The following is a 72,089-nucleotide window of genomic DNA, read 5'->3' on the forward strand; positions in this document are numbered from 1 at the left end:
CACCTAAACCTAAATACTCGAACAACAATTAATTTATAAAAGATTTACGTCCCCACCTGAATAATTCAGGCTCTGATAGATCATAAGTGAAGCACAAACATCCTCCACAGTATCAGTGGCTCAAACACACGGGTAATTCAGTAGCTCTGAGATGAATAGCGCTCAGCTAACCTGAGCTAAGTGGTTTACTCCGGCATACATACGCGCTCACCGAGCGCCAGCAACGACGGCTATTCCAGGGCTGGAAACAAAAGACCTGCCACTGATGTGGTGCGTTCCTCCCCCATTTCGAGCTCGATTGACTCCATAATTACATCAAGAAACATCATAGTCGTTCTTCGAAAAATGGAGCATCGTCGACATGGTCGAGTTAGCGAAAACTGCCCCAAACCGTCAGCAGTGAAAGGAAGCACTCCTTCCCACGGGACGTTCTCTATTAGAAGTTAGGAGTGAACCCTATCCCTGCCTGTTGTTCTCTAATTGCAATCCTGCAGCTCGCATCCCTGAGTGGATGACGACCATGTTCAACGAGGATGTCGATAATAGTGTATGGATGATCAATTCAGTGAAAGAATTTCCATTATGGTGTTAAATTATGAACGAACATCTGAATAATTGCCTATGGATGATTAATTCAGTGTTAGATTAAAATAGGCAACGAGTATATCGATGACCGCGTATGGATAATCAATTAAGTGCGAGAATGTGATTGTCAAGGGATACGGTTCGTTTAACGTATGGGGTGGATGCAATACAACTTCAGGAGTAAACAGAAACATTTATTAACAATAGATCAAAGAATATCAAAATGGATAATTCATCACAAAAAATATAGTACAAAATTATAGAACCAGAATTAGCTGTTTGCTAACAAGCTCACCTGTCGAGTGTGGGTGGACAAGATCTAAGTCTACAATCGGCCCTAGCGTCGAGTTTAGCTTTGGAATGCAGAACAAGTGACTTTAAGTAGAGCGGATCGCGTGCCCTTACAGTGATCTTATACGGATGATCAATTCTAAAGTTGGATGTAGATCAGTAATCTAGAGTTATTAATTGTAAAAATATGCGTACATAAATACTTTGGTGACTCTCTTCAGTTTGTGTACATTTTATTTATGCCGCCACAAGCAGCAAACGCCAGGGACTTAATTATTTAAATTCGATCCTATTTGTCTGTATAACTTTTGTTTTGAGCTTATTTTCTAAAATAAGTAATTCTTTTGAAAACCTTGTTGTTTTCTTTATGAATCAATCCCTTTAGTTAGTAATGGATCTAAACAATTAGTATCGAACGACATATTATAAGATCAGGAAACATAAAATATTTGCAGTAAAATTTTTCAAATTCTGTACACTGTTTTCCTGCTTGTTTGAAATAAACTGCTTGTGGTTTAACTATCAACTTTTACCGACTTACATAATATTTTATTTTTTTGTACAGTTTCATTGAGGAATGGAAAGCTCTTTTCTCGACGCGCTATCTGCCAAAAGATGACCTAAGTGACCCGAAAAAAATGACTTCGTTGTGCCCTCAAGAGCATGGAGACAACCCTTGAATTTTTATGTTTCGAATGGAATGTCATGTCTGTTAAGTCGTTCGTTCCTGAATTGAAACGGACAAAATTCAAGATTTAAATATATTTTAATGGATTCACGCTTTTACATAGTTAGTGATTTTGTAATTGGTTTCAGATATATGGCTTGGCGTCCAATTTACTTATGTCAAATATATCATACAAAATTTATATAAACGTCGTGTATTCTACGAGCAAAATATTTGTCACATTGAAATTACTTGCAGTTTAGAGGTAAAATTTTGGCTCATTTCCGTGTAATCAACAAACTGATATTTTAACATTTTATCTCCTACTTACAAAATCCTAATTTCAAAACGATGAATAAGCCACAAGTAAACTGATACTGAGCCTGCATAGGAAAAACCAGTTCGACGGCTGCCTCTGCTCTGCAAACAAACTAATCCAGATCAACAGAAAAATACTTTTCTATATCTCACGACAGTTACGGCAGTTTTTTCAATAGGTTTATTCCAAGAAAGACTGTATCTGGGGTGTAAACAACAAGCATGCTGCCTGGTCGTAATGTGAATCTTCTGTTTAGATCTGAAGCCTTTCAAAGAGCCTCTCAGGTCTCCCTCTAATATATTTATTTACTGCCTCTTCCATTCATGCTTGTCTTACTCTTGACCCACGTAACCCCACGCCGGTTGTCTGTTCGTGCACACCGGCGTATGCGTTCCGGTTACGAAAACCAGAATCTGCTAAAAAATGTAATGTCTCACGCTGCTTCGCTTGAGACATTGCCTTGAAAACGATACAGTTCTTAAAAGTTCTGAAAGTTTATTTCTTGTAATCAATGAGCATTTCAATGTTTGTGTGTACGCGTTCCGGTTACGAAAACCAGAATCTGCGAAAAATTTAATGTCTCACGCTGCTTCACTTGAGGCATTGCCTTGAAAACGATATATTTCTTAAAAGTTCTGAAGGTTTATTTCTTGTAATCAATAAGCATTTCTATGTTTGTGTGTACGCGTTCCGGTTACGAAAACCAGAATCTACGAAAAAATTGTATGTCTCACGCTGCTTCGCTTGAGGCATTGCTTTGAAAACGATATAGTTCTTAAAAGTTCTGAAGGTTTATTTCTTGTAATCAATGAGCATTTCTATGTTTGTGTGTACGCGTTCCGGTTACGAAAAGCAGAATCTGCGAAAAAATTTAATGTCTCACGCTGCTTCGCTTGAGACATTGCTTTGCAAACGATACAATTCTTAAATTTAAAGAAAGTTTATTTCTTTTAATCAATGATCATTTCAATGTCTGTAATTGTCATCTGACAATTTTTGGCGTGAATGGTACCCTTGCTTAGTTGCAATATATTTGTGTTCACAATTTTGATAGAAGTATATAGATTTGACGTGAGTTTAACTTATAGTATTTTGCCACGTGAGAATTACTTTGAGACCGGAATTACTTACCGGACCTCGTAAATATCAAAATTTACAGTGAAAATCTCCCATTTGTTCAACAATTACAAATTCGCTTGGTTAAAGTGAGTAACGAAGTCCTCCATGTGACTGATAATCTCTTGGACGAAGCGATCGTTAAAATCTTTGTTAACACAAACACTGGCAATTTGAGAGGTAGTCTCGATGAGAATCGCTCTTTGTTAAACACTCGAAGCTGAAGTCTAGAGGCAATCGTTTGACTCACCGATGCCAGGAAGTAAACAAATGCTTCTTTCCCACCTCACAATTCAAAGAGACTTCGACGTGAGTCTGTGGATGGAGCGATGCCCCTGAAGAATGATTTGTTTGTTTGAGTCTCCCCGTGAATTATGGCCGTCTGTCCATATGAGAGGTCAGCAGTGCTTGTATCATAGAATATAAATAAATCGATTGGATAAATGTATCCATTATAATAACTTTTAGTCTACCTTTAGCATAGAAACTCACTAACTAATCTAAGAAGAGCATTCAGAGTCCTAATAGGTATTTGAGTAAATTTAAAGATTATTCAACAAATTACTAAATGCAATTTTGTTACTTCGAAAAAATGAATAGCTTATCTTTCTATAATACTTATCGCTATCGCAGATATCGAATAATTATTACCCTTTTCAGTAATTTCCTAAACGCAATTACGATATTTCAAAGATACTATATACATTTTTATACCGGATCATTTTATAATAGAATTTTGTCATTGACTCACTAACCTGACTAGTTCCGCTCACTCTTTATGAATGTTCGAGAACGCAAGCACTCGTGCCGACAGCAAAGAGCTTTATAAGAAGGAACGCATTCAGCAATAATGACTAGCACTTGTGAACGCTCGTAGCCATTCAAAGAGCTGTAAACACAACTCACTGACAAATGTACAGCCTCTTGAGCTCTGTATACTAGCGCCTCTAACTTCAACACAACTCGTCGAGATGCTCACTGGTAGCATCCAAGTTGAACTGCGCAACAATGATGGAATTAGGTTAAAATCTCCAAGACATTGGAGAGTTTTTAATTGGAAACACTTTGCCTGTTTTAATTGCTGTAATGCATGTCTTATTTATCTTAAATAATTCTTCAATCACTCGACATGCTTCTCTTACAATTTTCACAGCGTACACGTTTTGCAATAACACTTGGCTTAAAAGGAAAACAAATGACTGCCAATTCATAATGGGTATTTAATCACAACTGCGAAGATAACCCACACGTTATTCTTACGTGATGGCAGCAAAATTAACTCCATCTAATTTGCTGGTTGTAAAAACTACCCTCGCCTCACTGCGTGGAGTTGAAATAAATCCTTCAATAGCAATAGAAGCTTGCTGCAGCTCTATGAGAGATGCGTCGGCTAGCAATGCAATTGTTGGGGCAGCCGAAACCTAATGTTTGGCTAATGTTGAGCTAGCTCATTTGCGCATTAATCGTTACTGACCAAATTAATTTATTGATCTAATTTGTTCACGTTCATTATTTACTAATTTATTAAGTTCCATTTAAATTTATTTATTTAAATTCAGCATTTGAATTTATTGAGGTCCAGCAGGTAATATTAATTCATTTCGTTGATAGTTTAGCCTTAAAGTGAGTATTTACTTCAGAGTTAAACAACGTGATTTTTTATTTTGTCAGTGATGAATTTTGTCAGTGATGTCGATGTTTCCAGACAAAGTTTAGCATTTACCAGGTTTCACGAAATTTAATCACTGGGCAAGTGCTAGTGGACTATAGCTACTTTGAGTACAAGTAAAATTGATTTAAATTTGTATTGCCATGCAAGTAATAGTGAGAGGATAAATATCAATACGAAATGGGTGTGAATTCATTATAATTATTTTTGGGAAGTTCCTTCTGTCTATTATGAATTTTTTACCTCATAACTTATTTTAATTGCACTATATTACACACAAAAATAATGAACATCACAAAAAAAAATAAAAATGTAAAAGGATTTATTCATCTTTTCTGACTGGCTTGCGGAAGCTTCGATGACACTTACGATCGATGTCAAACCGCTCCTAGAATCTATAATTTATTATGCGTAACTCAAGCACTCACTAATTGTGCTCAGCAAATCTAAAGAGTTTCTAAGCCAATAAGTTGGTCACGTTCGACTGCATTCGAAACCCCTTGACGTCCGCTCTTCAGGCCTTGAGAGCAACCGATAGCGAACCCTGCTTTGCCGGAGTGGTCAGCACAAAAACCTTATATAATATTTTAATTAATAAATAAACATATGTCGTTCATCTTAATAAATCCTCAGCCTGTTCATAAATGTCTGATTTAAATCATCAATTCGAATTGCTTGAAGAGTTATTTTTATATTTAATTAGTTCATCGAAAAGCTCTTTTCCATGCATGCATCCGAATCGAGAATTGGATTCAGCCATTTCCTTTAACTCAGCAATCAGTCCATAGATAAACGAAATTTTTAATTGATGGCTTAATTAATCTTCGAACTATATGCCTGATTTTAGTTAGTACAGTTGGTGGCGAATCTTGGTCAATTTAAACTAATATGTCATTATAGGAACATTATTATTTTCATTGATATGTATTACTTAAATACCATCTTACGGAAAATTAAAACCCTTCAAATTTCAAATTTGAATACAAGCATGACATTTTAAAGTATATTTATATTTTAAGGCACACTATTCACAGAGTTTATCTCTGTCATTATTTGGACACGTGCACTAGCCGCGTCGGCACAGAGGTACAACAATCAATCAGGCAATCGTTTGGCGCCGTACCGGTGATAATCAATCGGCACGGAACCAAGTCAATTGTTAGGTCATATTGGCATTCACATTTGTTTCGCGGCCCTGTGTGAGCATTTCATTAGGTTGGGCGAACACACACAAACGGTGTCGTGGCGTTGGCTATTTGTCTGCTTTAGACCGTCTGTCCAGAGACGTGTTTACCAACGTAAATGTTGCAATTCCTCCCTAGGCTGTCCGAGTTCCGTACGAACGATGTGAACACATGCTACGTAACACAAGCTAAATTACTAGGCAGGATATTTATCTTCTGTGAAGTGTTTTTTGTATGACTTGTGTCTGTCATAACTCAGCACGGAATAATTCAAACTTTTTCACAGTATTTTACATGTTTGTTTCATGCTTACATTCCCGAATTAAATTGAACTTGCACCTGGCAAATAGGATACGCTAACACAATTAACAATCAATTATCATGCTATTGAAAGGTTGGATTATTTTTCATGATATTAATTATACTAAAATAAATGCCTAAGGAAAAATAGACATTTATAATTATTAAGAATTTGAGTTTAGAATAATCTGCCTAATGAAACGTACTATTTTTGAGAAAAAAAAAATAATGCTCCGTGTAACAACAATTGATAGTAACTACGGGAGTAGACAAGCAATCTACCGTCTGTGCATTGTTTACCCCCACAAAGTTGGACTTATTTTCTTTCTACCAGAACATCTTTATAGTGGAGGGGAATTATTTCATTATTTTTTGGTGGCCACCCAAAAACCAACCATGTGCTGTCTCTGATGTAGTCGTTTGGCTTGGTCCTGTAGAAGCTTTGGTTGTCATTTACAGTTTTATTGACATGTTTGGTGACTAAAAGGGAGTTATTTATTGTTTTATTGACATGTTTGGTGACTAAAAGAGAGTTTATTATTGCGGGATTTGCCTTGGCTTGTTGACTGTGGCGATTTCTTAACGAATTGCCTTGTCAGGGATTGTCCGATTAACGATACGCGGGCGCTGAAGCTCTGTTTGTTATAGAAAAATTTGTGCTTCTTTTTATTTATAAAGAATATCGTGGCTAGCTGCAGTTCTGTTTGTTATAGAAAAATTTGTGCTTCTCTTTATTTATAAAAAATATCGTGGCTATGACTGAGGATCAATTTGTTTATAATTTTTTTGTGTATTTCGTCGTAAGATCTACTCCTCTATATATGTTTTTGCATCAAAACTTTTTAATATAGGAATTTAGTAAATCAAATTTGTCGGAATTTTTCATCAGTCAATCAATACTTTATGGTCTAATAAAATTTATTCTATGCAGATGAAATAGGTTTCTACTATTCTTGCAAAATACAATGGCAAAGAATTGTACAGAATTCTAATTCTCGATTGATATAAGTTGACATAGAGTCCGATTTCATCATTAATGTATAACAAAAAAGTATTTACAATAAATAACTACTCAAGAAAGTAGTTACGATAAATAACTATTCAAGAGAGTAGTTACGATAATTAACTTTTCAAGAGAGTAGTTACGATAATTAACTACTCAAGAAAGTAGTTACGATAAATAACTTCTCAAGAGAGTAGTTACGATAAATAACTATTCAAGAGAGTAGTTACGATAAATAACTATTCAAGAGAGTAGTTACGATAAATAACTATTCAAGAGAGTAGTTACGATAAATAACTACTCAAGAGAGTAGTTAGGATAAATAACTACTCATGAGAGTAGTTACGATAAATAACTATTCAAGAGAGTAGTTACGATAAATAACTACTCAAGAGAGTAGTTAGGATAAATAACTACTCATGAGAGTAGTTACGATAAATAACTATTCAAGAGAGTAGTTACGATAAATAACTACTCAAGAGAGTAGTTACGATAAATAACTACTCATGAGAGTAGTTACGATAAACACCTACTCAAGAGAGTAGTTATGATAAATAACTACTCAAGAGAGTAGTTACGATAAATAACTACTGATGAGAGTAGTTACGATAAACACCTACTCTCTTCAAGACAGTAGCCACGTTCATGATTAGAAACAATTCTGTTCCACAACTTTCTTTTAAAATCAGCAAGCAACGAACGTGAATTCGATCGTCCGTAATTGCCACATATTCAATATTCACTATAAAAATTATGCTCAAGTGAACATAATTACTGTAACCAAATAATCATACGCGCCATACATATCAATACCACTAATTTTCGGTGCTATACATAACCTCATTTGACGCTTAAATTCGTTGATTATGTTCAGATATAACGATTCGAAGCCTCCCGCGGTCAAATACATTCATTCCGAGCCCCGTAGTTCATGCAAATCATTCGAATTTGACTACATTCTTTATTGCTCAATTTCGATCAAACAAACTGCATTTTTCAACTAAATTTCACGGAACCAATTAGTGCATTCGTTTTAATGCTATTCCTACCTAAATTGCAAATTGCAAATTAGTCTGGCTGTTCGTGAGTGAGTGCATATATTGACTGCATAAGACGGATCTCTAGCCGAGTTTGTGTGAGTTTCGCATGAGGTTTAGAAAGATTTGAATGAGCGAAAAATTGGAACCACAGCTGTGATTTGACCAGATATCGTATACATTGAATGAAATTAATTTCATGGTTTCCACACTGGATGGAAAAAGCAATTTTTATCGTGTAAGGCTTGCTAAATATTGCTTACAGGCAATATGGATGCATTGACGATCTTTGATTGGAATTTTTATGTTTTAGTTGAAGTTGAAGAGTGCTACTTGAAATTTTAGCAGGTAGGTGATTGAAATTCATGCGCAGTTAATATACATTATTTGTCCTAAAAATATATTTATACAGAAATAATTAATCATTTTTATTTATTTCCTATTGATATTCATGAATCAAAAATTATTATTCATTTATATCAGTCCTTGATAGCTCATGGTTTCCGTTTTTATCTTATAGACAAGTGACTATCTATTTAATTTTGTCTCTCATACAACAATATTAAAAGCCTTATTACAACCCATATGCGTCTCGTTCCATTGAAAAATTGCAGACCACGGTTGTTGCCAGCAATGTCACTTCAACGAGACATGATCGATCGTTTGTCCGGAAATTGAATTAAGCAGGAATATCGACGAGCATTTCAGTAAATACAGGGCAATGGAGTGTCAAACTGCCACCTTGCGTCACAAAAACGCTTTCAAACACTTCTTCTGGAGGAAATGTGTTCAAAGCGGTCAGACTTTTACGCATAAATAGCATCAAAGTACCAGTTCACGTATAAAGTACCAATGATAAAGTACCAGTTCACGTATAAAGTACCCCGCATAAAGTGCCCATGCATGCACCAGTCCCGTATAAAGTGCCAATATTTTAGTCCCCGTACAAAGTACAAATGTACCAGTCCCCGTATAAAGTATCAATGTACCAGTCCCTGTATAGAGTACCAATGTACCAGTCCCCGTGTAAAGCAACAATGTACCAGTTCCCGTATAAAGTGCCAATGTACCAGTCCCTGTATAATGTACCAATGTACCAGTCCCTGTATAATGTACCAATGTACGAGTTCACGCGCATAGTTTCATCATAGCAGTTCAGCTATGAAGTTTCAATAAATCAATTCACATATTTTAAATACGGTCTGACATCTGCGCATATACTGTCAATACTCTTTTACATATAAAGTTCCTTCATACCAGGTCAAATATATATATAGTACTAATATACTATTTTACAAAGGGGAAATCAATAATATTAATTTACATAGAAAGTACCAACATACCACTTCATATTCAAAGTAACAGTAAGTTCAGTAACAAACAATAGTCCAGTTCAGTGACAAGCAATAGAAAATGCAATAACTAGCTCACTTAAATAGCATCAATATGCCAGTTCATGAATGGAATAATAACAGATCACGAATATAGAAAAATTATAAGAAAATTGTCAATAAGAAATACTCTCTGGCCTTCATTGAAACATGCGTTAAAGAATAGATAAATGCACATGTTTTAGATTTTATACTCTCACTGAACTTTAAGTATAGAATAACTAAAATATATTCAGGGATTTTACTTTCTTTGCTTCATACTTTATTTTTTGAGGAATAATTCGAGTTGAAAATTTATTGCCAACATATACCTACATATGTACCAACGTATATATGTTGGTATATATATACTGTAAGTATATATACGTTGGTATATATATACCAACGTATATATACATATACATATATACCAACGAGGCGCCAAAAATTTTTCAAAGGAAGTGGAAGTAACGGAGTCGCGGCCATTGTTTTACACTTCGTATCGAAGCTCTTCTTCTTTTGACGGCGGTGATTTTGAGTTCGACTGAAGTTTCCCATTGTATTTTTGAGGCCAATCAATAGGAAGGGAGGAGTGCTGCACATCGGCGTGACGATGGAACCCGACTGTGATGAATGAAACGTTGTGGCATCTGACATGCACGCGGAGCTTCTCGAGCGCCGACTTTGCTTCTCGCTTTTGCCGATGACAGGCGAATTGTTCGCTGGGAATTTTTTGCGTGGATTTTTTAATGTTGTTCTTGAAGTTTGAATCTCTGGTCTTCATATGAGTGCTTGTCAGTGAAATTGGGTACTTGTGAATGATGGTATCGATGAAGTGGTTTTTATCTTTTGCAATATATCTTTAAAAATATTATTGATTTGCTGGTAATCGTTGTATAGAATGCAACGAGTGAAGTCTCGTCTCCTCGATTGTGAATAGGATTACCCATACATTAAAATACTTTAATGTGCTTACCTTACCATAACATACCCAATCAAAAATCTGAAACACCAGTGACATCATCGGTAATCATCCCACTAAAATTGTATGTATTAATACTTTAACTACTCATTTAATACAAGATGTATTGTGAAATTAGTTCTAGGTTGGATATTTTATCTCTGTAAATTAATTTCAATTTTAATTAGCAATTTCGCCTTCAAGTTTGTGAATCAATTTCAATTTCTTAGCCCCATTTCCAAAACATGTTTATTTATTTTCAACAACAAATATTGCCACAAGTTCTGCTCTATATCACATATTGCGTTGTGGCCGCGACGGAAGCGCAAAGTGCGAGAAAGAAGAAAAAACGGACAACGGGAGGCGCTGTCTTCACTGTCTACTGATGCAGCAACTGTCACATGTCGTTATGACAGAACTCCATTCATAGACACAAAAGTTGACAGTGAAGGACGGCAAATCTCATTTGGTGAAGCTCATACATTTTTTATAGGCAAATGCTTCATTGCGTGGTATTTGTACGCTGGCTTAAATGACGATCACAGAATGACTTTTTTTTAAACCAATTATCGTTTATTATTTAATTTACACTTTGTCAATTAGAAATACAAGTCTCATAGAAAATAATGTTCACTCTGTGTAACGGAATAAAACAAATTAAAAATACAAGTATCATAGAAAACCAGTGATCCATGTAAGTATTTTTAGAATAGCGTCTAATTATTATTTTTATTACAGGTGGTGGAAATGAAAACTATCTTAGATATTCTCTCAATAACTATTTATTCACATGGATGAGCATTTAAATTCTAAACAAATTATATATAATCAATTACAATAGAAAACAAAGTCACTGTCATAAAAACGATCGGATTCCAAAGTCCGTTCAATTTTCAGTAAAAATGAAGCTCGCCAAGCAAGCCGATTGTTCGAGTTACCCCGAAAATATATATGGTCGTTTCATTCTTTCACGTGCGTTTTACAGCGATTCAAAATTTTTGTTTGCACGCAAGGCTGATCCTATTGGCAAGCAGTTTTGTGTTTGCCGCCTTATACCCAATATATTGGCTGGGGACTTCCTTCTTCCGTCTGACAACTGTCAATCATACGGAGACCGCCCGTCTAGAAATGGGATTTCCAAAAATTCTCCGTGATGCCGAACTTCGATTCTTATTTTTTTATGGTAGGCAAAATCGTCCTGTCCAAGCCGAAAATCCAAAGTTCTCCACTCAAGCAGTATTAATTTAAATACAGGTAATTATTACGTAATCAATTAACTGTTGATCAACTAATTTCTGTAAAATTAAATTAAATAATATTAACTAAGCATTCGGAATCTACATGAAAAAGCCCTAATTCTTCTAATTGAACGTGATTAGTTTACATTTATCATGAATTTTCTAACTAACGCATGCAGTAAATTGTGCCCCTGGAATTCAAGAGAATTATGGAACTGGACTCAACACTGATCAGCTGTCACTAAAATCTATTAAAATATGTCGACATCAACCGCCCTGCTTGTCCAGGCATAAACACAAACGTCTCGTGTAACAGGATTACAATTTATATCCGAGCGACTGTTTCCTGTTATTCGTGTTTTAAGATATTATTGAGTTTTTGTGGAAAAAATTTTGTTTGAATGCTTGAGTGTTTAGATTTGCTCCAATGCTTGTTCTTTATCTTTACTGTAATTTTCAATTAGATAATCTAATCTATAATTTAATTATAATTGGATAATCTAATCTAAAATTTAGCTGCAGTTATCTGCTCAATATTATTTTGAATCCCGTCTATCAACACAAACAATCACAATCTTATAGAAGTCAATGCCTTTCGGAATCGTTAGTATGTGTAACTTTCAGTACGTGCAACTGAGGAGTATTTTTCACAATAACGCATGGTAGAATATTAGGATAATAAAATTTGTAATTTATGCATCTGCTACTCGAATTAGATCATTTAATGTTTTAATAACTTTATCGGGCATTTTTCTTACGTTGCACAAACTACTTTTTCAGTACATCTCGATTCTACCGATATCTGTTTTTATGGTATATACTTGAGCATCATTTAGGCGATGATAATATTTACGAACAACAATTACAATTATTAATTTGACAATCAATAGCAATTGTTTAATAACTCTCTTGATTATTATTCTTTACTCCCGACTCAGGCAATAATGATTTCAGTGAACTGACAATTTCCAAGTCTGTGAACAAACACATTGAGGATCTCGAGAAACTCAAGCCGATGGAAGTCACCTCCTGAGGGATAAAGAAGCCTATCAAGATACAAAGACGAAACATCTGGTGGGCTATTGTAGCTTACCTGTACGTAAGTGTCACGTTACCGCAGTCTTGTTGCTTCTAATTAGATACGAGCTGCTCTGCTGCCGGGGAGGTGCAATTCGATGCGCCACATCCGCACTTGCTAGCACTCCGGATTATCGTTATTGCCGTTTTATAAGCAATTTAGATCCGTTTAAATTACCAGTTTCTCATTCATTGTTTACTTGTAATTTTCTAAGGATGTTGTTTGAATTTGAAACTGGTCCTTTTAGTAGCGACTATTAAATTTAGATTGTACTTTTTAGTTGCGGGGACTCGGATAATTTTTTTATATGTTGTTCTAAAGCAATTCAGCATTTAGATCTGTTTAAATCGCCCAGTTATGGCTTTTCGTTCGCATATGATTTTATTTTTTAGGCTAATTTAAATTGATGGTAATTCTTTAAAGGCCACTATGAATTTAGAAAGTATATTTTATCACTCGCCCTAACTCTAAACATAAATTGTCACTCATTTTACTGCCAATGTATCGAAGTTGGCCATTTGTCTTCGTTCTATATTTCGTTCAACTTCAGGTAGTTATACTAAAAGTCGTCTCAATTTGATACTGGTAAAATTAAATAACGGAAATAACTAAAACTTTTCCACATTTGTTCGATGCATGCATCAAACAAAGCATCGATCAGATATTCGATCAGAGCAGATATCAGTCATCGATCAGATATTCGAATCCGGCATGGCTATAGTTCTGGTCGAATTTCCTCGGAATTATTCGAACCCGCATATTCGGCAAAAGAATTGGTTGTCGTTAGGACTTGGCAATAGTGGTGCAGTGTCGCACACTGTTATTAATTCGAGAAGGCGTTTTATGTGGCTGCCTTCTTTTCAGCTTGTAGGTTTCGTGTATATGTGTGTGTTCAAGTGTAATATGTAATGTTGAACCGGGAAGTTTTAATCTCTTCCTTCTTAAGTTTGATTTTCCATGCTGATCGCTATTAATGGAGCAGGTCTCCGAAACGTTTTCAATGAAGATATTGTGGATTTTCTGAACGTTTTCATTGCTTTTAAAGTCTTATTTAATCGAGATGGCTTGTTAGACTTCAGTCACTTCACATTTACATATGTGTGTTGTAGTGTCACATATAATGGAAGAATCGGGAAGAATTTTTAGGCTCTGTATGTAAATGTGCGCTGAAGTTTCACACCAGTGGGTATCGTTTACACCAGTGTTTAAAATTCATAGTACCAAGATTGTAGCAGTGAGAAGCGGGTTCGATTCCATCTCTGTGCGATAGTTCTAGTGAATCGTTGAGGAGGCCGAGCAGAAATGGAGCATTGAGTAAAGTGTTCTAGACCGCAACAAGCTGTGAATGTTCTGCGATGAATCGGCGACAGGCCTAAGGCCTAGTAAATGCTGAATCCGTTACATGATGGTTGAAACGGAAAGGCTTTTTACGCTTCGTCCGTCGGTGGCATTTTCATGTCCGAAGACGTCACCTGATACGTTCCCTATTGTGTCCTGCGTCGCTTCTAGACTTGATCCCAAACCAGTGCCATTGTAGCTCACGCACAGACAATTTTAAGACCACTTTACCGGAAAATGGACAAATTTTACTCTCGCTTTGATAGAAGTCGATGGACGCTATACTTGTAGGAGCTGCCTCATCCAAACTGGAATAAACTTCAATAACCGACTTACGAAGCTATAAGATAACGTTGATTAGGACAGGGATCGAGATGAAAATTCTACCAATATGTGACTTGGGTGTCGAAAAAACATTTCGACAAAATTTGATTCATGAATCGGATTCTTCTTTCAGTTTGACTTTATCTATCTTAGAAATTTAGTCGGTATGCATTAGCGATATCGTTAAGATAAATTTCGAAATTCCTAAATGCTCCTTGCATAACCATATTAATGATATTATTAAATTTTACCGCTCAACAATATTGGAATAAGTCAGTCTTCCTGTAGACTTTCTTTATCAAAGTAGTATTATCTTACATGTATACGAATCTCAATCGTATGTAGGAGCCTTAAATTACACGTATCCAAATAATCTTATCAAACAAGTATGCTTATCTTGAAATTAGCAACACAGCAATTTTGCAATGCACTTAATTGTACTCAAATTACGTGTAATTTGAGTATCGAAGTAACTTTAACTTTACCGCCTACATGTACGTATCTCGTACGCATCAAAGTAATTTTACCGAACACATGTACGTATCTTGTACGCATCGAAATAATTTTACCGTACACGTATACGTATATTGCACGCATCAAAGTAATTTTACCGCACACATGTACGTATCTCGCACGCATCAAAGTAATTTTACCGTTCACATGTACGTATCTCGCACGCATCAAATTACCGCACACATGTACGTATCTCGCACGCATCAAAGTAATTTTACCGCACACATGTACGTATCTCGCACGCATCAAAGTAATTTTACCGCACACGTGTACGTATCATACGCATCAAAGTAATTTTATCATACACGTGTACGTATCTTGGACGCATCAAAGTAATTTCACCGTACACGTGTACGTATCACGCACGCATTAGAGTAATTTTACCGCACACGTATACGTATCATACGCATCAAAGTAGTCTTATCTTAAACGTATAAAAGTCAAGCGATATTCTCGTCCTGTATTGTATTGACGACCTCGGTTATATGGATGAAGGTTGGTGCGCTCGATTGTTTCAGGAAGCTCATTGTGTTGAAGGAGAAGACTTTGCCGCAGACATGATCTTTCTATTGAGGCCGTCGAAATAGACCAGCTCAAGAGGATACATCCACGGGTCGAACGGCCTCACCACAAAAGCCAGATCTCTTACATAGGCTTCAGGGGCTGGTTGAGAGCCTGGATTAGATGGAAACGCGTCTTCATCATCAAGCTTAAAATTGTTACTGCAGCATCTCTACCCATTGAGCTGGCTGCCTTCTGTATAAGAATAATGTACTTCATAATTGGATTCGATCACAATTCTTTCCTTTAAATTGGAGAGATGAATGCATTAGATGAATGCATAAATCTAAACACTTGCTAAATTATCAGAGCTTCAAAAGCGTTCAACACGAAGATTTACGGTGGGCCAATACAAATAAGTTTCAAACAAGTTTTAAATGCATATATCAGAGGGGGGAATTATTTATATTTTTCACTACTTTATTCCCGTTTGGTGTTTTATCTTTGCGTTCCATTGAATATTTGTTTCGATAAACATATTATTAGTTTCATCATTTACATCAAGATTCAATTTATTTTACGCGATCTTTCCTTTGTATTCCTACAATGCTCATTATCTATGCAATTCACGTGTAAACAGGTGAACATTAAAATATCACAAACTCCTATCGCCATTCGCCGTCCGACCGCAAACAAGACTTCAAGAAATTCAAACTAATTTTCTCGCTCTTGGGAGGTTAATTTGACTTGAGTGAAGCCTCTCGAGTCGCTGTGAGTAGCGCCGCTAGTGAAGGAACTGGAGAGCGAGGAGCCTTGCAAAGGGCGAGTGCCGACACTCTTTACAAATACAAATGCTAAATTGGATAAGGCCTCTTTATAATTAAGACTGAGGGCTCGGCGCTCTATGCTCTTTGCAGACATTTCTCGACAACACTTCAATGAGATCAAAGCGAGAGGCTCGCTAAGTCGATTGTTCAAAGGCATAAAGCTCTGTTCCAGTGAATGAGAACACGAGAGCCTCTTTGTAACAGTTACCTTTAATGCAGTCTTGAAACAAAAGCGTACAATGCAAACGAGGGATCCAAAGCGGAATGTTTTTTTAGAGGAACTCGTCGAGATTCTCCGCATGGCGTGGGTCGAAGGCAAACACGAGTCACCTCATCAAAGAAGGCCCATGTCACTTGTTTCTAGTGACGCGGGACTGAACTCGTGACGAATTCTGTGATCTTGTTTTATTTAAACGCCTTATTAGCTACTTTAAGAATGTTATAAAGTTGTTTTTTTATTAAAATGTACTCCCATCAAAGTATTTCAACGCAGAAGATGGTTATTTCTCGTTTGCGCAAGGAAGGGGTATGCGCTTGCACTTGCAGTGAATTTTGCGCTTTCATTTGCATCGAAATTTGAAAAAAGTTTGAATATTGAAAAGTTTGAAAATAAATTTGAAATGTTATCACAATTGCTGAATAAATGCTAAGACTTGCTTCTCCTTTTCCTTAACTAGCTCCTGCTCATTTTTAATACCTCTTTTATTTGATACCGTATTACTATCAAAATAAATTAATGGATCAATATATTCTATAATACAAATATGAAATGAGACTGTTATCAAATGGTGCCTTAAATTTCAAATTTATCGTTTCGAGAAATATGTATGGAGTTTATGGAGGAAAAGTACACCTGAAATCAAAACTGGTTTCGATGCCGTAATATTTTCAAATTATGATCATTATTGAACTTTATCCCCTATAATTGAAAGAAAAGAGGAAGAGCATTATGGTCTTAGTCTTTCAATGTATGAACATTGGTCGTCTGTCTAAGAGCATAATCCATCAATATATGAGCATAAGCTGCCAGTGAATGAGCAAATGCCGTCGATGTGTGGGCATAGAACATCAATGTGAAAGCGTAGAACATCAATGCGTGAGAGTAGAACATCAATATGTGAGCGGAGAACATCAATGCTTGAGCGTAGAACATCAATGCGTGAGCGTAGAACATCAATGCGTGAGCGTAGAACATCAATGTGTGAGCGTTGAACATCAATGTGAGAGCGTAGAACATCAATATGTGAGCGTAGAACATCAATGTGTGAGCGTATAACATCAATGACGTAGAACATCAATGCGTGAGCGTAGAACATCAATGTAACATCAATGTGTGAGCATAGAACATCAATGCGTGATCGTAGAACATCAATGTGTGAGCATATAACATCATCTTATAAGCATAGGCCATCAATGTTTTCCCACAACGCTGTGTTCCAAACCTCTTAAGCCGCACAGGGGGCGGCTGCGATGAAGTCTTATGTTCGAATATTCCGTTTGATGCAGCGAAATGCAGGCTCCGGAAAAGTCCCTTGTAATCTGCACTACCTCGGGGACTTGCCTAAAAATGACGGATGGATTGACAACCAAAAACATACATCGGCTGTTGAGTAAATCCCAGCATTGGGGAAAAGCTTCCCCGGGGGATAAGAAAATCCTCGTTGTAAAGGGAGAAGCTCAGTGTTGCCGTGACTTCAGAGTTTGCGGTGCGCAGAGGTTATGTGATACTCTGATCTCAGGCCTGGCACGTTTACAGCCGCATGCCTGTACACTCAGGTCTTTACTGTTCGTGTAACGCCTTATATTCAATCTTACTTTTAATAATAAGGCAATGTACGTTAATTCATACGATACGATACGATAGCAAACCAACCACATGAAATCTGACGTTGAATTCACGTTGAAATAAACGCTGCTAGGTTTAATTAAAGTTAATTCAACGTTTTTAGCGCATTTTCTCATTTATGGAAAAAAAGGCGCTATTATGCTCGTCATGTCCGTCCGTGGCGTCCGTCCGTGGCGTCCGTTCAACGTCATTTGTCCAGTGGGCCCACGATCAAAATTCTCTTACGTGATTTTCTATCATCATGATTTGTTATAGTGAGGCGTGGCATGACTTCTATATCCCTCCTCTACAATTTTCAACGAGAACCCAGTAGCTATTCGTAACAATCGTTTAAGATAAGAACTTACAGATAATCACATCAATCTGGTTCCCTCAATTCTGAAATAATTAAAACTTTTTAAACAAATTATCACAACTTACACAGTTATGACTGGCGCATCCGACGATATTCACAGTATTTTTACGCTTTGAATATCTTCGGAATCAAGGAGACATGATTAATTTTATTATTCTTTTCAGCCCAACGCATAATTCCTCTTTAATATTCACTTGTCTTGTATAGTGATTTTTTCTATGCCTTAAAATTCTATTTCTTGAAATATTTCAATTTGAATATAGAAAAACAAATGAAGTTTATTTTCATTCAGTGTCATTGAAAATTTCTATCTGGGCATAGGGAAAGAATGCGTCATGTACATCTTATTCACCATTTATTCGATATCGATACACACACGCAGAAGCCTTAATTTAAATACATATGTACATATTATCTCCGACTCAGTTTAGTCGCGTCATTCCTTTTCTGACAGATGATAAACAAGTATTGGGATGAATTTTTCTAAAAATAATATGTTCTTCAAGAATATTTACCATAGCATCAAACACATAGTAAGATACTTTTTAAGTCAAATTGCCAGATAAATTCATTTTGAATTTTCAGGTATTGGAATTCATTTTCAGAATTTTTAATTTTTATTGATGATAGCAGTTGAAAAGACTATTGTTTTGTACATTAATAGGATAAATAAAATTCGAATTTTCGTCACGTTCACCGATGAATTTGTCTATAGCAAATTAAAGGTTGATATCTGCTTGCAAATGCAATGGTGTTTTCGGTATTTCATTCAATAAAATAAATCTTTATTGTAACTTGGTGGACTCAAAATCACTCCTAAATCAACAAGTCAAGTTTTACGTCAAGTAATCTAACCTTGAATTGATATTCAACCGATTTAATGAATGTTTAATTTACGCACCTCTTCTTCTTGCAATTTCATTGCCATTTTCGAAGACAAAAATGCATGAAATTTTTTCATCCATACGATCTACTGAAGCAAGCGTGGTTTTATGAACACCTTGTTTGGTCTGCAATAGTAACTATAATTTTAAATGTTGAACTCCAAAATACATTGTGATTGCATTCAGTAAATGTGCGTTCTTTCTCCGTACTTCTAACTTCACACGTCAATTAAGTTTTGATGATGCGACGTTAATCTAAGTTCTGTACAAACGCCAAGTTCCATAACTTATAACAACATCTACACAGGAGGGTGAGAACAACAAATTATATATACTACTCTGATCGAACGGCTTGTTTTAACTTAAATAAAACTCATTTAAAACTTGTGTAACTTATTTTCAGTTACACAGTTAATTTACACCCTGTAATTTTGAGTTGATTTTGCGGCAAAAAAGCATGAGCAAATTAATAACAAAAATTGTATGAAAACTAATTATTAATTGATTCTCATCTTGCATTCTAACATGAATCTTTAAAGTGCTTCTAAATTTGCTGGAAGTTGCTTAACTAAACATTTTACATTTTAATTTTCTTGGCGTACGATCAGCATTCAAAAAGAAAACGTCATATGAAACATGTAATGTATTCGAAATTCATTTAAACTGCAATAGATAATCTAATCTTAAAACACGGTATGACTAAATTTAAACAAAAATAAAGAAAAAGATACAGAGATTTATACATATATATTGTTAACCTGCTTACGGGAATCTATCATGATTTCATGCTATACTATTGTAGTACTACGTTATTTACAAGTCATGATACATCGATGCTACATGTATGTTACACACATATTCCAGAACATGTTGTCATATGCCTTCATAGCCAATGAGTCCCTCTACATTTTGTTGTTAAATTGTCATTATTTATTAATAAAAATCAACAATTAGACAGTGCACAGCAGTATAGGTGCTCGCGGCTGAGGTGTTATTTCCAAATGACTGGAAACAAGGTCAGCTTTGCAGTCACTCACTTCCATAATATTTTCTTAGAATTTAAATTTCGAACAATAAACGAGAAGCCAGATTGCCTGAAAAAATATAAAGACTGGGAAAAATAATAAGCCGATGCGTAAACTTATCACGAAACTCGTGCCCTAAAATCATTTAGAAAAAAATCATCATTAATTGCAAACAGAGAGAAAGTATCAAAGAAAAAGCAATTCGGATATCGCGTTGAAGATGCCTGAATGTTGAGATAATAAGATAACATGTTCGTTTCGCAGTGAATATTATCCGTTTTTATATTATTTGGATATGTTTCCAGTCTAGTTGAGTTTCAAGGTTTAATGTCTATTTCGCATGTATGTGGTTAAAAAATATAATTTAAAATAATAAGTATCCAGAGACATTGCGACAATGAACTACGTACAATTGTTAGGGTTAACTTCCTTTGTTAGGGTTACAGTGTTCGCTGTCCTGCTGGTATAGCAAGTTGGACGAAACTCAGTGCCACTGACTGTAAGTGTGACACTGACTGCAAGTGTGCCACTGACTTAAGTGCCACTGACTGCAAGTGTGACACTGACTGCAAGTGTGACACTGACTGCAAGTGTGACACTGACTGCACGTGTGACACTGACTGCAGGTGTGACACTGACTGCAGGTGTGACACTGACTGCAGGTGTGACACTGACTGCAAGTGTGACACTGACTGCAAGTGTGACACTGACTGCAAGTGTGACACTGACCGCAAGTGTGACACTGACTGCAAGTGTGACACTGACCGCGGATGCGGAACCAGTTCAAGCGGTGCAGTTGAACAGCATTGACTTGCTGAAGAAAAGTGAAGCTGCAGCGTCTGCAAGGAGGAATAAATACAAATATTAGAAAATATTGGTAAAACAAATTTTTTATACTACAAGATTCCATGGCGTAATTTTCCCGTAACAGTGTAACGCTACCGTTATGTTTGTCTCAGACGCCTCTCAAGGCACCAATTTCAGGTCAAAACCGCGGAGCAGCAGACAATCTCGCCTTTACATATACATAAACCGGCAAAAACTATTTCCGATATAAAATTTCATTTATCGTTCACTTCAACTTTCGTAAGTCGCACTCACAGACAGTATATTAAAAGTAATTCAATAAAGAATAAATTCATCGGTATTCGCTGGCTGAATACGATGAATACAGTCAAACATCTGATCCAGACGCAATGGTCTAGAGATTTACAATAGAGAATCAATTACTCACAAGTTTTTTCGTTGAATAAATAGAATCAGACTAATTAAAACCATCAGAAAGCTGAAAAACCGATACCTTGACCATTAACATTAATTGCAAATATGCAAAACGTCATGGAAGTTTCATTTTGCTGCCTCGTCGTGATCGCGGCTCAACATTTCAAGAGTGTGACTCAGCAGAATCTATGAGCGGCTTCTAACCATTGTGGTGGATTAATTAAAATATTGAATATTTCCATCACTCGATATCCGGGCCGTGGCATTGTGCTCCTCATCAACTCCCAGATGCTCTCCCCCAACTTTATTTAGCCTCAAAAGATCGCTAACAAATGCGCCTTGCGTTCAAAACCCCCGACACAAGAACCGTTCCCCCGCGTTTTTCTTGACTTTTTCCTATTTTTGTCTTGGCAGCAATGATGACTGGCGGATAAATAGATATCGAAGACTAATGAAACGGATCGGTTTCAATCAAATTCACAATAAGATATCGATTACAGTCGAAAAATGGACCATGACACGATGAAAAATGATTCCATGTATTTGAGATGCCTTTAGTGATCGACAGTCAATTTCAGATCCTTTGATGATCTTATGAGATGCTTTCTTCTGTGGTCGTTGCGAGGTCGCGTGTGATCACGAAGCGGTGTAAAAAACTTCCTCTCAGCCACAATGATATGAAAGTGGACCTGCCTTATGTAGGAAACATACGTTAGTGTATGAATCAAAGAGCTTTGAATAAAATACGTATTGGTGTAATTTTCACCGCTGTTAATTATATTAACATGAATGATATTGCATTTTCACTGCTCCGTATCTAGCGTAAAGTACTGACGTGCTACATATGCTGACAAGCGTGAATCGCATTCTTTATGATCAGTTATTCATTATCCGAAGATTTGTTCAATTTTTACTCTCAGGAGCGTCGTATAATAATAATTTTTCTTCCAGTATATTTCATGATTACATTCTACCCTCACGAATTTCTTACGCATAATTTATTCCCTCACAAATCAAATACGTATAGTATTTTCTCCTCCCGAATATCCTATTATTTATTTTTACCCCAAAAATGTCATATTTTACCCCAAAAATGTTTAAGCTCAAGAACGTCAAATTTATACAATACCGACTGTATTGCAAAAACTACATTTTTTCCAGCGAACAAGAAACAGAAATAAATTATTGAAATGTTTAAGCAGACATGAGCAATAATATTCTCGTATACATTCATGGAAAATATACGATTTGCCGAGATCATTATTTCAACTACCAAGTAATATGATTCAAACACTTATTTTTCCTACTGTCAGTACACAAGATCCATACGGGATCTTCATTATCTTCTCTACAGGAAGTTTTGCCAAACAATTATATCTTGCCATGTTCTTCGCCGCTGTATTGCTAAATAAAAGAATACCCTAAGTATTTACAAGTTCGTGGCGTAAATTTGTAAAGTTTGATTTTTGGGTCGATAACACACACCCAAATCTGAATAGGACACTGAATTCTCCATGTCAGATTCTAGCAGCAACAATAGTTTATTTAATTTACATAGGGTCTATAAAGGAGTATGTCCACATGAATGGGATAACTCACTAATAAATAATTAGAGGAATGAAGGCTATTTCATAAACCTCTTCTTTTTATTCACTGCTCCAGTGCCTGCTCAGTGCGTATAGAGGCGAACTCTCTAGTATTTCCAACAATCGAAGTATCACAAAAAGTTCAGGATTTTTATGCCTGCTGCACCCGAACATTTATGGACCGAAGAGCCGCTCTTTCACAGCGGATTAGAGCTCCAAACGAGCGAATTAAAGTCCTCTGCAATTTGCCTGTATCTAACGTCTCATTCTTGCTGCTGCAGGGAGAGAATAAATTATCAGAGGTCGCATTCGTGCTACTGTAAGGAGAAGAACTTGAAGAAATTATCAGAGGTCTTTTTCGTGCTACGGTAAGGAGAAGAAATTGAAGAAATTATCAGAGGTCTTTTTCGTGCTATTGTAGAGAGAGAAGAAATTATCCGAGGTCTGATTCGTGCTACTGTAATAGCAGTCCTACCCGTTCTACTGCATGGAGCCGTAAGTTTATCATAGTCCTTATGCGTAAGTTTATCATAGTCCTAACAGAACCAAACCTTCAATAGAATCAATTATAATATGTAATGAAGTAAGTTTCAGAATTTTTCAATCGTCCTCTTAACATTATCCAATCTTCGAAAGGACTTTCAATGTAAAAATAACATTGAATTGTTTCTCATATAAAATTTCTTTTCGTTTGCAAAATAATCTTCATCACGATGAGTTCTCTAAGGATTCCAATAGTGATACATCTTCAAAATCGATTTTTGTGCCATTATGGATGAAACAGTCATGAGAGATATTTTAGAACAGCGCTTGATAACCACTAAAAATGTTTAATGCTCCGAGATAATCGATCAACTTGTCAGAAGTCGTTGATTTCACCGAAGAGAAAATCGGCCCGATTAGGTGCTTGAGTCACACGCCACTGATTGCACTAATTGATAAGTAATGAATCGGAAGACATCCCTATCATGCATGGTCGTTTGAGATCGATTAACGCAGTTTCATGATCGTTCATCACCCGAAGTTCAATAAAAAATGCATTGTCTCAATTCAACATTAATTTTTTTAAGAATACACATATATACGCTTCATTGGTTTCCAAATTCTTCCCTCGATCCATGAATCCCCAAGCCCATTATCTATAAGAAAAAATTATGTAGAATCGCTCCACTAAGAGGCGTAAATGGAGCCATTGTTTGCTTCTGAGGCCAAAGTTGAACTTTATAATTTGTCGTGGCGGCCATTTTGTGCGGCAAGGAATGCAGCAAAGACACAGAGAGACAATTACGGCTGCGGCAGCGACAACCAGCCTGCCGCCCCCACGCCTCGGTACTGCCACGGCAGCGACAACCAGCCTGCCGCCCCCACGCCTCTATACTGCCACGGCAACAACAACAAGCCTGCCGCCCCCACGCCTCTAGCCTCGGTACTGCCACGGCAACAACAACCAGCCTGCCGCCCCCACGCCTCGGTACTGCCACGGCAACAACAACCAGCCTGCCGCCCGTGCATGGTAGCCAATGGTTGGTTTGTTTCTGTTTTAAGCGTTGGTTTTATTTTCTTTTATTTTTTTTTTTTGCTGTAGTGATTATTGCAGTAAAAGCTGTTGCAGTAGCCGTGGTAATAGCTTGCATTGGAATACCATTTTGAAGCTTCGATGGCATTACTTTAGATTAAGTGCATCCAAAAAAAGGGCGTTTTTTTGTTTAATTATAAGTTTTTTGGGGTGTAGATAAAAAATCTGAAATCCGTTTTTGGTACGAATAGAATTGTTTGCAGTGACGGATAGCAGAATTCCGATTTCGGATATGAATTCCAAAATTTTTAAAAGTGTATATATTATATATTTTATTATATAGTTGTTCTTACTGCAGTATTTTCCACTTCTTCAATAGCTTTTTATGATGCTGTTGCTGTTTTTGCCGACCCTTCTTGATCTCTGATACCCCATTTGCGGAACACTAAACGTTCACTCGTAAAAAATACCATCCTGATCGACTTCAAACTCAAGTCGTTATACTCTAAAGCAAAAAAAAGTTGTTCCAATGTCAAACTCAAATTGTTAACTTCCTGCCCCCTTTATTTCCAAAGTACGGTGGTTCTGAACTTCGATAGGGAAAAAGTTTTCGGAAAATTTCGTGAAACTTGCTATAAATCGGAGCGCGCTCTAGCAGCCATCGTCGTCGTGCGCGTAAATGATTTTAAAGGCTGACTGCACGTGCCTGATTCGACGTTCCAAAATGTCAGGGAGTTTATCGTTAACTATAAGCGATCGATCGAAGTTATTTTCTTTTTAGCGCATTTTCTCATTTATGGAAAAAATGCACTATTGTGCTCGTCATGTCCGTCTGTCTGTCCGTCTGTCTGTCCGTCTGTCTGTCCGTCTGTCTGTCCGTCTGTATGTCCGTCTGTCTGTCCGTCTGTCTGTCCGTCTGTATGTCCGTCTGTCTGTCCGTCTGTCTGTCTGTCCGTCCGTCTGTCCGTCCGTCTGTCCGTCCGTCCGTGACTTCACGTTTTCGTCGACGAGAAAATGCGCTCTCTGTCACCCACTGCAGTGAGTATTGAGTTACACTTTTTTAATTTCAGCTTCCCTATAAAATTGAGAACTTCGATTAACTTTTCCCAGCAGTTAGCTATAATATTTATGACGAATTGATGTTGATGAATGATGCTGGGTATGAAATTTACGTATTTCATTTTCAGAATTTATGGATATTTAACGCTTTTTCAACGTAGATAAACGTTTCATATCTATGACTAATTAATTTATTGATATCAAGGTAATATATCGTTCAGTACCAATGTTTTTTGTCTCAATTTTATATTCGTCAACATGAGCAAGAAAAGATGATCAAATAATATCTGAATTATTGCCACGTCCCCTGTATTGGTAATAGGTTCTATTTAAATACACCTTATGCGCCAGGTGGGTAAATGTCTATAGGCTACACTATTCCTAAGTCAATTGTAGATCTGACGAGGTTTCTCAACGGCAGAGAATTTGCCTTTTTTATTTGCTTACTATTCTAAACAAATGCTTAATTTATTATTAAACTTTCCCTCAACTTCGAACGCACTTTTTTCAGTGTTGCTACAATAACTACTTAATTTATTATCTTTTCGCATCTAGGTCCGACAGTTCAATAAAGTCTCGACTCGTGCATTTCGTAATTTACGTTATAAATTCATACAAATTTTATTTCCTGGTTTTTAAAAACGGAAATGCATCAACCTGAAATCATCAAGAAATTGTAAGAAAAACATTTGAAAATATAACATTGGCATTTTCCTCGATACCGACAACATCATTAAATTGTTCGCCAATAAGACACTGCCAGCACGCGGCAAGTTAGTGAAAGATATACATGGAAAATATTATACGCACCTCTTAATAAGGTATGGAGTAATTTCTTAAAGTGAGGCGCAAATCTCTTAAGCAATCTACACTTTGCAATTTCCCGGCGCCGGAGCAATACGCTACCGCATTCAAATGGCCAGCAATTGCTGTCGAAAAAAGCTCATCTGTTGCCGACATGGAAAAAAAAAGCGTTTCAAACTCACAAACCTGCATCAGAGATTTAGAAAAATTCAATGTAGAAATATTTCAGTTGAACACGTATAAATATGATATTTTTCCGTAAATAATTTCACAAGGTGCAACATCATGTAGTCTTTTTACGTACACTCGTGAACAATCGGCCTGAAACCTGCATGTAAGATTTAAAAAAAATTCAATGTAGAAATATTTCAGTTGAACCCGTATAAATATGATATTTTTCCGTAAATAATTTCATAAGCTGCAAACATCATGTCATCTTTTTACTCGTGAATGATCGTTTTCGTTATTTTCACGAATAATCTCTGGTATCGGGCATGTGTCACTACGATTGAATACGATCTCAGTGTTAGCCGAGGTTTCCCAAATAGGGCTTTGCGTAGCTATGAATTTATAGCGCGTCTGGACGAAAGACTTCATGATGTACGGAGATTTTAATGCCACCGTAAATCAGAGCGCAACTTGTACGGCAAATGACATTAATGCTCGAGCGCAACTCATTAAAATCCATTGCTTTACTGACTATCTCAAGGATTACTCGCCGTACAGGTAATTTCGCGGTACAGGTAGAGACGGCATTTCGGATGTGAGCAGATTTGGTACGAAAGGACAGTAAAGTATTTTCAGTTAGCCAGGTGGTGACGAATACATTTTTTAAAAAATGATAGGAATATCATAATGAATCTTACAATAATTGTAAAGACGGACAAAAAAATCGCTATCTAACGCATCGGATATATTTTTGATTAAAGTTCAGCCATTTTGCCTGATTTTTAAACGTAACCATAACTTACAATATACATCTTACACTTTTTCTTTACTTTCGCCTCAGACAGCCACGTTTTTCAGTGAGGAAATATATAGTTTTCAATGACAATTATAGTGATTTTCAGAGCAGTGAACAATTTTCATAACACATTTTATGCTTGCTGCAGTTGCTACAGCAGCAACAATTAGGCACCTACAGCGAAACGGTTAAAAGATATTTGGTTTCATCATATTTGGTTGTTTGGTTTGGTTTCAAGTCGAAATATAATTTACACCGAACAGTATACTGCAAAACACAATGTTCAATGCATTTTCAAGTTATATAAATCCTGAGAATCACACGGATGAAAACTATGAGAATATATGAATTTCGACTAGTAGTGCCTCCAGTATTAACATTCTCAGGATCAGTTCGTGGTAATCCAGCAATCTCAATGAGTCGATCATGACGCACAATGTCGTACTTAACAAAGGCACTAAAATCAATCACTAAGTACCTTCAGGTTGCACGGTCCACTTATTCTCCTAGTCGCCAGACTGATTGTTTTGTGCATGAAATGAAAAAGTCTTGTGGTATTGCCAAAAAATATAGTTTATTCCAGCGTATCGAGTTTGAGCATCTAAAGGGTCACTGAAGCGAAGGGTGCGCGTTTCCGGCGTAGGGAAGCTGAGAGCGCGCATGGAGAACACTCACGCACCTGCTATCGATTGCTGCTCTATTGCAGTCACGAGTCTACGATTACCAAGGAATATGTTGATTGCAACAAATAATATATTGTATTATAAAATAATAAAAGTCTAACACAAATTTTCCTACAAGTATAGTGCGTCAACGCGCGCTTGTCATTGATTGCTGCTCTATTGTAGTCAAAAGTCTACGATTACCAAGGAATATGTTGATTGCAACAAATAATATATTGTATTATAAAACTCTAACACAAATTTTCCTATAAGTATAGTGCGTCAACGCGCGCTTGTCATTGATTGCTGCTCTAACGAAGCCACTATGGAGAAATACTTTCTATGCAAAAAAGAATGTGTTTAATGATTATAAATATTCCGATATGAATAAAATTTTTAATTTAATTTAGAGCGCCCGCTCTTGATTCTTACTTTATCGCAATCAGAAATAATCGATCACTAAAGAATAAATTCTTAACAACATAGAACAGATAGTGACGATCTAAACAATATCCATATATATAGAATTATAAATTTCACATAGTCTTCGACTAATTTTATATCGGAGTGGAATTTAACTTCTATGTATCAAGAAAAAGCATGCAGAATGAGCCAGCAGTCGTTGGTCACGGCAGGCTCAGCGCAATGGCACCGCAATGGCAAGATGCTATCGGCAAGGCATCTTACATTTACTACTTGCTTCTCCCCAGTCCACTCCGCGGCCGGTTTTCAAGTCTCCTTGATTTATCGCAAGGCCATTAAAGCGCGCCAGCAATAAACGTAACCTGCAGATTAGGACGTAAAGTGTAAAGTGGCATTACGCTCTTTCGAGCAAAGCAAAGTCCAAATGTAAATCAATAGAACCATAAATAACAAATGTCTGGTGCAGGTTCCTTGCTGGCTGACCACGGGTATGCCTCAGTGCCTTCGTTTCAAGGCCGCTTCGTGGCCGGCCATCTTTGCAAGAATTCCAGGCCAGGAAAATGTCAAGCATGTTTTTGTGATAACAAGGAAGACGTTTAGGCATAAACGCGTCTTGTTTTCTCATTTTAATTATTTTGATTCGTCAACTCTCGGTCTGTTTGTTATTAACCTAATTTATATATTTCGATCCATAATACCGCCATAATTCGTCAAATTTCCCATTATTGTGGCACTTCGTATGTAAAATTATTAAATTTGCTGTAAAACTTGTCGTTACCGCGGTAAAATGAACAAATAACATGAGAACTGACAACCAGCTTCGAAGTGTCCCATAACCTGATCACTTAAATTATAGATGTGAATAACAGATGAATATCATGCGAAAATCTTGTGAAAATCACGCGAATTTTCGATGAGTATCATGTCAAAATCTTGTGAATTATAGTTGAATATCATGTGAAAATTTTACGAATTATAGATGAATATCATATCAAAATCTTACGAATTTTAGATGAATATCATGTGGAAATCTTGTGAATTATAAATGAATATTATGGGAAAATTTTGCGAATTTAAGATGAATATCATGTCGAAACCTTGCGAATTATAGATGCACATCATGTGAAAATCTTGTGAATTATAGATGAATAAATAAGCACCCACGAGCCTGCGTTTGAATACTCATTGAGGCTTCTGCTACTTAAATATAAATTCCTTCAGTTGACCATTGCTTCTGCTATCGTTTTGATGGGAACTTAAGTCAAGATTTTCGTTGGTCTCGTTAAACTTAACGAGTCTTGAAGTAATTTCGTGCGAAGGTGATTGCGGGTTAACTCTAAAGGAGCAACCGCAAGGAGCTTTGCGTTCACGCTACGCAAGCTGCAGGGCCATTGTACATTAACAAAAACATTGACTTTATGTACAATAGGAATGCAAGGGAGTACAATTTCTTTAGCAAAAACTCTTTTCGTGGGACGTTTGCACCTGATCAATATTTATCTCCAGTGGATCGCCGGTTAACAATATAATGAGTATTTACTGAAGCAAAAATTTGACACATTGCGCTTTATTTATTATGAAAAATATATTTTATATATAAAAAATAATTTTAATTTTATATATAAAATATATATATATTTTAAAATATATTTAATAAAATTTGACTCCACAGCTTTATTAAATAACACAAAGAGCTACACACAAATGCTAGACAAAGTGCATGGGAATATAAATAATGTTTAATCGATTTGTTTGTGTGGCTTATCGACACGAGTTGCGAGTGACGGTCAAACATCACTAGCAGAACAGCTCTTTAACAAAGCCGAACAAGATGTCATCGAGCAGCATTGAGTGTCGTGTAAACATTATAATTTTACCAAGTTCTTATCTCGCTGCCACATATCCCCGGGTCAACCGAGGCGTATTGATCTTGCTACCATGCCGTCGAGCTGTGTATTTTTGATACAGTATTCCAAATACGCTCGCATTAAGACTAGACATTCTAATGGCATTCGTGTTTCTTCAAACACTGCAGCGGAACGAATTTAAATCAACAATGAGTAATATTATTGCTTCTTGAATGCCTGTGCGACACAATATTGAGCATTTGAAAGAAAATTTTTAATTAACGTCCATTCTGTTTTCAAATTTCATTTTACAAATTTTTCTAAAGGATTGAATGCATGATCTTAACTCCCATCTACATCATAGAATCATACGATCAAAGGCAGGCACGAAATTGTTGGGTATATTTATAGGCGAGGTAAAGTAGTTCTTTAATACAGGTTTTGTTAAAGACCAAAACGTAATTCCTATCAATGATTCTCTCATTGTTTTTCTGACTTTTTCGAATTGAACTTTTTGTATGACATAAAACTTCGAATATGAGGTTACCAAGGGCCATTTTTGTCAGTGAAAGAAACAATAAAGTAAAGTTTCACGTTACGTTCAGTAAAGTGAAAACTTTTCAACACTTGAGATTTTTCCAACTTTATACATAATATAGATTAATTAATGAATTAGCGGACGAACAAATAAAATAATTTAAACTCACCCGAGACTGGGGGAGGCCGCACGTCGAGTTCGGGTGAAGACTTGGGGCTGTGGCGATGCGATTCCTTCTTGGGGGAAGTGACGCAAGGTTGGGGAAGATGAAGCCCCATGTTGTTCGATCCCACACCTCCACCTCCAGCTGTGGAAGTCAAAATTCCACTCACGCCCATTGAACTTCCACCGCTAGCGGCAGCCATCACAGCGGCGGCAACGGCAGCAGATCCGCCGTTGTTGCAGCCGTTGTCGCCGGACCCGCCGTTCATGAGTCCATTTCCGCCACCGTGGCCACCGGCGGACAAAGACGGTGAGGAAACGGCAAGGCCGCCGCTAGCGGACACAACAGCGGCCATCGCTGCTGCGACGGCTGCATTTCTGCTCTCTTGCGTTATAATTTCTGTAAGTAAAATTGTTAAAGGGTCACTTTTTATCATTCAGTTACATTTTCCTGTACGTAAAATTTGTAAATTTCTTTGTGTTCAAATAGTGATTTGAACTATTAATATCAATTCTCTAACCCATTTGACCTAAATTTCAATCATATGGTACCTGGAATGTAAATCTTGCACAGAAATGTGGCTCCACATATGTTACTTAACAGAATTAAATTCGCCAAAACCAGTGTAATAATCTCAACAGAAGGGAAATCAAGTCTAAAATACTGGGAAATGCCTTTAACCTTACTTGCAAAACCCCTATACCTTAAAACCCATATACCTTAAAACCCCTATGCCTTAAAACCCCTATACCTTAAAACCCCTATGCCTTAAAACCCCTATACCTTAAAACCCCTATACCTTAAAACCCCTATACCTTAAAACCCCTATACCTTAAAACCCCTATACCTTAAAACCCCTATACCTTAAGACTCTAACCCAACCCTGAACAAAGTTCCCGTCCCACGACATCGGCCCGAGCTTCTAAGCTAAAAAATTGCATCGTGCGATCGAAAAAGACAGGCGGCTAGGCGCAAGATAACTGGGGAGATACAAATTAAAAACTTCCGTTCCAGGAATGACAAAGGGTGACGTTCGATCTGAGCAAGAATTAATCTGCATTAAAAAAAGGTAACACCGGAAAACTGATGGAACTATTGGACCAAAAAGTTTGTTCCATAACTCCCAACTTTCCGGTGAGTCTGGCACCTCTGTTTTGATCTTGTTTAATCGAGTTTTGTCAAGCATGAGGGCTACAGAACAAACAAAAATTTGGCGATATAAATCATGTTTCTGATTATATTGCAAAATCTTAGTATTCTAACCACAAGTGAAATGATTATATATAATAACCGAAATATACATAGTTGATATGCACAACCACATTGACGTCGAAATAATAATAAAAAATTATACAAATAAGGAAGAATAATCGTGAAGGCAGATCTTTTTTGCAACTTCAGGAAAAAGAATGCCGGGAAAGCCTAATAAAAACTTGCAGTCGAGAGATCAAGTTCATAAAAGACGGATTAATAAAATCAGTTCGCTGGAGCGCAGCAATTGAGACGCGAGAACCGAGCGAGGGAAGACATAAAAGTTTGCATTCGACTTTTGATTGTTCTTTGCTGAATTCATTACAGTGAATGCCGATGAAAAGAATCTCCTAATTGAGCAATCTTGAATGTACCGTCGGTCTGACTGATTTTTTGCTTAATTTTGCGAGCTCAAGATCTCAGAGAAAAATTAGTTGCAAAAATGTTCAATGTTAACGCTACGTAACAACTCTAATGATGATTTCCTCTGCTGATTATTAGAATGTAATCAGTTTTGTTCCGTAGAGACATCACATCTTAAGGAAAATAGGACATTATTTAAATCCAATAAATGAGAAAAAAAATTAAAACATCTGAGACAGGTTTTTAATCTAAGAAGATTCAGTAAACGTTTTCCGCATGTATTGAATTTGTGACCTTTTTCATCAATGGAAAAGCCGTCTTTATAGATAATGACTGAGATTTTATACCTATTGTGAATCCAAATAAATAACGTAGTGATTCTTCTAGAATTGATGCGTACGCCCAAAAATTCCAATTCGCGTTTTTTCGTTAACCGAACGGTATGCAAATCAGACATCTGTTCTCATTCCAATAATGGGATTGCTTGTTCTGCTCTTCGAATCTCAAACCTCGTTCTTCATTTTTCCCCTCAGCTTATAATTTCAGTAATTTGGGAACTATTAGTGTCAGCTTTAAGAAAATATCCGGTGTGTGAAGTGGAAACAGATATTTTCGCCATTGGCAAACACTTGTTTCAATTTAGCATCAAAAGGGTGCATAATTCAACAACGTATAATTCAACATCATACGGAATAATTTTCCAAGATAAACATTCCACTTTTAATTTTCGATTCAGCGGCAATATTTTACGATATTGTTATTTCTTCAAAATATTCGCTGATATACATTTTTTTCGTCTTCAATTTCCCAAAAGAACCATTCCTGGAGACTCGCAGTTCTTTGAAGTCATTAATTTGATGCTGTGGCCGAAGTAATGCTGGTGCAATGACCAACGTAGTGCTGATAAGGTTGCTAATGTGATGCTGATACTGTTGCCAACGTGATGCTGATACAATTTCTAATGAGATGATGATACTGCCAATAATTAGATGATGATACAGCGGCTTATGTAATGCTGATACAATGGCTAATGTGATGTTGTTACTGTGAATAATGAAATGCTGATCAAGCGGCTAATGTGATGCTGATACAGAGGCTGAAGTAATGCTGATACAGCGGCTAATGTGATGCTGATACAATGGCTAAAGTAATGCTGATAAGGCTGCTAATGTGATGCTGATACAATGGCTAAATTAATGCTGATACAGCGGCTAATGTGATGCCTGTCTCTTATACACATCTAGATGTGTATAAGAGACAGTGGTAATCCAGCAATCTCAATGAGTCGATCATGACGCACAATGTCGTACTTAACAAAGGCACTAAAATCAATCACTAAGTACCTTCAGGTTGCACGGTCCACTTATTCTCCTAGTCGCCAGACTGANTAATGCTGATACAGCGGCTAATGTGATGCTGATACAATGGCTAAAGTAATGCTGATACAGCGGCTAATGTGATGCTGATACAGCGGCTAATGTGATGCTGATACAATGGCTAAAGTAATGCTGATACAGTGGCTAAAGCGATGCTGATACAGATTCTAAATTAATGCTGATACAGCGGCTAATGTAATGCTGATACAGTGGCTAAAGTAATGCTGATAAGGCTGCTAATGTGATGCTCGTTCAAGAATTAATGCGATGCTCGTACAGAGGCTAGCGCTCCTAAGAGGATTGTCGGAATTCGTCAATTTATTCGCAGGCGTAAAATGAGCACATCTGAGGTGGCGCAATTTAGCTTTGTTGTACTCGGGAGAACCTCAGAAGCAGCTTCTCATTTTCCTGAGCAGATAAAAGTGATGCCATACGTGGGACTGCCTTCGCTGTACTGATGAGTTCGCTTCCTTTTGCTTGCTGGTGCGGGATTTGGAGATATTTTACTTAGGTTTTATTGTGTGTATTGATAATGTAGATTTGGAGATATTTTACTTAGATTTTATTGTGTTTATTGATAATGTAGATTTGCGTGAGTCTGAGGAGTTATTTTCGACTGAAAATAACTCATGAAAAAATGCGAATAATGACACATCGCTCATGTAAATCTCCCAATCTAAAAAAAATTACCAAAGAAATCTGTCTATAACAGCACTATTGTGAACGCATCATCTCATTGGGAGTGCTTGCATCAGTTTAATTATTGTATTTTATTTTAGAGTGAGTTTGAAATAATGTGAATAATGACGTATCGTTCATAGTAATGTCCCGATCTAAAAAGAAACAAAATTACCTAAGAAATCTGTCTAAAACAGCACTATTGTGAACGGATAATCTCATTCGGAGTGGTTGCATCAGTTTAATTAATGTATCAATCGACAGTGTATCATCAATGTATCAATCTCTTAATTGATATTCAGTGCTATCAGAACATTCCTCCAAACCCACATTAATTGTTCCTTGTGTATTTTAATTTCATCAGTTCATCCCGCATTGTTCCTTTCTTATTCCATTATTGACGTAGGGTTTATTACCGCAGGATTTATTACCCAATGTTTTTACGTAGGATTTATTATTACGTAGTACGTATTTATTACGTAGGATTTATTACCGCATTATATTACGTAGGATTTATTACCGCATAACTAATACTGAAATGAGTTCCGATCACCTGGCCTAACGTCTCCTGTTCTGCTCCCCTGGCAATGGTCTTCTTCTCGAGATCATTTCCTAATTATTCCAGGGAATTTTTGTTAATTGCGGAGAATCATTAAGGGCCTGGATGATTTTTAAGGAAATTCTACCCCGGATCTGAGGGGTCTGGGGTAAAAATGGCACGCTTGGGGCCGCTGCATGCGTGTTTAGGGCCACCGTACATGGCAGGAGGCGGCCCATTCATAGACTATAAGTCTATTGATGATTACATTGAAATAAATATTCCTTATAAGTATTTCATTTAATCAAAATACAGTGGGTGCAAAAAGTATCCAACACAAAGGAAAAACTTTATTATTTTGAACCTTAACTTTTACAAAATTGCAATTATCAAGTCAACGTTTAATGATATTATTTTTTGATTTGATAAATGTATTTCCCTTGTAAATTCACATTAGAATAATGTTTTTTTGTGTTGTTTTGTGGATAAGCTTTAATTAAATAAAGTTTTTCTTCTGCGTAAGATACTTTTTGCACCCACTGTAGGATTATTGAAGCAATTCATCTTGTAATTTAATTTATTGTTATGCAATCGATTTTAAGAATATATGTTAAATACAAAAATGTATCTTGAAGAATCAATACATTTTAGGATTAAGGTACAAATTATTATTTTTAAAAGTTTCTGCCAATTCAAGGCCTACAAACTTCCAAAGAACTGCCTCCGATACTGCAACTGTATTTTGCGTAGGGTAAGAGTTGATCGAGAAGCACGCTCTCGTCAGGCGAAGCAAAAGAAAAGAAGGCAAACCTTTCGAGCAGAATTAATTAGACGAAGGATCGATGATGGGCACAAAAATGCTGCAAACTTTGTCAGAATGATTGCTTAATTGCAAGAGTGTTGTTCGGCGATACCTCTCCATTTGTTGCCGCTTCGGAAAATTCTGACGCGCCTGTCTGGAGTTCTCCAAAGAAAATGTTTCCGACTATTGTATAGAAAAAGAAACTTGTGAGGCTGTTAGAAATGCGCGCGTGAAAAAGTCACTTCACGTGCACCTTTCAAATGAATTCATCATTTATTTTTCTAGCAGAGGATCATTGTTTTGAGAAGTTGATGTTCTTTAGAATATGAAAGGAAAATAATGTGTGTCCAATAAGGTGCTTTCTTAAAGACACAAAAAGGTTATTATTCAAAGGAATTATTTTCTTTACTATACGTCGTGAATTCAATACTTTGAATAAAATTTTATATTCTTAGCTAATTAAGTTTAAGTTAACTAGGCAAATTAATAATTACGTTATAGTCAGGCACTAGAAAAAAGGAACACGTTATAATTGTTTTGATATTATCAAGATACCGAACATTATCGAGTCTGATTATTCAAGGAACATTATAACATAGTTCAAATTTTTTCGGGAAAATGAGCTCATATCAATGCAAAGATATTAATCACATCTATTGATTAATTAAAATCTTTAACGCGACTTTTAGTTCTTCCATCGATGTTCATAGCCCCGGCCGCTTCTCGTTGATAGGGGAAAGCGGGGTTACAGTGGGACACGTCAATTATTTTATTTAATCAATAATAATATATAACAATAGTTTGAGGTGGTTGGTGCGTCTAAGTTAGTGCATTGATTGATGTGATAGAGCGACGTGTTGCCTTGTCCTGCATTCTTCAGTGAGCTACATTTTTTAAGGTAATGTAAAATAAAGGCAACTAAATAATTTGCTATCCATATTAAATGTAATAAGAGTGCTCAGTTTGCGAACTAAAGCTCTCATGTCTCATTTTTTGCTAAATAATAGGTTCAAAATTAATTACATAAGATGTATAGTTACTTGATTCATTGATATTAAAATGTAGTGCGAATCTAAATGTTGGTTTGAGGTACAATGGGACAGTGTCCACGTCCCAGGACATTCCTATTATTCAAGTCGGGACCGTCCAATATGAAAATTAATGTCCGTTCATAACCATATTTTCGCTGAAGGAGATATCTGACTCTTGGTCATCTTCATCTGAAGAAAATTTTCATCTCTATACAGAATTCATCTGATGCAATAGAAGAAGAATTAGTGCAGGAAAAAAGTTCAAAAATCTTTCCTGCCATTTTAGAGATAATGAAAGCTCCATGATTCTATTATTCTATTCTATTTTGAATATTCTATTTTCACTGATCATCTTGGCTGGAGAACGAAGAAAAATGCGAAGATAACGAATTCGAAATATCTTGCTTACGTCGTAGAGAGAAGAGAATACGGAGCGTTTTTAATTTCCTGGTGTATCAGATCTTGGATCTGCAGTCAGCATGGGAGACATCAAAGTCGTTCTAAGCAACCCTACTAAATGCCCAATAACATCAAGATATGATTGTAACAAAGGAATTGATGCTATGTTTCATTTTGCATTTTGTTTTCTATAAAGGAAGTCAATAGTATTATTTTCAATTTAACTTTTTGGTCCATTGGACCCAACTTTCCCCAAACAGAACCATCGTAAAATTCCTATGAATAAGAATTCAGTTATTATTATTCCAATAATTTAATTCAATTCAAGTATTATTCTTATTAATTCTTATTATTTAAATTATTCTTCCAACAAAACACGGTTCAAGTTAATGAATGAACTTGATAAAATTGACTGGCAAGTGGATGCACTCCAAACTTGGCAAGATACCCTCCTGCAACATAATTGTAAACTTTTCATCGAATAAACTGTGAACTATCAAAAATTTAATATTTTGCTTGAACATCGACGATTCCTGATAATGCCGTCCTACAGCAAGGCCTCGAAAAGTCTTTTAAAGCTAATTTGCTCTCCATATGGTAGTTGAAACATCTCCATTTATATTTTCAAGAACTAATTGATGGTTTTATTCCGTTACTAAAAATCCAAGGAATTTTTTTCAGCTTCGGTGACCTCAACCAAGTCTGTTTAAGCTCGAGTTGGCCAAGTGGTTAAGATCACCAAGCATTGCAGCAGCGAAAAGCGACAAATTGCGAAAATTTTGGGTGGTCGGGTGGGAAAGCATCGGCTACCGACCAAGATGACTTAATTAATGGTGACACCATTAATTAATATTGCACATAATATATATTTCTCTGCTCACCTGAAGTCTTGAGAAGCTCTTTGACGCCGCTAGGCTCGTATTGCGACAACCTCTTCAGTTTCTCGGTCAGTTCTTCCTCCAGTCGTCTTCTGGCGCGGCGCTCACGCTTCAGACGTCGCTGGTACAGCTCTAGGTATCATGAATACCAATGCATTGTAAACATTCGTGTTCCTCAACATTGTTTTATATTTGTTTACTTTTGGAAGAATACCAATGCATTGTAAACATACGTAATCCTTAACATTGTTTTATATTTGTTTACTTTTGGAAGAATACCAATGCATTGTAAACATTGGTATGTTATAAACCTCAAACATATATAACATATATAGCATATATAAATATGGTATAAACCTCAACAGTGTTTTATATTTGTTTACTTTTGGAATCTTTTCGGTACTCTTGGTTATTTTTTATCTTATTTTTGGTAAGAGACAAAATTTCAATATAATGTACTTATCGTAATGCTCATGAGCCTTTTTTACCTTTTTGCTTCTCGTCCTCGACGAGCTGTTTTTCAAGTCGCTCCTTGATATCTTTCTGGCGTAGAAATTCTGTCCGCAGTTGTTCTGTTAAGGATTGATTTGCTCGATTAAAGTCAACTTTTGTGATATTTATTCAGCTGTATCCTCTGTACGCAATGACTTGTATAATTCTTAAGACTAGGTACTTATTGCAATCTCATTTAAGTTAAAACTACACTTTAATCCCGCTCAACTAGAAATGAATACGCATTTTCTTCTTTATGAATGCAAAAGTGTCAAAGATTTGGTTTACGAGCTAGTCTCAAAAGATTTGGTTTAATATCTAGTCTCGATTTGATATCAGCATAAATATAAATACATAAATAAATTTACAAAATTATGGTGATCCTATCCTCAATTATGTATTTATTTTCTCAGATTACATCTTACGTATATGCTTCATTTAAATAACACGTTCCTACTAATAATAAATAATCCTAAGGTCAAGTTTTTGAAAGAAAATTGGAGACCTTTTTGACGCTCCTCATGCCGCACGCTCTCCGTAGCCACCTTCAGGAGGTTCTGAATGTTCCCCAGGAGGTTCTCGAGGCTTGAGAGCGGGGGACCTGCGAGCCCCACCACCCCATCCCCTCCACCCACTCCTCCTGCTCCCCCAACGGGTCCCCCTGAGTGCTGGAGGCCGCTGGGAACGCCCTCCCCACCAGCGCCTAGACCCAACCCCATAAGGGCTCCTCCAAGGGGCAGGCCCACTGTGATGAGTAATTAAGGATGATTAATTTTTTGCGCATTTTCTCATTTATTGAAAAAATGCACCATTGTGCTCGCCATGTCTGTCTGTCTGTCTGTCTGTCCGTCTGTCCGTCCGTGACCACGTTTTCGACGACGAGAAAATGCGCTCTCTGTCACTCACTGCAGTGAGTACTGAGTTATATTTTTTTTAAATCTGCTCTGAATTTTGCAGCGAATCAAGTTTAATTTATTTGTTTGCGTCCATAAAAATTTCCTTAAAACCTAGTTTAAAAAATTACTTAAAAACTATTTACAAGAAACGGTAAACTACAGCCGCGAAATAAGTTTATCTCGTGTATATAACTTATAAATTTTTGTTTGAAATACCACGAAATTTTGCATTAATTGTATACCACAACCCATTTAATTTGAGCTATTCCAATGAAACGGTAAATTGTATCGGCATAATAAAAAATTTGTAGCGCATTTTCTCATTAATGGAAAAAATTCCTTATTGTGCTCGTCATGTCCGTCTGTCTGTCTGTCCGTCCGTCTGTCCGTGACCTCAAGTTTTCGTCGACGAGAAAATGCGCTCTCTGTCACTCACTGCAGTGAATAATGAGTTTTTTTTCTTCCATCTCCAAAAAAAAATATATTTCAAATTCAACTTTTATAGTATCGTCAAAAAATACGCAAGCACAAGTGCTTATTAAGACCATAAAAGTATTAAAATCACTTGGCTGCTTAAGTCGCAAATTTACCAGGAATTTAAAAGTAAAGAAAATAGCCAACTATAAAAGGTACGCGACTCACATGGATGTAACCGTTCGTCCAGTCGCTCAGGTGCTGTAGGCATCAACTTCATGATGCTGCCGGTGCTGCTGCTGCTGCTGTTGCTGCTGCCGCCGCTGCTGCTGTTGACAAGGCCCAACAAACCTCCGTTGCTGGTGGGCGGGTTGCCGTTGATGTTGTTGTTGTTAGTGCTTTGGTTGTTGTTGTTCAATGGGGATTTGAAGGAGCGTTCCGTGAAGTCGAAGTCGTCGTGGTCGCTAGTGTCTTCATTCACGGAAAAGAAAGCAAGAAATTAACACGGAATTATGTGATCACCTCCGCACAGATTTTAATTAATGTAACCATTAGGTAAGTGTGAAATGCTATCAATAATATTTCATTATTGATTACAGTCTCTTTGAGTTCTTCGTTGGGCAATCGGAGCGTCGTTAGAAAAATGCAACTGCACACTTTGACCGACTTGGTGAAAATTTACCGCGCAAAATTAATGTACTTATATATCAGTCTGCCAAATGATTCTTGAATGATTGAAGGAATCCACGTACAACATGCAACATAGTTAACATCCACGTACAACATACAACATAGTTAAAACTTACCGTTTTTATCGTCGAAATCGTCATTATCTGACAGCCCTTCCTCTTTCTCGTGGTCATCATCAGTGGGCTGTAGCTGTGGGTGCCGACCAAGAAGAGTATGGTGATTGTAAGCACTAAAATTGGTCAGGTTGTTCGAGTATTTCGAGTTGGAAGAATCCCTTAGTGGTGACGGCGAAGAATCGGCTCTGCCTCTGCCGTTCACGGTCGGCCCTCCGCCGGCCTCACCACCGTCACGCTCGCCGTCCTCGCTGTTGCCTGCCCTGTGCGACCCTAAGCCGGCTTCGCTTAGGTCTTCGTGTGAGTCTGATTTGCTGCTTAGGTTCAAGACGTCCGCATCGCCGTAGCCTGATGGTTGTGACAAATAAAAAAACATTTGTATATGTAGGCTAAATTTGACATGAATCCAGTTAGGATGTCGTCTTAGGCGTAACCTTGCCGTTTGAAAAAGATGTATTCTGTGTTAATACAAATGAATAGTTGGAGAATTTATTTATTTCAAAATTTTAGGCGACGCTTTTACCTTGCAGTTATAAAAACTTGGCGATAAATACTTACAGTATTCGTCCTGCTCCCTACCAGTTTGATATACTCAAGGTCGAGAACAACAACATAGACAGTAAACAAAATTAATTCTAGGCCCAAAATTTTAAATATCTACCTTATATATTTTGACCAACTTTATGGAGAATAATCCCTCCTTTCATTTCATCCCTGCGATTTTTACTGCACTTATTTTAATAATTTCCTAAAATTAGGAACGTCTGAAGTCCACTCACCGTTCGCTTTACTTGGAGTTTCCCTATCAAGATTTTCCCGTTCTTCTCGATCCAGTCCCAAGATCCTGTCCGATCGATTTTGATCCTCGCGGAATCTGTAAGAATTACAATACAAATCTCGCTGAAAAATAGTAAGTAGCCCAAGTTGGTGATGACTCAGCAAGTTAAGACACAAAATTAAATGCAATTAATATGAACGGAACCGGAAAAATAATATAAGTGGAAGTGATCAATTTATTCTCGTCTGCTTTAATTAAATCCAAGATATTAAAGTTAACTTAATTGTTCTTCTACGGTCTTCTAGTAGCGCATGAACTTGAAACATGGCCAAAAACACAGTGTTCGTGTCCTCCATTCCTTCTCCATTAAATGGCAGATTATTCAAGCTGACCAAAAATGTCTATCGACAAGACGGTGCCATTAAAATCATCGTTCTAGGTACAGCCTGAAACATCCTGCTCACGACAGACATTTGTATTTGGCTTGCGATGGATGACCTGAATGAATAATTGAATAGAAATTAACACCTTATAGGCAGCATGAATAGCCGCCCAGTTCAAGGCTGTATCCACGAAAAATTGAGCCTTTGCACCAGTATGGAAAAGGGGCGCGAGATTCGTGAGAAGGGGCGATTATTCGAGATGACCAACGAAAAAAAAGGATGGTGTAAGAAAGCACTACACTATAAGCTGGTGCTATCAACTCCATAACTTGCACAGCTCATGACTTGCAGTATAAACAAACTGCTCATACATGAAACTATTCCCATTTGTCTTTAAAGTAAGCGGTTAATTCATGCAAAATTATTCGATACTAATATACACTGTTGATGTGTACTATATTTGGAGAGGGCTTCACACTCACGAAAGTTTTCAAGTTCTTATTGTGTACATAGATTCCATTTGACTTGTTTTTTATTACTGAATTCTTATGGTACATCGAAATATAGGGTACAGTCAGTTCATTTCTTGCGCTATAAAGTTTATTCGATTAGACAAAAGTCCTCATTTCATACTTCTATTTCAATTATTCTTTTATCTCGATAACTTGAAACAGTTATTCATAGTTTTCTTCTATACATCTGTGCGAGTTCATATTTTTTTACATACCTTACTCCGACCATGAGAATTGCATTCGTGTTTTGCAGTATTCTAGCTTATTCGTAATTTAACTTCCACCCGAATTGCAATGGTACGGTACTTCAATAGTGCACCTTTCTCTATTTGTTCACACGTGTTAGTGAATATAAAGCCTACCGCAACACGATGGCTTAAAAACAAACGTGGCTTTCCCCTCAAGGTTCTATGGGTGTTTGTTAAAGCAAAGGGTTGGGCGTGGAAGTTCTCGAGGTGTTTCCATCCGCCCCTCAGAATCAATCTTGCCAACTTGGGCCTTCATTTGGGACACCCTTCATCCTCGAAGAGCTGTAGGCGCAGTCCAATCTCTCACCTCCATCAACATAATGGATCGGAACCCTTATTACTACTTGATCACCCACCTAATCGCAAAACCAATCACCGAAGCTTATATACAAAATAACTCGATATCTGCAACATAATAAAGAGTTGAATTTGGGCCAGTGTATAGGCCTATGGAGGCTGCTATAAGTGCGAATTCTGCCCATAGGCTCGCTCTGCACTGGATTGTTTAGCTGGCATGATTGCTCAAACCTTGTTGGAGTCAGACATTGTTCAGGGAGTGACTGACTGGTGATAAACGTGTACACTTTTACCAAGAAATCATCGTTTGAATTAAAATAATTCTGCATTTTTAAGCGTAAAAAAGAGCAAATCCGTTATCAATTGATTTTTGGATCCCAATCATCATCTTGATCATATTTTTTCAATTTGCCGCAGACCAATACTTATCAATAGCTAATTTCTCTGACTTAGAAGAACGTTCAACGAAAATCTATTATGAATTGTGAAAGTTTGTGCATTTGAAGAATGTCACCGAAAAGGTATAAATAAAAAAATACGCACAAAAAATAATTACATTAAATAATTAAAGTGTTATTTTTACTTTTAGAAACGTAAACTTTATTTCGGAAAAAATTTCGAGTTTCCTTTCAATTTTAAATGCAGACTTATATAGAAATTTCGTTTCAAGTGGTGGTTTCGTATACCGCCACCACGTATGCCGGTGGTTTCGTATGCCGCCGTTTCGTCCTTCTAATTACGGCAATTTCGTTCCAAAATTATTAACTGCATTAAATAGGGGTTCATGATGACCACATGTGAGATGACGGGATTCGGAATGACAATTTTTCGTATTAAAAGAACAATCAGTCCCTGGCAACTCTTGGCAATTCTTAATCGATCAACCTAAAGAATCAATCGATTCTGTAGAGATTTTACGAGAAACAACGCTTGCTTCGACTTGCACACCGACAATTGTAATTATTACACAACGCCTTCGCCGTCACATTACTCACTACGACGTCGGCAAACGCTTAGCAATAGTGTAGGGTATCCGCGTGCAGCCGTGACATGAACACGAGGGGCTTTGTTATTATACGCCTTGTTAACGCTGCCGTACGCGCGCCCGACGTACGACCCGTCATCGTTTTCGCTAATTTACACGATGTGCGTTGAAGGACTTCCTCTTGTGCGCCACTTAGAGCGTCATACCACACGCGAGTTGTGTGAGGTACGTTGTGCGTATGGGTGGACTTAATTAGAAATCAGGTAGCCTTTGATGGCAAAGATATCAGAATTAGGCGCAATGCATCCCGAGAAATTATGCGTACATATGCGTACATATGCATAAATTATGAGTTTGGGAAAACTGAATCACGGACGGTGATCTGCTTCAGGAAAATTTACAGACATTCTTTGGTAACATGACGCAATGTTTTTCTTCTAATTTTTTACACTGCAGAAGAAACACTTTTACACTTTTTACACTCTCAATCTCCTACATCTCATTCCATTTTATTCACTTCTCTCTCCTCTTGCTTCGGGAATCCTTCCCAAACACCCCACTTTCTATCCTTCTCCCGTGCAATCAGCTCGCTTTTCCCTGGCCCCGCTCACCCACCGGCAGTTATCAGCAGCACAAAACAGTGCTAAGGAGTAACATAAGAAGCAATATTATGGAGAGCATTACCATAATTAGCCCTGTAACTGCTCGGTCCCCTCCGTATTATGCCTCTGCCTCACCACTGCTGCTTACACTCGACGTATTCTGGATACACTCGACGTATTCTGGATACACTCGACGTATTCTGGATACACTCGGCGTATTCTGGATACGCACGACGTATTCTGGATACATTCGGCATATTATGGATACGCACGCCTTTAAATACGGGCTTTACATATGAACTTTTCAATGACATCATCTACCGTGTTCTTGCAGTTGATGTGTTTGTTGATATTAAGTTATATCCTGGGTTGCGTTGCAAATAAAAGATATTGAATACAAGTCGTTTCGTAAAAGGTTCCCAGAAATTAAGCGCTGTTCGGGATTTCGTGGCATTACCATGTACCACGTTTTTTCGTACCTCTCTTGTTAAAAGTAAAGAATATATAGAGCAGAAATAACACCCGTAGAGAGACGATACTCTTTTGCGAAAAGAGTTTATTTCTATACGAGAGTTATCTATTCTTATTGAGTGCATATCTAGTTCCATATTAATCAAACTCATAAGATCTTGAACGATTTATTTCGTTAAAAATTTATGATACTACCACGTTGCTCACCTGTCAAGCTGCTTGAGAACCTCATCGTACGAAGCTCGGCACGCCAACGATCTAAGAGAAAAAAAATCGCAGCCAATTAAAATGGAAATCGAAAAATGTTTCTGTGACCCAAAGAACTGGATGTAATAAAACCTTTCAATGTACTGTATTGCTGAATAATTTTCGACTGACCAGTTCTCTGAATATCATGAAAATTTAAGGCAATTTCAATTAAATTTTTTTTTTTTTGAGGGAAATTTCAATTTTGCACACTTAGTGCCCTAAAGAATCAATCGATTCTGTAGAGATTTCATTTTTTTATATTTTTTTATTTTAAAAAATTTCAATTAGTTCTTTACAAGTAAAAAACTGTAGAATTCATAAGGTACTGACCTCGCAATGGCCTCCGGGTGAGGGCTCGCTTTAAAAGCCATTTCTGGGTGACCATGCGGTTGCTGCAACGGTTGAGTCCACGGGGCCGCCGGGTGAGGGGGCAACGGAAGGCCCCCGTGGGCCAAAAGTGCTGGGTGAGGCAGGGCCCCACCGTTCAGGGCCATGTATTGGGCCATGAAAGCTTTAGGGGGCGCATTGTAACCATTCGCGAGGAGGGGGGACTGGGCAGGGGGGGCGCCTTTTGGAAATTAGAGCGCGGCGGCAGCGCCGGATGTATCACGCACGCGGATAGTCGGAAAATGTAAAAAAAATCGATTTTCCAAATAAAATATGACAAAAACGGGGTTTTTAGCCGATAAAAATTAATTTTTGAACAAAAATTTGTTTACATTTTGAACCATGAGATTGCATATAATCGCAAATCACGTATTTTTGAAGAATTTGTAAATAAAATATTTAAAACGGATGAAATCCGTCATTGTGGATAATTTCGTAAAAATGCCAATTCGTTCAGTATGAACATTTTGTGGAATTAAATAGCATGAGTTATGTCCAAATTTAACAGACGTGGATTGAAAATTTTTTGGGGGTATTTAATTGTCCGTGAAGAGATTTTCGAGAGTAGTTATTATGAAGTAGTTATGAAGAGAGTAGTTATTCAGCAATAGGATAATAATAATAATATCATTTTCGGTAGAGGAGGCGGTGTGTGTGGAGTGGGATGAGACCAGGGAAAGAAAAAACATATTTCGAGTTAGTAAATAATATTTTAAAAGGTTTATATGAGTTAATATCATTTATGACATGAATCTGATTCTAATACACCTATCTAAAAATTCAATTTCATATACTTTTTAAATATAATTCCTGTACTAACCGACTGGGAATCACTCATTATGTTCAACATCTTATGACATCTTACACTGTACCACTCAATATAGAGGGGTAGTTTACCACACTCACTACGGGCTAGTTCACCACACTCACTACCTGTCTCTTATACACATCTAGATGTGTATAAGAGACAGCCCATGGACGGCTCCCACCTCACGTCCCATGAACGGCTCCCACCTCGCGTCCCATGAACGGCTCTGTAATCTGTCCCATCTCCCGCCGGGTGGCATATCCCGTTACGGACGGGGCATTGGCAGGACATCTTCCTACGAGTCCTACAAACGCTGATGATAACAAAGCTACGTCCTGATAACATCCACCACAAACACAGCCATGCCCTATTTGTCCTAATGCTTGCAGCCTCCACTCGACAGATGGTGATGAATGACAGTTCCGGTTCAACTCTAACAGCTTGGAATATGCGCGCTTTGTCAGAGAATGCAATTATTTATTGATTCTTAAAAGCTGTAAATTTGATTGAATATATTGCTACAAGTTCGTTCATTATTTGCCGACGGAACTCAGCATCAATTAAAATTTGAACTATCCTGCCAAACAAAATTTAGTTATTTAACTTGTGATCTAATTCACTGGCAAATACTCAGATAATTTCATATATAAGAAATAAAATGATATTAATACTATATAACTTATTTTTGTAGCACTACCCTAACTTTAATTGAAAAAGTTTAATCTAAAACTTTTCAGGATCTACTATTGGCAAACTACCCAGATGAAAATCTTTTTTCTTATATTTTCGAAAATTCTATTTTTTTACAAATTAATTTATCGATAAACCATTGCTCAATTACAAGCATCCACAAGGCGAAAGAGTCGTCAAGATATATTAGGAAATAAAAAATAAATTATTTATGATGAACACTTCGTTAAACTATTATAAATATTTAACAATCGAACATAATATACCTCAAACTTCCATTTCTGCTCCCATTCCAAAAATTTGTATGCGATGATAATGAATAGCACAAAACTCATGAATAATGGACCGTCATTAACCATCAACGGGTTAATTATACGTTGGCGCTAAGTAATTCATCAGGCGTCGCGTTCAACAGACAAGCGCGATGATGCAAAGCATAAAAAACCAAGCGTTGCCTCCGAATGCACGTGCGAACTTCCCAGCGGGAAGATGAAGATATCACGCGAACAGATCAATATTTTCCAGCCCTAGAAAAATAGTTGTTCCATGCAAATGAGGATTCTGGGTCTATATTTTAAAAAAAGTTAAGAGATCGTAAGTTCATCAGCCAATCATTGACGGCCTTTCAAGCCACTCTTTTAAAAACAGTTAAGAGATCGTAAGTTCATCAGCCAATCATTGACGGCCTTTCAAGCAAAATCCACCAATCATAGACAAGAATATAGACCGTAAGTATTTACGTTCACTTAGCGAGTTTTGAAAGTATGGCCCCAGAACGCGAAATCATGGGTTATTTCATATGTGCTGTTATAATATGCTATAAAAATTCGTAGTTTTGGTAAGGACGTTAGCATAGTATTTTTCACTTCTCTGGTTTCAAGGATGATTCTAATCATTTTTGTTAATAAGCTTGTATGTAGATTTTACGTGGGAATTTTTAGCTCGTGTGAACAGATGCACGGACAGTTCGTCGATAGGGTGTAACATGTGGTAATACAGGAGACGAATGTTGCGTTTGCAGAAGGCAGCCTCATTTAATTGGAATTGGAATAGTAATTTATAATTTACTGTATTATAAATGACTGAGTTTAATACAGAACTGTATAATAAATAAAAATTTTACTTTGACCATCGATGAGAAAAACCTTGAACCAGATTCACATTTAAGTTCCCCACATAAATATTTTAATTTCCAGCACAGTCATGATGAACTTCATCCATTCTTCTTGACATACATTCAACTTTTTACTGTAACTAATCCCAACCATTTAATTCCTCTTATTTCAAATCGCTCTTAATTTCAGATATGACTAATATATTTCTATTCGATTTTTTAACTCCATTCCTCTAGTCTTACATTCAACTTTTTACTGTAACTAATCCCAACCATTTAATTCCTCTTATTTCAAAGCGCTCTTAATTTCAGGACTGACTAATATATTTCTATTCGATTTTTGAACTCCATTCCTCTAGTCTTACATTCAACTTTTTACTGTAACTAATCCCAACCATTTAATTCCTCTTATTTCAACGCGCTCTTAATATCAGAACTGACTAATATATTTCTATTCGATCGATTTTTGAACTCCATTCCTTCTTGTCTTACATTCAACTTTTTACTGTAACTAATCCCAACCATTTAATTCCATTTATTTCAAAGCACTCTAAATTTACAATGTGACTAATATATTTCTATTCGATTTTTGAACTCCATTCCTCTAGTCTTACATTCAACTTTTTACTTTAACTAATCCCAACCATTTAATTTCTCTTATTTCAAAGCGCTCTTAATTTCAGATGTGACTAATATATTTCTATTCGATTTTAATTCTGGCATTGGCACAGCAAGCACGGCGGGGCACCACCGCTCGCTGCCCTCAGCTCGCTAATGATAAAATCAATAGATTCTGTGGCAGATAAAAGCCTCCTGCTAACTCACATCTGCATGAATTCTTCTCCCTGCCCTTCACATTTGTTCTTTGAGAGAAACTGTGAGGAACTGTATTTATATTAGTGCAGTTTAGGGCAATATTAAAACTAATAAATAATATTAATAAAAAGTATAAATATACAAAACTCAATAGCAATAGTCAAGGGTCATTTTCTCAGAGAAACTGTGAGGAACTGTATTTATATCGGTGCAGTTTAGGGCAATATTAAAACTAATAAATAATATTAATAAAAAGTACAAATATAAAAAATACAATAGCAATAGTCAAGGGTCATTTTCTCAGAGAAACTGTGGGAACTGTATTTATATCAGTGCAGTTTAGGGCAATATTAAAACTAATAAATTATATTAATAAAATAACATATATATAAAAAATTCAATAGCAATAGTCAAGGGTTATTTTCTCAATAGTCAATGTCGTTTAGCCTCAATTGTCATCTCAATCAATAGTCAAGGGTCATTTAGCAATAGTCATTTTCTTTGCTAGAAAATAGTTATTGCATGAGAAGTGTTATTGTAGTATATGCTCCAATCAGAAGTTGTTTGTTCTGCCGTTTACGTTTAAAGATATATTATGGGTCATGTGGAATGCGGCATGTTAGTCAATAGTAATGGTGATAGAGATTTGCAGAGATAATTCCTCTGAATATTCAAAGGGGAGATAAGTGGAGACTGTGGTGGTGGTGATGACAGATAAGCAGTGATGGTGTCGCTGCACATTCAGCTCACCACAGGCACAGCAAAGTTGCTGACTGTGGTGGTGATGGCAGAGATAAACAGTGATGGTGTCGCTGCACATTCAGTGCACCACAGGCACAGCAAAGTTGCTGACTGTGGTAGTGGTGATGGCAGAGATAAGCAGTGATGGTGTCGCTGCACTGACTGTGGTGGTGGTGATGGCAGAGATAAGCAGTGATGGTGTCGCTGCACTGACTGTGGTGGTGGTGATGGCAGAGATAAACGGTGATGGTGTCGCTGCACATTCAGTGCACCACAGGCACAGCAAAGTTGCTGACTGTGGTGGTGGTGATGGCAGAGATAAGCGGTGATGGTGTCGCTGCACCACACACACAGCAAAGTTGCCGGCCTCACCCCGACTCGTTAGGAATAACGTATGGGCAAAGTTCGGCGCGACACCGCAAAGCCGTTTTAGAAAAGGTCTTGCGAATGTTTCGCGGCGCCCGTCATCTTCGTAATGCCGACTCTCATCCCCGCCCGATTACGGAGCCAACTTTTGAATACTAATGATAAAATCAATACGCTTAATAAATCCCTTCAGAAAATTCCAGCTTCGCCACGCACTCTAGCCGCATTTTAAACTGAAGAGGTTCTTTAAACGACAGACATTACGAATAGACGGCCTGTATAAGTGACCTCGCTATGCTTAGATAACTCAGTAACTTCGTCGTGTCTATTACAATTTTAGAAGATCTTATACTTAGTAATACAGGTTCTCTGCTTAAAAATATTTTAGATTGAAAGCCCAATTAATAACCTGAATACTATTGACACATCGAGGGGTAGTGAAGTTTGCAAGAAACAAGCAGAAATCTCGAATTACATTGAATCCCTGTATTTTACTTACTCAATCCTTAATCTGTTCACTCAGTTATTCGAAAATGAATTCGAATCACCGATTAAATAAAGGTAGAGAAAATTATTGGAAATTGGCTTAAAAACTAGCACAAAAAGAGAAACCCGCTGTGAAATTCATTTATTCCGTTCTTAAATTCTATAATTAGCAAGTTTCTTGTTACTCTATTCTTGTTTATATACGATTGTTCTTAGTGATAATTAATTTCTACTTATCAGAATCTATGCGTCGATGATATTAAATCATAAACGGTTACGGTAAAGAAATTCTTACAATAAAACATATTCACTTCCGTTACAGGATGTTATCCCAAGAAGCTCCCTCCATGTCACCACACATCCCAATTACGTCACCTCAACACTTAACGCTAATTCACTAACGTCATTGTCAGCATTTGTTCAGTTGCGTCTGTATTTCTTTGGTGTTGGTTTTTCCGGCAATTTCTGTAGCTCTTGAAAGAGGGGGAAAGGGTCAAAGGCGAGGGTTTCTTTATTTCTGGGTCACTCTCTATAGTAGTACACCAGCAGCCGAATAGTGTGCCAGCTGCAGAATATAATTGAACACGAAGCTTTCCCAGCTCAAGTATTATTTCTGCGGCAGGTTAAAAGATGTGCAAAAATCATATCTGACCGTCTGGCCACCGATGATACGACCATGTTCTCAAAAGGGGTGGACATTCACAAGTGTTTACATTGAGGCACTCGACAGATGCGTAACAATTGTCCTCCGTAGGCAGTCATGTTCTGACATGAATTGCATTTAGGAAAAATATGAGTGGATTTTTTTGAAGTAATCATAGAAATTCTAGTCAAACCAAATTCCTGTTATCAAATTGAATAATTTACAGCAAAGCTACAAAGCACGAATAATAATTGTTTTTAACATAATCACCGCTCTACCAGTAGAGTCGGCATGTTTTTCTTTACACGCTTGTTCGTTTTTTTTCGTTGTTCATGTTATGCATAACATGTAACAATCTTGTTTGTTATAAACGTACGCGCGTATTTGCACGCAGGGCCGCAGGCGTTTCCTTTTACAACGAATCTTTACACAAATATTATCCTGCCAGTGGATACCGACACACAGGATATACAGGCTATCCCGTGTACCTACACACATAATATGCAGACCATCCCGTATATAAGTACACAGGAGATCCCATCCTCCCCGTGTACCAGCCCTTTAAATATACAGTCTATCTCGTGTACCAGCACTTTAAAGATACAGTCTATCCCGTGTACCAGCAATTTAAAGATAAAGTCTATCCCGTGTACCAGTCGCTTAAAGATACAGTCTATCCCGTGTACCAGCAATTTAAAGATAAAGTCTATCCCGTGTACCAGCAATTTAAAGATACAGTCTATCCCATGTACCAGCCTTTTAAAGATGCAGTCTATCCCGTGTCCCAGCCTTTTAAAGATACAGTCTATCCCGTGTACCAGCAATTTAAAGATACAGTCTATCCCGTGCCCCAGCTCACACAAGATACTGTCAAGCCCGTGTACCAGCAAAGATAAATACAGTCATGTCTGTATACCAGTCCACACAGGCCTCGTATTCCACACAGGCCTCGTATTCCCCCACACAAAGTGTTATACGAGACGCTCCAACACCCCACCATCGATTTTACGGAACCGCGATTTTTAGTCACGCACTCCAGAAAGGGTGGAGTGTCTCAGGCCAATAATTGAGAGATCTTGTCGTCTCAAATAACAAACTGAAAATGAGTAAAAAAAGTAACATTCATATTAAGATTATAATGGATCTGAGGAGCTGAAGATAATATGTTTTATAGAAATTGTTGAAATGAGTTGCCTACATCAATGGTTTTTTACCCCTTACGGGATTTCCCATTGAAGGGTAATTTTCTTAAACTTTACAGGAAACTCACTAAATAGCTTCAATAGGCGACAGAGACACAGTAATATCAAATTCTTTAAAAAATATTAAATATGTAATAAAATATTCTAATTGATTGTAAATATTATTATCGAATATCATAGATATCTCAAAGTATTAAAAGTGACAAAATTTTATGATTAAGTCATATAATACTGCACTTCAAGAGCGGTATGATCATTATGTAACGATTTCATGACTGTACCTGCTTCTTTAATAACAACTGTTAAGAAAACTTTTTGCAGGTCTAATACAAAGCCTAATATCTAATATATGTATTATCTAGGAGCATCCTATATCTAAATTCATGTTATATATATTTATCAGACCTAAATAAAATGTTATTATTCAGGCCTAAAACCTGCTAATATGTTTAATGACGACTGTTAAGGAAGCTTTCTGCATATTTATTCACTAAGCCAATATTTAATATATCTAAAATCTAAGAATATCTAATGTCTATATATTTAATATATCATATTAATATATATAATAACCAAATACTTAATGATATGACTAATGTCGACCGAAAAAAATGTTCATCAAGTCTAAATACAAGCCTACACCACGCGACGCTAATCGCACAAATATAAGCACGTCAAGCTAGGGGAGGCTTTGAAACACCCAAGTGTTTCAAAACAGTGTTCAGCAGGTCTAAATACAAGCTCGTCTAGCTCGGGGAGGCTTTGAAACACCCACGTGTTTCAAAACAAGGGGGCCTTTTTCTTTCAGTACACGACGGCCTAGCGAGGAAGAGGTCGATGCAGGGTATCTTATTTCTGTGTTGTGACGACTCCTGCCTAATTGGCCGGGGGAGTATGAACCTTTTTATACAAGCTGTGTAGAGTCGGCCTTGCTGTGTGCTTGTGTAGAAGTTCGAACCTATACGAGCTGTGTAGAGTTGGCCTTGCTGTGTGCTTGTGTAGAAGTTCAAACCTATACAAGCTGTGTAGAGTCGGCCTTGCTGTGTGCTTGTGTAGAAGTTCAAACCTATACAAGCTGTGTAGAGTTGGCCTTGCTGTGTGCTTGTGTAGAAGTTCAAACATATACAAGCTGTGTAGAGTCGGCCTTGCTTTGTGCTTGTGTAGAAGTTCGAACCTATACAAGGCCGTGTCAAGTCAGCCTTGCTGCATGCTTTTGTATAAGTCACGGAACCACACAAGCTTTTGTCGGTTCAGATGAACTGTGTAGTTCTTGTGTGAACGTCATGCACTATATACAAGCTCGTGTCAAGTCAGCTTTATATACTGTGTGCTTGTGTGGTAATGCAGATGTAGCTGAATGAAGAAGTCAAAAAGATCATTAGTTGTTAGAGAATATAGTTTTGTAGGGCATAAAAATTTCATGGTATCGTCTGAACTGTACGAATCGGTTACAATAGCTGTAAAACTTATTTATAATATAATACTTAACTATCACAGTAGTTTAGCTGTTATAAAATCAGTTTCTATCAAGATGCGTTGGTTACTGCTAAAATTTAAATATATGAAAAATGACTCCTTTTCCCTATTAAATTCCACAACTCGACACGAGCAACGCCAAAATAAAATTAATTAAAAACAAATTAGTCAAAACTTCTAAAAACGAAATAATTCTGTTAACATTCGAAAAAATTAATACGATTGCACAAATTTTAACTTGTTCAGCAATATGAGAAAAGTTGGTTATGCGACCATATGTTTATAAATGTTCTTTTTCCAGTCCTGAAAAATAAATCAACATTTGAATCTTTTGAATCAACAATTGAATTAAAATCGTTTTTGTAAAATTAATTGTTAAAATAATCGTTTGAACTGGAATCATTTACGTGACTAATATATGGCATTAGCCGATCAATGATTACAATTACAGCTCACATTTTCAATGCACGTCCGCTCATAGCTTTAATTAAGTCATCCCTTCACTTCAATATGAAGAGAAACTCTTCCTCTAATTCACCATAGTGTTCCTACCTAAACCTTATTTAATCTGACATTAAAGTGTTCATGCTAAAGATCTCATCTCTCAATACCGCTCGTTTATAGCGTTAAAAAACAGCTGTGCTCGTGGAATAGGTTGACGGACGGCTTAGACATGCAACATTTGTGATCGGAACAAGAGGCATTAATAGGATTACTTATGATGAATGTTGCGGCGTATTCCTATAGGTTCCTCCCAGTAGAACTTTTCAATTTCTTGTGATCTTTGCAGAAATCTGTGATTTATTTCGTGGCCATGGAACATAGGCGTTTATGAATAAGAATGTCAATACTTTAATACTCGGTTACAAAAAATCGTTGAACCTTGTAATTGATCATCATTTATGCAGTAGATTATCACAGCCTCCAATTGTTGCAGACGCACATGAATTATTATCCATTTATTTATGTATATAATTTTTTTTCTCTAATTAATTGTAACGTGTATAATCATCAGGATATCTAGATTTTAACGAACCTACTTATCCATTTATACAATAACCATTCACTTATGTTACTTATCCTTATCATAATATGAGTGTAAGCAATAATAATTCAAGTATCACATTTCTAAATATATTCGTATAAATGTATTCCATTATCTTCATATTATTACCTTAAACATTGCATAAAGTTTAATAGGTTAATACTGCGAGAACCCAATCAATGATGACCGCCCTCACATCGGCGACGGCTGCTCCACTACTGAAGTCTACGGTATCCGCCCGCATATTTTCAGTGAACATTAGGTACAGAATTTACAGAATATTTTAGTGACTGGCCATAAACTTCCCCTGGGGTTAATTTGTCTATTTGCCAACGATACAAAAGTATCAAAAATTTTCAATTCGAACACCTACCAATATATATGTTCACCAGGAGTGATTTTTCGTTTGCTCGCATATCCACAAGAAATGATATATTCGATTTATATATGTCCGAAGAAATTCGGACATATATAAATTTAAATGCTGAATTGGGATAATTTATCAGTTTTGCGAGACACGAAAGTAACTAAAATAGTGGATCACATTTAATTAAAATTCTATCAAAAGTATCGGTAATTTATTAATTTTCAGTGAACCGAAAGTAACTAAAAAATTTAAAATATTCAATCAAATCATACAGTGGGGGGAAATAAATATTCGTACACTTGAAAAATCGTATTTTAATGTATGTAAGTACACAAACTTAACAGGAAAAGTGATTTAAATTATGTATAGGGACGCATAGTATTCAAAAATAATATCAAAAGAAATTAAATCTCAATGCAACAAAANTAAAATACGATTTTTCAACTGTACGAATATTTATTTCCCCCCACTGTATATAGCTATATAAATTATCACTTGAGGCAATTTTTCAGTTTTTCAGAGAACCGCACGAATTCAATTTTGACTCGTATGTCAATGTGAATTTTTGCTTGGTCCAATTCACAAAATTCAGATAAAAATGTTGTCAAGTTAACAATTCGGCCTATATAGCGATATTTACAAATTAAGCTAATTAGCAATAAGATAACACGGTGGCAAGGTTGAGCAGCATTGAAGCCTTAATTGAGCAGCAAGGCTGAGCAGTACCGAAGCCTTAACTGAGCAGCAAGGTTGAGCAGCATTGAAGCCTTAATTGAGCAGCAAGGCTGAGCAGCATTGAAGCCTTAATTGAGCAGTAAGATTGAGCAGCATTGAAGCCATTGACGTCTCCAATGCTTCTAAACTAAAATCGAAATGCGTCGGCTAGATTATCCAAATTCATAAGTCTAACTCTCAAATCAAACATTGTGTTAATGTTTTACCTTCTTTTAGCATGCGTTTCATGTAAGAAGACACCCACTGCAGTCTGATGGCGCGATTGTAATATTATATTCTGCAATATGTTAGAAAATATTTTGTAAATAGAAGTTTCCAAATAATTAGATCACTGTGCATATGTTTTTGCAGCCAGCCCAAGGTGTTAAACAATTACAACCTGAGTTGAATATTATACAAGGGACTGAATAATGGACGATTGTTTATGCATGTATGAGCTGTGTTTAGAGATAACACGCCATGTTATATTTACTACAAACATTAACGTTGGCGCTTCCTTTGACAAGCGAACTCGAGCGATGATCAACGGAATTTTAAAGCCACGCATTTTGTGGTCAAACTAAACAAAGATGAACGTCGTTTGTGTGAAAAGAGGTCGTATAATGACTGTATCCGTATCGGCAATTCACGCACGAGGTCGTACACGAACGCTATTCGTAGCGACAATTGACGCACGCGAGGTCGTACACGAACGCTATTCGTAGCGACAATTGACGCACGAGGTCGTACACGAACGCTATTCGTAGCGACAATTGACGTACGAAGTCGTACACGAACGCTATTCGTAGCGACAATTGACGCACGAAGTCGTACACGAACGCTATTCGTAACGACAATTGATAGTATAACGCCATTCGTAGAGACATTCAACGCGCCAAAACTTGATTCACATACCTACTTATCTTCACGAACTTATAGAAGAAAAAAATTTCAATCCTGCCGGTCTGAGAACATATGTCACATTTGCAAGAGGACATGCAGAACTTACTGAGTTAATGTTATGTGTGCGAACTGGATAAATGTTCATATATGACGTATTTCTACCATGCATGATATGTATTATATGATCATTTCTTGAGTTAACGGATATTTGAAGATATATAATCTATAATTTCACAGAAACTAAACATACCAACTGAAATGGTACGTATTGAACGGCCATTAATCACATAGCATCTCCGCGTCCTCAATATGAATATTAATAATATTGCCTGTAAGTTCAGCCCATTTATAAGTGCACAAGTTTAACGGGTGCTTCATCGCGTAAGCTTGAATATAACGAAGAACAGAACCTGCCACTGACGCTCCGGACGCAGGCGCAAACAACGATCCTGGGAGACGTTCAACTCTTGCTGCTGGGCAGCGCTCGTCTCGGGCACTGGCTACTTCTCTGCATTTAATTTTTAAAAGATCTAGCAAGATTTAGCAAGATTTAGCTAGGTCTAGAAAGATTTAGCAAGATTTAGCAAGATTTAGCTAGGTCTAGAAAGATTTAGTAAGATTTAGCAAGATTTAGCAAGATTTAGCAAGATTTAGCCAGATTTAGCTAGGTCTAGAAAGATTTAGCAAGATTTAGCAAGATTTAGCAAGATTTAGCAAGATTTAGCTAGGTCTAGAAAGATTTAGAAAGATTTAGCAAGATTAAGAAAGATCTTGCCAGATTTTGCAAGATTTAGCTTTAACGTATCTAGAAGAGAGGGTGTTGAAATATTTGCTACGTCATAAATGAGTTAAGCTCATTCACGATTTAATTTTGATACGAATACAATTTGTTATTATTACATTAATTAAAGTTTACTTTTTATGTATATATAAGATGCAAAACATAGCCTATAGTTATTTATGATAAAAATTGTAATTTCCAAACTCACAACTAAAACACTCGAACGTACCTTGAGGCAGAGGTAAGTAGTTTTAAGATCAATAGAGAGATGGTTCAATGCTAGCTATACGACTAATAGAAATAAATAAATAATCTGTATTATATAACTTAACATTGAGGATCTGAATACTATTACTTATTGTTCATCTAACCATTCTATTCATTATTCATCATGTTTTCTGTGTAACTCTATTGTGCTTCCCAATGAATTTACTGCTTTCTATTACTAATAACTAGTAGAAAGGTAAGTAACTAAATATTTAATTTTCTACTTGTTTGGCAATTATTACTTTGGTTAATGCAGCAAAATTTAGTTGGTAAGTCATTTAGTATTGCTTATGTATGTAAGATTATTACAGTGTTACACATACAGTGTGGACCCAAACCTTGAACCAAAAATCTGTGCTGTATAGTGTATGATGCAGCTAATACATACGAGATAGTTCAATAACTACGCGAATACAACTCTGCGTATTACGTTTGGTCGCAACGTTCAGTATCTACCAAATAATAAGGCATATTATTTTTTTTATATTATTATATTATATGTCGTGCCGAAATCGTGGAATTGCCAATTCTATGGAATCGGCAGCCAATTTGCCGAATCTCTAGGATCAGCATTTCTATACTATAGGAATCGGGGTTAGATCAGTCAGCCAAGTTCTTTTTTTTATATTTAAATATAAAGAAACTTGGCCGAACTTGACCTAACCTTTTCTAACTCTAACTGTCGATTTATCTTCTATCTCGAACTCTAACGTCCGATTTTCTGAATCAGCAGCGAAATGCTGATTCTACAGATTCGTCAAACTGGTAGCCAATTCCATAGAAACGGCAATTTCGCGATTTCGGCACTACATATATGAACATTGAGCAGGTATCAACGCCAGGAATGGAGCACTCCAAAGCATCCTTGATATTTGAACGCTTCATCTAACTTTGTGTCTAATGATTCAGTAACCATCGTCAACAGCATTTGTACCGAAAAGCCTAGTAATTATAGTTAAAATAGTTAGTCAAATTGTTCAATCTACGTTTGTTGATACTTAAATAACCATCGTCAATGGTATTTATTTCGTTAATTTATTTGCTTAATGAGCAAATTATCCTGACCTATGTTACAAAAGAACGTTGAAAGTGCGATACATATTGAGTAACTAAGAAAAGAATGTAAAATTAAGCACATCAGTAAAGAGTATTACATTGATTCGCTCAACATAAAACTTTGGTGAATCATTTTTAATACTCGATGTAAAAAATATCATTCACAGCTAAGTGACTTGAAAACAACATTATAAACTGTGCATCAGCAGGCTTTATGATTAATTTACTTCAACGTTGTTCGATGCTTGATAACGTTTCGGCGCGTCAACAGAAACATCTTCGACGCTTCAAGCTTCGCGCTGCGTAACTATGCGCTGGGTACAAGCGCAAGTGGCCACGGGCCTGTTGCCTGTGTATTAACATAGATGCTCGCCTCTAATAATTATATCTCCGTGCCAGATATATAGGCCGAGTGGAAGGATGTACTTATAGAGGAGGTCCGATGATAATAAGTGGGAAGGTGGGCCACTGACGTATGGAAGACGGCAGCGAATGTGACAGTCTCAAGTGTTAGTGCGAATTCAAGATGGCGAGCTGCTCTTCAAAATTGTCTAGTTCAAGGATGGAGATGAGTATAATGCATGGAATTATGAGTGATGCAGGACATCTTATGATTTTAACCAAGGTTTGTTATCCAAATCGTTTATGGAGAGCTTAATGAAGTTGAGTGACCGGTGTGGCAAACATCTCGTACCAATTTATTTCTAACCCAAAAATGTATCTGAAATTTAGATATAATGTGCACTTAGACTCAATCATGCATAAGTGATAAAGTTGAATATCAAGTAAATGTTAACTGATACTTAGAAGTTATTTAGTCGGAGTAAGAACAATTTACGTCCTATGTTTTTGCCCTTTGTAATTCTTCAGAGGATCAAAACCACCGTGCTATCGGGATTAAATTATTGGCATTCAATGATTCAATTTAAGTCAAAACTTAGAAATATATTTCCTGCCATATTTCTCGATCAGAAATCGATAATGTGTTACAGGTAATTGAGATAATAAAATCCGTAAAGCGGAAACTAACTTCGAAACCGATATGCCGAAGTCGGCAACTACATAATGCCAATAGTAGACCGAAGCTTTGACCCGAAACATCGGACATTGATGAACTAGCTTCTTTAACTATTAAGCCTCCGAATTAGATATTTTTCGGAAAAATTTAATCACAAAGAAACAAGGCTTGATGCTTATCAAGTCAATTTAGAGGGAAACAAAATTATAATATAAATGTTTAAATGATTTTTTGCTGAATTATTTATTTTCACTTCAAAATGCACATTTTTTTATAGCTCCAAAAACGATATCCGAATGCACATGTTTCAAATACGATATACGGAAATTTTTCATACCAACTCATAAACACAAATTTTTAGGAATAAAAATATACTCATAATGAAAAGGCAATACATTTTTTTCAACTTATGACCATCAAAAGTTTCTTAATACTTTCACATCAAGTTATTCTACCAGTCTCTTGACTGTTTCAATGCAATTCGACTATATTATTCAACGAGTGACCGACAAATAAGCAGTATGTCGTACGCACACAATGAACGTACGTCTCGTATAATACGTGCACTTGCACGTATTATACGAGACGTATTTATCCTCGTATTATTTATCGCATTTATCTCGTATAATACGAGACAAGTCTCGTATTATACGAGACTTGCACGTATTTATTGCCATCACTCGTGCTCCATGTTTACACCTGCCCCATAAATTCTTGCAATGTCGCCCCGGCCACCTCTCCTCCTGAACCAACTGTCAAACTATCGGAGAATTTCTCGCTAGGCTCATAAAGCAAGATTTCTCGCTAAGATACTTTGATGCAATCGCAACTTGATATACCGCTATGGAGTCTCGCTTTTGCGCCATACAGTTCCACCCGCCACAATGTGAACTATACACACGGAATAAAATTTTTTAGAATAAAAATTGAAAGCTAAATGAAAATCAAAAAGATAATAAAATGCTGTCCACCAAATTTTATCTTTTCTATGAAAGTAAATTAGAATTCCATATTTTTAAATAAAATTCAATGTACTATGTTGGAGCAATAAATAGAAATCTTTTTCATTCAAACTTTTAATCTCCTGTTTTGTGTTGCCTCATGATTCCCCTGCTAAAATTTATATTTATGGTCCCATGCTTCCAACAAAAACACAAACGAATTGCCACAAATACAAATTAAGCTAATAAATAAACACTTTTATAATAATGACGGTATATACGGACGTGAATTCGGAAATTCAGTTCGATTGATTACAATATATGCGTAATAGTGAATTGATGTGCGGCTAGTGAATCAATTATAGTATTTTACTTAACGTCCTAGTGCTTTAGTTCTCGTTGAAAATTTTTCACATACATCAGTATTAATACAGGGGTTTCATCACTTACTGAATTAGTTACTGAAAGCTTAGATTGATTCAACATGTAATTCGATCCTTCAGCAGTTGTTTGCCGAGTGTCCATAAATAGCCTCATAATCGATCATTCGTGAACCTAATAGTAAATTCTACTCACATTTATAAGTAACAGAATAGATCAACATATTTGAAAATCCTACAAACCAAGAATGACAAACATACGAGAAGCCTAGTTTTATTCGTGTGATTGGCTATAAATAGCTTCATAATCAATTATTTTTTAATATAATTGTAAATTCTACTCACATTTATAAGTAATATAATAGATCAACATATTTGAAAACCCTACAAACCAAGTATGACAAACATACTAGAAGCCTAGTTTAATTCGCGTGTTGGAGGCGCTCTCGATCGGGTCGCGGCAGCGCGCGGCGGTAGCGCGACCATGAATCACCCGAGAGTTGTAGAGTTGTCAGCAGACGAAAATTAGTGCCGCAGTTGGTTATCTTGTTTGCGTAACGCGTTGAGATGCGTTCCGAGCTACCGGTAAAGCACAGCAACTCTTGAGCCAACTCGAGAATAATCGCTGCGCCCTCTGACGGTCCGTGGAATCTTTCTTCCGTGTCGGCGCCACCGATTCTGCGTCGTCGTTCCGACGTGTTTCTTGGCCCCGACACCGCAAATACCAACTCAATGCGATCATGCCACTAAAATTGGCATTTCATTCAGATATTTCAGGGAAGCTTAAAGCAAGTGCCCCATTAGAAAGGCGCGTGAAATGCCACCAAGGCTAGATTGCTTCCCCGCATAGCCATTATTGCCAGTCGAGCCTGACGCTGCAGAGATCACGAGAGTTCTTTATCGAGAGCGCGACGTGACAACATACATACGATGAGGCAGCCGAATAAATAATTACTTCAAACCTCAATAATTAACTTAAAACTTTAACTTCAAAATCCTGAGACAATTTTATAATAATATCTTTAAAGAATAATTGATTCGCTTAATACAAAGTAATCGAGCCTATATACAGTGCATGAATTCAATTCATTGAATTTTGTTCAGGAATGTTATGAAACGAAAGTCTATAATAGATACGACTACGTACGTTTTTAAGTAGATGAAGATATTTTATTCATTCGTTGGTCAGTTTCGCCATTATAAACTTCCCAGAGAGCTTTCTAAATCCCCATCTAGCACGAGACTAAATTGTAGCACTGACGTTATTTCATAGAATACCATGAAGCATTTCAGAAAAAAACTTACACTCATTCATTATGAAAAGAATCTGAAATTTAAAAAAGATACCGTACGTTATTTGAAAACTACTAGCAATAAGCGTAGAAGTTAATATTGATTGTGATCTGAAACAAAGCTCTGACATTCCCATGTTGTAGTCCTAACTCAAATTGATTTAAACGTCGAAAGTGGGAGAAGGTTTATTTTTCAACCACTCACACCCGAACAGAAGTCCGTCATGATCCAAGTCTGGGCAAATTCAAATCTAAACAATAGTTTTGCGTTGGTAATCAACACCTAGAATGGCCCAGAGACCCAGTGTATTTCCAGGAATTTCATCAGTCGTTTTCGAGAATTTTGTTATCCCTAACAGCTCTCTCTGAATACCGACCTGATTTGGTGCTGGTCTTTACTTCCTATTCTTTCAAGCGAGCAGTTAACTCCTGTAAAGTTACTGTAAAAATACCTTCACTGTGAGTGGGTTTTTTACACTCAGTAATATGCAGCTTGCAGTCGCTATGTGATTTTATTGGAATTTTATTTGTAAAAGCTTCTCATCAATTTTAACAGCTGAATTTTATTTACTTTCGAATTAATTACTGAAATGGATCGGGTGAAAGCATCAAAGAAACAAGCTTCGGTTTCAAACGTGAAACCAAATTTTCTATAGTGTATTAATTTTTTATTCATTTATATTTTATAAACATATTTGAAAATTTGAATGAAGAATGTGTTAATCGAAGTAGCATTTAAATTTTTGACGACTGAAATATGGTGAACTTCATAGCCATTAATTTGACAGAGATGCAATATGGAAAAATTTTTGTTTAAATCCTTTTTTCTATGGAAAACTCAGCCGTGAGACCATTCTAAATTGGGCAGAATTATTTTTAGAAGCAGCAGCCATATAATGTTTTTAATTAGGAGCAAATCATCAACGAAATTTCTAAGTGCAGTGAAGTGGAAATTTTTTGTGTGACTTGCCTTTAAAAAATCCACAGTGCATTGTTATGTCGATTGCATGCTCAGCTAAAGAAAATTTTGCTAATTAAGCTGAAAAACTTCTTTTTGAAAACAGTTTGACATGATGCATAAAGGAGACTAATTGAAGCACTAAACAAGCTCATATCATAATTAACTAAGTATCTACGTAATATCAAGCAGTGCACTGAAACAAAGAATCAAAGTTATAAGTAAAATTAAAGGACTTCAGGATTTTAGTGATGGGAGATTCTAGCATTCCTGTAAATAGCGCAACAATAAACTAACAAATATTGTGTAAAAATTTTTGAGATCAGTAAAAAAAATTTAGATCTGTTATTTAAAAAAAATCCAAGTAAAAGCAGCCATAGCAAATGAACTGGCAAGAACTCAAACTAATTTAAAAGAATTTTCGAAGGTGGAAAAGACAGAGAAATGTTCAAACCTTTCATTGAGGAAGGAAGATAACCTGTCCCGCCTTCTGGAACCAGAGAAAACGATTCTTTTAGCAATCGGGATATTATTGCCAAGTGGAAACTATATCCATAACATTAAATATCCAGGATTCTTTTAGCAATCGGGATAACATTGCCAAGTGGAAACTATATCCATAACATTAAATATCCAGACTTGAAGGCCTTTTACATTAATAGGAGCAATAGTTGAGGAATATGTATAGTTTCAGATTTATTAGACTGAACCAGAGAAAACGATTCTTTTAGCAATCGGGATATTATTGCCAAGTGGAAACTATATCCATAACATTAAATATCCAGGATTCTTTTAGCAATCGGGATAACATTGCTAAGTGGAAACTATATCCATAACATTAAATATCCAAACTTGAAGGCCTTTTGCATTAACAGGAGCAATAGTGGAAGAATAAGTATAATTTTAGATTTATTGGACCGAACTACGAAGCTTTGTATAACTTTTATGTTCACTCGCGAAATGGAAATACAATGTACTCCGCGAAATTGATTAAATTGGTAATCAATTGGACTTACGTCACAAATTTTCAGGAAACAGCTTTTTTAATAATAAAATAAAATATTCAAAGACTTTTGAGGATTGAGCAACATCCATTTATTTCATTCAAATGATTATGAGGAAAGAGAAAAAGCAAAGAAGTCGCTAATTTCTATCACTATTCTTTAATGGCTTTTATAATTGATTTTCGGTATTGATTAATTTATTTAAAATATTGGCACGTTGTGGCTTTTTATAATAATTATATAATGCACAATTTCTTGTGGATTTTCCAATTTAGCATGTCTATGTATTATATAAATGCTGACTGCTGCTCAAAATGTCAATAAATTTCCTATAATTTATTGACATTTTAAATATAATAATAAATAAATAATATAATAATAATATAATATAATAAAAATAAATAATATAATAATAAAATAAATTTCCTATAATTAGTAATAAAGAGCAAGAAATTCATCTCGATGAATCTGCACGATAATATCGCGGGAAATTTTCCAGTTCAAATCAAAAACCATTACTGCAAGGTAAACAATTTGTACTGCCAGTAAATATAAATCAAATATGTTAACTTTGAGCAGCTCGAGAAATCGAAAACTCAATCCAAGAGCTAGAAATTTTTCAAGAGTAATTCAAAAGAAGTCGAATAAATAATTATTGAAAAGTTTACACTAATAAATTCGACGTGGTTTGCACACTACTGTTAACCCAATTGGGTTTGAGGTATTTTAGCATCATTTGAACCTCGTATTACACCAGTAATAAAAGATACAACTTTTATTTCAAACGACAAATTTAATACCTTCAAATAAATCCGTTAGAATTACAGCAGTTAACATTGCTCTAGATTTTTTTGTCATATCCTCTAATTATATATATTACGTGATTAACACTTAATTATATTACGTGTTTAACACTTAATTATATTACGTGTTTAACACGTAATTATATTACGTGTTTAACACGTAATTATATTACGTGTTTAACACTTAATTATATTACGTGTTTAACACGTAATTATATGACGTGTTTAACACGTAATTATATGACGTGTTTAACACGTAATTATATGACGTGTTTAACACGTAATTACATTACGTGTTTAACACTTGAATATTTTACGTGTTTATAACTGTTTGAAATGCTGGTAAAATGAGAAAAAATCCCACCAGGCGTGGCTGTATAGGAGCTCCCCTGCATAAACGACATTTACGCCTAATGCGAGGCATTCAAAATGCAAATAAGCCAAGACAATCGTGCGGTGTCTGACTTCATTCATACGCAATCATCTGTCTTATTTCCCTACAACTTGATCACTGTATTGGATTTCTAATGAATAGGTCATAATAAAATACCCTTTTCTATGTTAAGAATATAATAATAATAATAATAATAATAATAATAATAATAATAATAATAATAATAATAGTAATAATAATAATAATGACTTCATTCCCACAGCTCTTACGCAATCATCTATTTCCCTACAATTTATTCACTGTATTGGATTTCCTATGAATAAGTCATAGTAAAATACTCTTTAATGTGTGATGTATAAATTTAGAAACGACGAGAACTACGGATGACATGGCCGTTATTTTAGACTCGGCTAATGAGAAATTAATGATTATATAAGTTTATTGATTGTTTCAATGATTGAATGCAATGCAAGGAGAAGAACATCACTGTGGAAAAGTCAAAATCAATTTTTCATCATGAATATGTCGTCAATGTAACGCAAACAAGCTTTGCAAACTTCTCTAAGTGTACATACGGTCTCCACAGCTACCGTATGTACACTATCTCTAGGATTATTACTGCAGGCACTGTATAATCATAACTAATGTATTTATTTCGGCAACAAATATCTCTCGTCATCAATTAACCTGCCAAGGTTGTGCCAGCGTTATTGCCACGTACGCAAGTTCAGTAACAACTTATCTGGGGCCATACTTTCATAACTGGCTAAGTGAACGTAAGTACTTACGCTCTAATTTCTTGTCTATGATTGGTGGATTTTGCTTGAAAGGCAGTCAATAATTGGCTGATGAACTTACGATGTTTTAACTTTTTTTTTTTGAAAGTATAGGCCCAGATCTGTACACGTCTCTCTATATATATATAGAAGCGTGGGCCAGTTAAGTCATATTAGAGGACAGGAGCAGCAGTGAAAACCTCCTTCCATAGGCCATCACGGTGAGTCTCCCAAGGAACCCAGGTCGTCTCTACCGTCGTCAGGCTATCAAGTGAAGAGCTAACTGAATTACGCTCCGTTGGGTCGCTTCACTCGCCCTATTACATTCACAAGAACCGACCTGACGCACTCAGACTTCGCTACCTAGGCTTCACACGGAGAAATGAGTGAAGCTTTGTCCAAATATCGATGCACTTTTGTGCTAGTGTGTGTTACTGACCCATTTGGCCCGGTAAAGGGGCTTATAAATGCTACGTTTACTCTGGGTAAAAACTGGGTAAAAGTTTGTGTCATTTAATGTATAATAATACATGCTTATTGTTCTGAGTGTTGCTTTCCGTCGGTGTAAGTAATGAAAGTTTTACGTCATCGAATCGTCAATATCTGCCTCTAAGATAATGAAATTAATATGATGAGCGGAAATCCATCCGAGGTCCAAGGAATGAAAAAATTGATTGATTGAGCTTATTGATATGAAAAAAATGTATTTTCGGTTTCGACCAACGACCCCCGCCAAACTGATTTCGCCATTCCATATTGGAACCTCCGGGATAATTTTTATGGTACGCTTATTCCGTTAATATTTGACCATATTTAATAGATATAGTATAAAATGAAGCATTTTATATACTACTATACTACAAGTGAAAATTCATCCGAGAAAAATTACATGAGATACTCTAAATCGTCCCATTATTAATTATGATGCCTAATTGGTCTAATGATCACATTAGATAATTACACGGCCTCATGACTATTCGATGTACATGTCCCTTATTTCAGCCCACAAATACCGTGAACCCAATATTGCATTGACGAAATAAAAAAATAATAAAATCTAGCTACATATATATTGTGTTATTTAAAAAACTGTTAATAATCAAGATTTAGCTTAAATATTCCAATTTTATCTTTCTCATATGCTAAGTATATTAAACTTGTAATAATTTTCATATTTCCCACGCCAAACTTTCTCAAAATTAAATACCAGGATAATTACAGCTTCTCTATTCCCATAGAGTAGCTGGGTGAAAAACTTTCAACTTCTTCGGAAATAACTTTATACCGAAGTTTTTAAAGTTACAATTAGAATTTTGCCGCAACTTTATAAAAAAAATTTAATAAGTCAAACGGAATATCTTTATTTGAAAAATTATTGCTATTGCAAATACAAACGAAAAATATAATTGTAAATTTAAGTGATAATAACTCCTTGCTGTGATAATGTCCTTGGGTCGAACGCCATGTAACTAAAAATGCATAAAATTGTTTATGATAGAATTAATTATGAATTTATAGATTATATTTGTTTTAACAAGCGAAGTTGTTTTTATAGCTCACCGATAGCTGCGCGACCGAGCGATGCGACATGTGAGAGGGAACAAGCGGTGTCAGGTACACGTGTGTAGCTCAATTGTCATCATATGGTATATAATGATCTTATATAATATGATCATTATCTGAGCGTAATAATGCTTGACAATGATATTATATAATATGATCATTATCTCAGCGTAATAATGCTTGATAATGATCATATATAATATGATCATTATATCAGCGTAATAATGCTTTATAATGATCATATATAATATGATAATTATCTGAGCGTAATAATGCTTAATAATGATCTTATATAATATGATCATTATCGGATCATGATAACGCTTAATAATGATCTTATATAATATGATCGTTATCTGAGCTAAATAATGCATGACAATGATCTTATATAATATGATCATTATCGGATCACGATAATGCATGATAATGATTTTATATAGTATATTGTGTACAATATTGCAGAATATTTATAATAATAATAATATAATCAATCAATAACGACTGATTATAATAATAATGATGATATTATAATATAATAATTGATATCTTATTATTATGATGCATGAAAATAATGTTATAGGATTTATTCTACGCGATATTTATAATAATAATATTATCAAGATGTAAATTAATGATATTATATAATAGTATAATCATTATCATCCATAACAATACAGAACAGGATAGTTATTATGTTCACATGAAGTTTGGCATGAATACTTGTTAGTTTGGACATATAATGCACACACACTGGCACAGAATGAATACAAGCTAATAATTACTTAAATATACCTTTCAACATTTACTTCTTGTAAGAGGGTAAACGATCAATAATTTCGGAAATCCAAGACTAATGTTGTATATTGGGAGAATAGTTTCGGAAAATATCCTAAAATCCAGCATGCCTAATAAAGGATGGGAAATTAAAATAAATCAATTTTGCATCGTTTGAACGCATATATATGTAGCAATTGACCGATTAAGCAGCTAAAAGATGGAATTGAGAAGAGAGTTAAATATAATGTATTTGAATGAAACATTCGTTTTGTACGGCCCTAAAACCCCGTACGTATGAATGAGAACCTTCACAATAAAGTTTCATTTTTGCAATTTATTTGCATTAATTAACTTTACTTCACACAAGAATTAAATTTTTTCAATTTATTTGCATTTAATTTCAAGTGCTTCGCCCAAGCCTGTTCATATTCGAAGGAAATCAAGCATGGCACAAAACAACTCGTATCTGGAGCATACATTTTCTCTGTTAAAAGTACATTCCCACACTGTATGGCAGGGGGATTATCCTTGTTAGAATAACCATCCTATACTGTATGACAGGGGGCTTATCCGTGTCAGAATAATCATCATATACGGTGTGACTGAGGGCTTATCCATATCAGAATAATCATCCTATACTGTATGGCTGATGGCTTAACCGTGTCAGAATAATCATCATATACGGTGTGACTGAGGGCTTATCCATATCAGAATAATCATCCTATACTGTATGGCAGGGGGTTTATCCGTGTCATAATAACCATCCTATATACTTTATGGCTGATGGGCTTATCCGTGTCAAAATAACCATCCTATATACTTTATGGCTGATGGGCTTATCCGTGTTAAAATAACCATCCTATATACTACATGGCTGATGGGCTTATCCTTGTTAGTATAATCATCCTATATACTGTAATGGCTGAGGCATTGAATTTTTACTCAGCATTACTATAAGCGGCTCTGGTCGTTACAATCATTTCAATATTTAGTTGGCCGCATTATAATAGTCATTAACGGTAATGTTTTTGCACAGACAATGAATGTTAAGAAACGAATTTTTCATTACATGCACACATTTTGGAACAAAAATAAGCTGAACAAAATAAATTGAGAAAAACATTTTGATAGTCATTTATCCCCTTTTATGAGTGGCATAAGCCGATCAAATGAAATACCTATAGGATATTTGACCAGAAGAGTACTTTTCTAATCTATGGAGTGAATTTTCTATACGCATTTTTGCAATATGTGTCTACAGTTTATGCCAAGGAAACTGCCTTTAGGTTTACCAATATATTCGCTATTAAGAAAGCAGTAAATAATTTTCCAAACATTTTATTTTCCTTCTAATCATTAAATCTTCAATGTTAAAGTAAATATGTTAAGATCGTGATTAAATGTCAGGAACTTTTTACCATTTTCTCCTCATTTTCTACTTGCCTTGAATCATCATTGTTTTTTTCCTGTCTTTCTTATTTATTATTATGATTATCATAATTAATATTTTAAATTACAATATAATAAATATGATATTACTGGTCAGTCGATAATCTTCAAGTTTTGTCAAACATATTTACATTAATGAAAAACGGGTTAAATATTCCATAAAAATTATGTGCCATATAAAAAATCTACTTATTTCAATCAAAATCATTTTAAAAAACGGGAAGAATATCAAACTAATAAATATTTGTAACTGCCAGATGAAGACAAATTGTTTCTAAACTATCATGCCTAGTCTCAGTGCCTATTAAATTCGGAACAAAGCTCTGATTATTACATAATTCTTAAATAAATTTTGGTTGAATAATTAGTCCCACCAGTCATTTTATTCATTTCGGCCCTCAAACTACCCAGTGATTTTATTTAAAATAATAATTAAAATTTCCCCAGTCTTGAATTCATTAACTTCATAAATAAAAAATCACTGCCATGTGATTGATCATAAATAACCCACCTATAAAACACCTTGTGGAAAAAACATATTTATATCAAATGTCAAACAATATGGGCAGTCCCCTTGCACATTCAGATAAATTCATACACTATTCCTTGAAAGCATCTGTTTAATTTTTATTTCTTGTCAATAATTATAGGATAAAAGGATGTCCCTGAACTATACCCCTTTTTAAATAACAAAGAGTAGTCCCTGAACCGAACCTGAACTGTGTTGCAGTTATGGAATAAAGAGAATTTTCTGTACCACAAATTGCAGTTATATAAAAAAGAGTAGTCCCCGAACCGTGTTACAGTTACATATTAAAGAGAAGTCCCTGAACCGCGTGAACCGTTACATATTAAAAAGAAGTCCCTGAACCATGTGAACCGTTACATATTAAAGAGAAGTCCCTGAACCGTACCTTGCAGTTGTGCAGTCCTTGTATAGGATATCGAAGTGCTTCACGCAGAGTAACTTGCAGCGGTTAACCCCGGGCTGGATGGCTCCAAGACCTCTGAGAACCCGAACCTGCTCTACGTTACAGACCAGCGGTTCAATCCCCAGTCTTTTAAGCTTGGTATAGACCGTGTGTAGACCCCCAACCAGGTTCTTCAAGAAAAGCTCGAAGGCTTGAGGCAAGCATAGCATCGTCTCGCCATTGATGACGAAGGCTGCGACTTTCTGGTTTCGATAATCGAGGAGTTTGCATTCGTTTGCGG

The 72,089-nt window shown here is 36.2% G+C and overlaps 2 protein-coding genes across 2 annotated transcripts in view; both read right to left on the bottom strand.

Moving 5' to 3' along the window:
* Positions 1-21,174: 21,174 nt before the first annotated feature.
* LOC108669012 (bromodomain-containing protein DDB_G0270170) lies at positions 21,175-46,186 on the bottom strand. Its single transcript, XM_018156297.2, has 10 exons — positions 45,991-46,186; positions 45,619-45,669; positions 41,915-42,009; positions 41,139-41,483; positions 40,561-40,803; positions 39,528-39,767; positions 39,019-39,102; positions 38,534-38,662; positions 31,221-31,613; positions 21,175-21,270 (listed from the first exon to the last, which is right to left on the bottom strand). Exons 1-10 carry the CDS (start codon positions 46,164-46,166, stop codon positions 21,215-21,217), a joined length of 1,812 nt encoding a protein of 603 aa, XP_018011786.1. The 5' UTR covers positions 46,167-46,186; the 3' UTR covers positions 21,175-21,214.
* Positions 46,187-64,510: 18,324 nt separating this feature from the next.
* Positions 64,511-72,089, bottom strand: part of LOC108669013 (dachshund homolog 2-like) — an 8,709-nt gene continuing 1,130 nt past the window's right edge. The window contains exons 1-2 of the mRNA XM_047880743.1: positions 71,792-72,089; positions 64,511-64,598 (exon numbers count right to left, since the gene is read on the bottom strand). The exon at positions 71,792-72,089 is cut by the window's right edge and continues 1,130 nt beyond it. Coding sequence (XP_047736699.1) covers positions 64,511-64,598; positions 71,792-72,089 — 386 coding nt within the window. The remainder of the gene's footprint in view (positions 64,599-71,791) is intronic.

Source organism: Hyalella azteca, unplaced genomic scaffold (assembly GCF_000764305.2).
Source record: "Hyalella azteca isolate HAZT.00-mixed unplaced genomic scaffold, Hazt_2.0.2 contig6127, whole genome shotgun sequence".
NCBI classification, from domain to species: domain Eukaryota; kingdom Metazoa; phylum Arthropoda; class Malacostraca; order Amphipoda; family Hyalellidae; genus Hyalella; species Hyalella azteca.

Coding starts and splice junctions, on each gene's coding strand:
- LOC108669012 (XM_018156297.2), bottom strand. CDS start 46,166: ATGGCCCAATACATGGCCCTGAACGGTGGGGCCCTGCCTCACCCAGCA. Junction 45,670..45,990: donor CACCCGGAGGCCATTGCGAG/GTCAGTACCTTA, acceptor TTTTTCTCTTAG/ATCGTTGGCGTGCCGAGCTT. Junction 38,663..39,018: donor CGAGGACGAGAAGCAAAAAG/GTAAAAAAGGCT, acceptor CATGATACCTAG/AGCTGTACCAGCGACGTCTG.